The 72,089-nt window shown below is 42.4% G+C and overlaps 4 protein-coding genes and 1 pseudogene across 4 annotated transcripts; 1 reads left to right on the top strand and 4 right to left on the bottom strand.

Annotated features, from left to right (window-relative positions):
• Positions 1-6,411: 6,411 nt before the first annotated feature.
• On the bottom strand, positions 6,412-9,010 carry LOC115005408 (interferon-induced protein with tetratricopeptide repeats 1B-like; annotated as a pseudogene).
• Positions 9,011-15,738: 6,728 nt separating this feature from the next.
• Positions 15,739-29,077, bottom strand: LOC115005417 (uncharacterized). Its single transcript, XM_029427215.1, is given in 5 exon segments — positions 15,739-17,510; positions 17,512-17,598; positions 26,235-27,036; positions 27,038-27,535; positions 28,890-29,077. Coding segments are annotated over 5 exon segments (2,622 nt in total). The 5' UTR covers positions 28,898-29,077; the 3' UTR covers positions 15,739-16,283.
• On the top strand, positions 21,414-33,271 carry LOC115005409 (pre-mRNA-splicing factor 38A-like). Its single transcript, XM_029427210.1, has 6 exons — positions 21,414-21,520; positions 31,021-31,200; positions 31,316-31,342; positions 31,434-31,525; positions 32,010-32,058; positions 32,818-33,271. The coding sequence occupies exons 2-6, from the start codon at positions 31,034-31,036 to the stop codon at positions 32,861-32,863; spliced, it is 381 nt and encodes a 126-aa protein (XP_029283070.1). The 5' UTR covers positions 21,414-21,520; positions 31,021-31,033; the 3' UTR covers positions 32,864-33,271.
• A 9,181-nt stretch (positions 33,272-42,452) lies between these two features.
• Positions 42,453-49,248, bottom strand: LOC115005418 (interferon-induced protein with tetratricopeptide repeats 5-like). Its single transcript, XM_029427216.1, has 3 exons — positions 49,156-49,248; positions 43,993-44,527; positions 42,453-42,512 (listed from the first exon to the last, which is right to left on the bottom strand). The coding sequence occupies exons 1-3, from the start codon at positions 49,236-49,238 to the stop codon at positions 42,453-42,455; spliced, it is 678 nt and encodes a 225-aa protein (XP_029283076.1). The 5' UTR covers positions 49,239-49,248.
• A 15,318-nt stretch (positions 49,249-64,566) lies between these two features.
• LOC115005419 (interferon-induced protein with tetratricopeptide repeats 1-like) lies at positions 64,567-67,035 on the bottom strand. The gene is made up of 3 exons (XM_029427218.1): positions 66,998-67,035; positions 66,597-66,638; positions 64,567-65,455 (listed from the first exon to the last, which is right to left on the bottom strand). The coding sequence occupies exons 1-3, from the start codon at positions 67,033-67,035 to the stop codon at positions 64,567-64,569; spliced, it is 969 nt and encodes a 322-aa protein (XP_029283078.1).
• Positions 67,036-72,089: the final 5,054 nt, after the last annotated feature.

The raw sequence follows: 72,089 nt of genomic DNA on the forward strand, positions 1-72,089 counted from the left end.
TAAATTCCACTAAATGATCACTCCTGCCATGCCTCAGCTACTGATTTTACTGTAGTTAGTCTCACACTGTAGGTACAGTCTAATACAGCTACCTCAGTCTTACATAGACATTGCAAGTTGTACACAATTTTCATGGATAGGATATCAAGCCGTAGTCGTGGAGGAGAGGGGTTGCAGTTCGGTGACCTGAGGATCTCATCGCTGCTCTTTGCAGATGATGTGGTCCTTATGGCATCATTGGTCTGTGACCTTCAACAGTCACTGGATCGGTTCGCAGCCGAGTGTGCAGCGGTTGGGATGAGGATCAGGACCTCTAAATCTGAGGCCATGGCTCTCAGCAGGAAACCGGTGGATTGCCTACTCCGGGTAGGGAATGAGCCATTACCCCAAGTGAAGGAGTTCAAGTACCTCGGGGTCTTGTTCGCGAGTGAGGGGACGATGGAGCGAGAGATTGGCCGGAGAATTGGAGCAGCGGGGGCGTTATTACAGTCACTTTACCGCACCGTTGTGACGAAAAGAGAGCTGAGCCAGAAGCCAAAGCTCTCAATATACCGGTCGATCTTTGTTCCTACCCTTACCTATGGTCATGAAGGCTGGGTCATGACCGAAAGAACGAGATCACGGGTACAAGCGTCCAAAATGGGTTTTCTCAGACGGGTGGCTGGCGTCTCCCTTAGAGATTGGGTGAGAAGCTCAGCCATCCGTGAGAGACTCTGAATAGAGCCGCTGCTCCATTATGTTGAAAGGAGCCAGTTGAGGTGGTTCGGGCATCTAGTAAGGATGCCACCTGGGCGCCTCCATAGGGAGGTGTTCCAGGCACGTCCAGCTGGGAGGAGACCCCGGGGAAGACCCAGGACTCGGTGGAGAGATTATATCTCCTCACTGGCCTGGGAACGCCTCAGGATCCCCCAGTTGGAGCTGGAGGATGTGGTCCGGAGAAGGGAAGATTGGGGTTCCTTACTGGAGCTGCTGCCCCCGCGACCCGATCCCGGATAAGCGGTAGACGATGGATGGCTGGATGGATGGAACTCAAAGCTTTCAGAAAAGCACATTTCAAAGGCTATAGAGTTCACTATGTACAATACAGTGCAAAGGAAAACACCATGGTTACGGATAGATAGATACTTTATTGATCCCGGGGGAAATTTAGGCACCCAGTAGCTTCGAAGACATATGACATTACACATCTGTCACCCCCCTCCCCCCCACCATTAAAAGTAAGAAAAAAATAAATAATTAAGAGACAAAATATAAGAGTACACTGCAACATTGACCAGTGGCTGTGTAAAACTGAGCAGATTTATACGCTAAGTTAAGGAAAATTCATCCATTCAATACTTATTTGAACAAATAATGTGATACTGAATTATTGTCACGACATTTGAACATGTTAATAATCTGTGTTAGTGAAGGATTCGTACACATCGATGGCTGATTTTTTTTTAACAGCCTGTCTTCCATTAACTACGAAAGTGCAGACACTTGTTGAAACCTGCCTTTAATGGACACAGCTTGATTAATAAGTACTTACAGATTCCTTTAGGTTATGCAATACCTATATTTTTTCCAGAAACTTCTCTATTTCTTTGTCTTTGTCTCTAATCTTCTCCAGAACTTTGATGCTGTTCTCCCGAAAGAAGGATTGTTGCGGTTTCTCTTCCACCTTCATGTGATATCTTATTGACCTGTTGCGATCCTGTTGTTGGAAGTATAAATGAGTTGCGTAGTTGTTGTAAAGCATCTGTTGGTTCAAAATCCCTTTCTAGCAGTTCCTGGTATATCTGCTCAGCTTTAGCCAGGCCGTTAGTTGACTTTGCATATATATTTGCGAGGTCTATTTTCTTCTTAAGTGAGGAACGAGGGTAAAGAGAAATCATCTCTTCATGGAGACTGATTGCTCATCTGGATGTTTTTTCAGAACCTCCTCTGCCAAATCAATGGCCTCATCAACAGATAAATAGTTTCTGTAAACGCTAAGTAAGGGTTTAATACCACTGTAGCTGCTGACAGGATTTCTCAAAACTCCCTGGCTAGTTCACGTGCTTCATCTTCAATTCTTTCTCCTTTCTTAACACATTGCTCGAGGTAGTGAACAGCAAAGTACAAGTTCTCTGGATCCTGTTCTTTGTTGATTCTAATTTTCACCAAGATGTCAGCCCCCAGCCCTGTGCTGCTGTGCTTTGAAGCATTCACTAACCCTAAAACATGGCTGGTGTTCCACTCCACCATGTCCGGCTGCATCCTGATGGCTCTCTAAGCCAGGTTCCCGTAGTTCACCACTAACCAGGGACACTCATCTGCGTTTCTCATCATGTAGCCTTGTTGAAGAAACTCTGGGCTTCTTCAGTGAACCCCAGCTTGTATTCAATGAACCCCCGCAGGTTGTAAATGTGACCCTGCCAGCTGTTTCCCTCCTCGGTGCCGATGTCCTTCAGTTTTTCACTGAGACATAAAGGTAAGGACCTGCTGGTGTCCAGGTGAAGTGACACTGCAGGACCTTCAGTTTGGAGTTAGTTTTTTGACTCTGAGCAGCACTGATGGAGAATAAAAATAACAATTATTAAAAACACATCCTTGGTAGGTTAATGTAATATAATCTGAAGTTTGCTATGTTTGCATAACCACTGTTCATCTCATGTGGAGAAAGGGAGGAAGATAGAAATTGAGTAAGCAGCATTGAATGCGTAGGAAGAAAATATTTCTTTATTTTTTTGTGAGTTGCTTTTGGGAGCTTGACACAAAATAATTGCACGACACATTGTACTGTGTTTGAGTGTGTATGTGACAAATTTATAGGAAAAATGTGGAAGTAAAATGATAAAGGGAAGGAATGGATGAAGAAAGGAGTGTCACAGTAACAGAAGAGGAGGGAAAAAGTAGTGAAGGAGGCCAGAAGGATGAAAGGAAAGACCAAAAGGGATGAGGTAAGAAATAAGAAAAGATGGCTGAGAGAGGTAAGGAAGGAGGACACAAGCAAGGAAGGTATAGAAAGGTAGGAAGAAGAGTAAAGTAAAGAAATTGAGTAAGACAGAAGAGAACAAGGAAGACAGGAAGGATGAAAAGGAGCAAGGGAAAGAAAATAGTTATTTCATTAAATTATATAGATGTGTTAGGCATTTCTCCAATTTCTCTACCAGAATTATATCCATGTCAGTGTGGAAAAAAAATGACCAGAAAATGTAAAAAAGATTGAAAATGAGAAAGAAAATACACACTTTAAACTCCCTATAAGGAAAATAACAAGACACACCGAAGAGACAAAAGTAAGTAAAGAATGAAGAAAGAAGGGAGGGAATGAAAACATCCTCGTTAACTTGAAGGATTGTGGGATATTGTTTGAAGCAGAATAATGATTTTAGTTAGCAACTGCCTGAAACATGAAGATATTTGTATACTGTTAATCATTAGAGTATTTTAGTCTATACGACAGACACTGAGATTTAATGGTGTAAAGGCAGAAAGTGAGGTCATGGAAAGTAAAGGTTAACAGCTAAAATAACATTAGTTACTAGTTACACCACTAGTTAAGTAAGAATAGATAAAGTGTCAGCAGAATGTGCTGTTGTCAGGAGTATTTGAAAACATAGTTTTTTTTCTCCGCTGTGGGAAAGTTAGGGAGTATTTGAAGAAAAAGATAACTACTGGTGCACAGTGGTTAAAAAGTCAAGGTTGGCAGGACAGTCAGGCAACAGATGTTACATTACTATTGTTTAAAACTTGGTTTAATTAATTTCTGACTCGCTCAGCACATCGCTGTAACTTTACTTGTATTCTCTGTGCCTCCTTTCAGATAGGAAATGTTTTCTTTAGCCCTACGCGTCAAACTCGACCATTGTATCTTAGGTAAACTGAAGGTCATCATAAGAAACAGACAATTGTATTCTTGTGTCTGACTAACACCTGCCACCGTCTGAATTCTCTACCCCTCCTGTCTCTACCCCTCCTGTCTCTACTCACTGACTTTTTGGAACAATGGTGTCAACTTTGAAAGATAAGGAAAATGTATAAACTAAGAGGTGTGTGATTTGTTATTCAATCACTCCTTGGACCGACTCGTGTTTGCTGTACTGTGTTGATTCTTCAGTAAACTCTTATTCTATTGAAACTCCTTGAACTCTGTTGATTTTTGAAAGCAATATAGAAGTATTGTTATAGTGTGGTGAAGATCCTGAGGACATCCGGCCCAAGCTTCAGGGATTTTCTCCCACAGGATCCATAATGTCAATATTTGTTTTGACAACGTTGGTTTTTAAACTCTGAATATGTTGTGGATACATGAGGAAATCGTTCAGAAATCGTTTTTCTTTTTTGTAATAGAGTTTGAACTGATGCATGTGGACGAGTTCATTGACGAGCTTCTTCACTCAGAGAGGATGTGTGACATCATTCTGCCTCGACTTCAGGTACGTTTACACCACGTCTGTTCACACACTCACACACACACAGCTTGATTCAAGTATTTATGCATTGGTGTGTGTGTGTGTGTGTGTGTGTGTGCGTGTGCGTGCGTGCGTGCGTGCGTGAGTGTGTGTGTGTGTGTGTGTGTGTGTGTGTGTGTGTGTTACAGAAAAGACACGTCCTCGTATCAGTGCTCTAGAGCAGTGTTACTCATTGCGCGGCTCGCGTGGCAGTGGGCTAAATAAAGGGGGGATAGATATGATTATGGAGTCAATACAGATATTTCATAAAAACACTAAAAACAAGCAGGGCTATTACATATAACCCATTAAAACACTGAGTCTGCTCTATTAGCCCACAAATAATATGTAATAATAATTGATAAAAGATGCAAATATAGACAGAAACAAGATATTTAAACTTGCTCGGCCGACACTGACTCACTGCGGAGTTGCCAGTTTTGGCGGTCTATCAGCACGACAAGGGTGAATGTGCTCTTGGATGGGTAGATACATGGTGGGCTAGTATAGAAATAAATTAACTTAAGCTCATTAAAAATATGTTAACATAAGCATGCTTGTGAATATGGACATTTGCAAAAAAATTATTTATATCGCTAAATTTGAACATTTAAATTGGAGGATACTACGACCAACCTGCGTTAGTCCGGACGACTCGTTTCACCATTACATGCTAGTTAGCGTGTGTTTCTACAGACGTAAAATGGATCGATTTCTTATAAAAAAGTTGCACACCTGTTGGACAGAAACAAAGCGTGACAAACGAGGAAAAATTAAGATTTGTCTTTGGAGCATCAAACCACCGTAAATCGAGAGGAAGATGCTGGAGATGTGGTTTGTGGACAGACAACAGCTGCTCACGTTAAAAAAGAAAGGTACGAGCCATACAAGACGAGCATAGGAACATTCAGGAAAAGTGGACAGAGGCATTTTTATTTGTCCTCCACGAGTCGAACCCTTTGTGCTTAATGTGCAAACAAACCCGCTCTGGTTTCAAGCAAAGTCAGGAAGTTACAACATGAAATACTCAACAAACTCGACGAGACATTACACATCCTTATCTAGCCTGTGTGAGAGGTGCTCACAGGGTTATCATGCATAGTCTAGTACAGTCGTATGCCCTCTCTACAGCCGTATGTCACCTCTACAGCCGCATTACACTACAACATTTCCCTAAAATAAAAAATACACCCTAAGTTCAAAAAGGTGAAGTCGAGTTGTATTGTGTTGTCTGCACCACTTATCAGTGATGAAAACGCAGATGCCCCCCCGCCCTCACGTTTCGCTTCTCTGATGACGGGAAACCACACCAAGACAGGAAGTAAAGGGATCTGGATTGAGAAACAAGAGGTAGTTACACAACAAAACAGGGAAGTTACAACATGAAAAACTCAACAAACTCGACGAGACATGACATGATGCTCCTGGGATTTTATTTACAAGGAACTTTGTCAAGTAAAATAAGACATGATACAAATATTACAGCTGTGTTTTCAACAGTCTATGGGTTTCATGTTACACTATATTGCCAAAAGGTCGACTGAACATGCAAACATTTATACTTTGTCTTTGGGAAATTATATTATTAAACAAGGCTCCAATAAAGTTTTCAATCATCAATCAATAAATGAATTCATCTTTACTTGGGAAAAACCTCAGCATTTCTTTTGAGGAAATTACTGTTTTCCCCTGTAATTAGTACCAAATTATTATTTCCAAGGAATTATTCTGAAATCTCAAACATAAAATTCAGTGTTACTGTGATTTTAGTTTTTGGAAAACGATGAATTAACTAATGTTTTGCTTCTCTAAAGGTTTTCAAATATAATGTTGGCAGTAGCTTTAAAAGTTGTAGTTTGGTTGACGTCCAACAGAATGTCTTAGTAATGTATATTTCATAGTATTTATAGAGTGTACAACTGAGACACAGCTTACATACATGAAAACAATCAGTTGCATTTGGCTGTAATTCAGGTGATAGAACAAATTAAGCTGCATTACAAATCCAAGTTTTATTATTCACTAACATTTACAACACATTTGTACTTGTGTACTACAGCTGGCAGTTTTTCAGTGCTAATGTATAGGTATTTAGATATGTGTTGTCTTCAATGAACACTTGTTGAAACCTGCCTTAAAAGGAGACAGCTCAAAATATACAGGTTATTTTGTTTGTTAGCCATTTATAGACTAAAACCAACAATGAGTTGATCGTATATTACATGTTCCGAGTGTGGGTGTTGCTGCCTTCTGGACCAAGAGAAAAAAAACGTGCAACTTATTTAACGTGTAAGTAAACAAAATAATAAGTATATACAGAGGTTATTGCTAATGCAATACCTATATTTGTTCTGGATTCAGAACCAGTGCTGTTAAAAACACTATGGCTCTTGCAGGTTTTCCAGAAACTCCTCTATTTCTCTACACATTCTGCCCCCGCCTCTGTCTGTTCACCAGAACTTTGAAGCTTTTCTCACGAAAGATGGATTGTTGCCGTATCTCTGCCACCTGCATGTGATATCCGAGTGACCTGTTGCGATCCTGTCCATGGAAGTTTAAATGTTGTGCGTAGTTGTAGTAAAGCATCTGTTTATCTACAGGTTCAAGATCCCTTTCTAGCAGTTCCTGGTATATCTGCTCAGCTTTAGCTAGGCCATTAGTTGACTTTGCATATATATCTGCAAGGTCTATTTTCTTCTTAAGTGAGGAATGACGGTAAAGAGAAATCATCTCTTCATGGAGACTGATTGCTCTGTCCATCAGGCTTTGTGTTGGGACACTGTCATTGTCAAAGATCTTCCATTTGTAGCAGAGTGCAGCACATCCCTTCAGATAACGCTCATCTGGATGGTTTCTCAGAACCTCCTCTGCCAAATCAATGGCCTCATCAACAGATAAATAGTTTCTGTAAACAATAAGTAATGGTTTAATACCACTGTAGCTGCTGACAGGATTTCTCAAAACCTCCCTGGCTAGCTCACGTGCTTCATCTTCAATTCTTTCTCCTTTCTTAGCACATTGGTCGAGGTAGTGAACTGCGAGGTACAAGTTCTCTGGATCCTTTTCTTTGGCGATTCTCATTTTCTCCAAGATGTCAGCCCCCACTGCTCTGCTGCTGTGCTCTGAAGCAAACATTAACCTAAGATATGGCAGGTGTTCCACTCCACCATGTCCGGCTGCATCTCGATGGCCTTCAGGAAGTAATCTAGAGCCAGCGGCATTTTATCTGTACTAAACCTCATGAGAGTCCAGGCTTTTTCAGCGCAGATCTCTGGGTGGAGCTTGTCCTGGGATGGAGATGGATATTCATTCATCAGGGCGTCGACCTTTGTCAGGTAAGCCTCACTCTCTGCTGGGTCTCCCAGGTGGTGGTGCAGCCAAGCCAGGTTCCCGTAGTTCACCACTAACCAGGGACCCTCATCTGCATTTCTTATCTGGCAGAAGGCCTCTGTAGCCTTGTTGAAGAAACTCTGGGCTTCTTCAGTGAACCCCAGCTTGTATTCAATGAACCCCCGCAGGTTGTAAATGTGACCCAGCCAGGTGTGTCCGTCCTCGATGCCAAAATCCTCAAACTTTTCCCTGAAACGTAAAAGTTTGGCCCTGCTTGTGTCCAGATCCCAGGTGAAGTGGCACTGCAAGCCCTGCAGTTGGGACACCAGTGTTGTTTGACTCTGAGCAGCACTGATGGAGAATAAAAATAACAATTATTAAAGCACATTATCAGTAGGTTAATGTAATATGCTTTGAAGTTTGCGATGTTTTCATAACCACTGTTCATCTCATGTGGAGAAAAGGAGAAGGGAAATAAGGAATGGAGTAAGAAGCACTGAGTAGACAGCAAACAAGTAAACAAAGAAAGGAAAAATGAATGGAGCAGTCATAAGGAAAATAAAACATCCATCCTTTTTTCATTCCCTCTCACCAGTAACATTTTCAGCTCCTCCTGGGGGATCCCAGGGTGTTCCCAAGCCAGATAAGATATATATTCAGGGGTGCACATAACTGGACTAGACTTGTCCAAAAAAACTAAAGACATCAAGCAGCTACTTTGGCGTTTCACCACATGCAAAATAACAGCAAACCGAGCCGGAGCAGAAGAAAATATTATTTTCTGAAAAGTGACTCAAGTGACTTATTATTATTATTATTATTATTATTATTATTATTATTATTATTATTATTATTATTATTATCATTATTATTGTTATTATTATTCCTTTTCTCTTTCCCTTTCTTCCCTCGTCCTAACCCCTGGCCCCACTTCCCCTACTATTGTAAAGCGGCTTTGAGGTCTCGAAAAACGCTATATAATTTCAATTTATTATTATTATTATTATTAAAAGTGAGGGTTTTGGATCTCTGGGGCTTAATAATAATAAGATATTAAATACATCATAATGATTGTTATTACTTGAAAGACAGAAGCCGTTGCTCACCTCATCATTCAGCTGTTTCCTTGACTCAGCAGTTCTCTAAATATTACTTAGTTCAGCTGGATTTAGCTCTTGATGCTGCTTTGGGTTCGCTGGAAAAAAGTCAGTGATGTCCAACTCCTGCTTTGCTGTAAATTATGAGATGTTGTTGAGCACGCAGCTTTACATGTTGACTACAAAGCAGAAGTGAATGTCAGATGTGGACATTTACATACACCTGACAATCCGAACTAACCGAAAGCCTGACTCATTAAAGTTTGTGATTATATTCTCTCATAAGTGTATTTAAAATAATCGTTTTTCTTCTATAGAAGAAAAGCAAAACGATTATTTTAAATTTGTGTGTATATTCATATTTTGTGAGTGAAATATTTAACCCCAAGATGCCACATTTCTTTACTGGGTGCACCTTCTGATAAAATATTATGATATCATAATTTAAGCATATTCAGTATATGTGTACACTCTGAGCAGCAGTTGCAGAATGTCCCTGTCGGCTTAATGTGGAGCCTTGGGGGTCCAGGTATGTCCAAAACGTTCACTGTACCTCCTCAGCTGAATTCTCTCCCTGATAAAAAACAAAACTGAAAAACAACAACAAAACTGAGGTGCATAGACTTACTTCATGAAAAATCCATCCATCCATGGTCTACCGCTTATCCGGGATCGGGTCGCGGGGGCAGCAGCTCCAGTAAGGAACCCCAATCTTCCCTTCTCCGGGCCACATCCTCCAGCTCCGACTGGGGGATCCTGAGGCGTTCCCAGGCCAGTGAGGAGATATAATCTCTCCACCGAGTCCTGGGTCTTCCCCGGGTCTCCTCCCAGCTGGACGTGCCTGGAACACCTCCCTAGGGAGGCGTCCAGGTGGCATCCTTACTAGATGCCCGAACCACCTCAACTGGCTCCTTTCAACGTAAAGAAGCAGCGGCTCTACTCCGAGTCTCTCACGGATGGCTGAGCTTCTCACCCTATCTCTAAGGGAGACGCCAGCCACCCGTCTGAGAAAACCCATTTCGGCCGCTTGTACCCGTGATCTCGTTCTTTCGGTCATGACCCAGCCTTCATGACCATAGGTGAGGGTAGGAACGAAGATCGACCGGTATATTGAGAGCTTTGCCTTCTGGCTCAGCTCTCTTTTCGTCACAACGGTGTGGTAAAGTGACTGTAATACCGCCCCCGCTGCTCCGATTTTCCGGCCAATCTCTCGCTCCATTGTCCCCTCACTCGCGAACAAGACCCCGAGGTACTTGAACTCCTTCACTTGGGGTAATGACTCATTCCCTACCCGGAGTAGGCAATCCACCGGTTTCCTGCTGAGAGCCATGGCCTCAGATTTGGAGGTGCTGATCCTCATCCCAACCGCTGCACACTCGGCTGCGAACCGATCCAGTGACTGTTGAAGGTCACAGACCGATGATGCCATAAGGACCACATCATCTGCAAAGAGCAGCGATGAGATCCTCAGGTCACCGAACTGCAACCCCACTCCTCCCCGACTACGCCTCGATATCCTATCCATGAAAATCACGAACAGGATTGGTGATAAAGCGCAGCCCTGGCGGAGGCCAACCTTCACGGGAAACGAGTCCGACTTACTGCCGAGTATCCGGACACAACTCTCGCTTTGGGCGTACAGGGATTGGATGGCCCTCAAAAGTGACCCCCTCACCCCATACTCCCGCAGCACCTCCCACAGTATCACCCAGGGGACCCGGTCATATGCCTTCTCCAGATCCACAAAACACATGTAGGCGTACTCCCAGGCCCCCTCCAGGATCCTTGCAAGAGTAAAGAGTTGGTCTATTGTTCCATGACCAGGACGGAATCCGCATTGTTCCTCTTCAATCAGAGGTTCCACTACCGGCCGAACCCTCCTTTCCAGTACCTTGGAGTAGACTTTACCAGGGAGGCTGAGAAGTGTGATACCCCTGTAGTTGGCACACACTCTCTGGTCCCCCTTTTTAAATAGGGGTACCACCACCCCGGTCTGCCAACCCCTAGGCACTGTCCCAGACTTCCACGCAATGTTGACGAGGCGTGTCAACCAAGACAGCCCCTCAACACCCAAAGCCTTCAGCATTTCTGGACGGATCTCATCAACCCCTGCGGCTTTGCCACTGTGGAGTTGTTTGACTACCTCAGTGACTTCCATCAGGGAAATTGACGATGATCCCCCATCAGCTTCCAGCTCTGCCTCAACCATAGAGGGCGTGTTAGTCGGATTCAGGAGTTCCTCAAAGTGCTCCTTCCAGCGGCCGATAACCTTCTCAGTTGAAGTCAGCAGGGTCCCACCCTTGCTGTACACAGCTTGGATGGTTCCTCGCTTCCCCCTCCTGAGGTGCCGGATGGTTTTCCAGAAGCACCTTGGTGCCGACCGAAAGTCCTTCTCCATAGCTTCTCCGAACTTCTCCCACACCCGCTGCTTTGCCTCTGACACGGCAGAAGCTGCCGCCCTTCTAGTCCTTCGATACCCTGCAACTGTTTCCGGAGTCCTCCCGGATAACATAACCCGGAAGGACTCCTTCTTCAGTCGGACGGCTTCCCTGACCACCGGGGTCCACCACGGTGTTCGATGTTTACCGCCCCTTGAGGCACCTAAGACCTTGAGACCACAGCTCATCACCGCAGCTTCAGCAATAGAGGTTTTGAACATCGCCCACTCAGGTTCAATGCCCCCAACCTCCACAGGGATGGCTGAGAAGCTCCGCCGGAGGTGTGAGTTAAAGATCCCCAGGACAGGGGCTTCCTCCAGACGTTCCCAGTTCACCCGCACTACCCGTTTGGGTTTACCAGGTCTGTCCAGAGTCTTCCCCCACCCCTTGATCCAACTCACCACCAGATGGTGATCAGTCGACAGCTCCGCCCCTCTCTTCACCCGAGTGTCCAAAACATGCGGCCTCAGATCAGATGATACGATTACGAAATCAATCATTGACCTTTGGCCTAGGGTGCTCTGGTACCACGTGCACTTATGAGCATCCTTATGTTCGAACATGGTGTTTGTTATGGCCATTCCATGACTAGCACAGAAGTCCAACAACAAACGACCGTTCGGGTTTAGATCAGGGAGGCCCTTCCTCCCAATCACGCCTCTCCAGGTGTCTCCATCGTTTCCCACATGTGCGTTGAAGTCTCCCAGCAAGACTACGGAGTCCCCTACTGGAGCCCCCTGCAGGGCTCCATTCAGGGTCTCCAAGAAGGCCGAATACTCAGAACTGCGGTTTGGGGCATAGGCACAAACAACAGTCAGAGTTTTCCCCCCCATAACCCGAAGGCCTAGGGAGGCGACCCTCTTGTCCACCGGGATAAACTCCAACGTAGCGGCGCTCAGCCGGGGGCTAGTGAGTATCCCCACCCCGGCCCGAGGCCTCACACCTTGGGCAACTCCGGAGAAGAATAGAGTCCAAACCCTATCCAGGAGTACGGTTCCAGAGCCAAGACTGTGCGTGGAGGTAAGCCCCACCAGATCCAACTGGTAGCGATCCACCTCCCGCACTAGTTCCGGCTCCTTCCCCCACAGAGAGGTGACGTTCCACGTCCCCAGAGCCAGCCTCTGCTGCCCGGGTCTGGTCCGTCGAGGTCCCTGACCATCACTGCCACCCGTGTGACAGCGCACCCGACCCCAGCGGTTTTTCCCATGAGTGGTGGGCCCACAGGATGGATGGATGGGAGGCACCACGTAGCTTCTTCGGGCTGTGCCCGACCGGGCTCCGTGGCAAACCCGGCCACCAGGCGATCCCTCTGGGCCTGGCTCCAGACGGGGCCCCGGGCTTCCTCCGGGCAGGGTCTCTCCTTTCCTTTCCCTTTCTTTTCATGAAACATGCTAATGTGAATTATACAATTAATAAAAGCTGTGTGAGATGCGTAAAATGACCCGTTGTTAAAATTAGTTGCATGTCTGTTTCATATGCGATGGCGGTGACCCTGGTGAAAGTATGAAGAGCTGGGACAGCGTTACCTGGAAACACCTGCATTATGACGCTCTGCTGATAACCCACTCAGTAGGGAGAAAACATCTGTTAAGAGACTCTATTCTGTCACTAGTGCAAACATTTACAGTCTTGGTTTGTGGCTTGCTCTGTTTGACAACAGTTACATAAGCAGATATGAGATGCATCTTATTATGGTCCGGGTTTGGAAGCTCTGGGGTTTGGCTCTACTCACATAAGCGTTGTTCACATTGCCGTAACATTTGTCTATAATTCTGTCCCGCATTTATAGTATTGTTGAAAACCGGGTGACAGTTTAAGTTTGCAATAATTGAAGTTCCCTATAATAAAAAACACACTCTAAGTTCAAAAAGGTGAAGTCGAGTCGTACTTTGTTGTCTGCACCACTTATCAGTGTTAAAAACACAGATGCCCCCCGACGTTTCACTTCTGTCTGAGTGAATTAAAGAAAAATACTCCAGCTCACAAAGAGCCAGAAATATCCCGGTGAAGCCACGTCTCAGTAAACACTATAATAGAAGACTCTGTAGTTTGTATGTCCTCCGGCAGGTCAGATGGTGGGAAGGCTCCCGCAGTGCAGAGAGCCATCAGTGAGTCTCTTTTGCAAGGATCGTCATCGTGCCAACATACGCAGTCTTTAGATTAAAACGTGTGGTTTAAAATAAAAAAAAGAAACGTAAAACATAAAAACATAAAAGCTCAAGCGCGCGACAGGAGCCCGGGTCGCAGCAGTGCCGTGCCACCAGGAGGTCCGGACCTGACAGGGTTCTATTTAACTTAAAAACACTTCTTTTCAACACAAAAGCTTGCATGTTTGATTATTAGTCACCTGTTCACATATCGCCTTGGAAATATTGTCACTGTTCCATCCATGTTGACTTAAAGGTTGTAGTATAATTAATGTCCATCAGCACCCGGTGTACAGTACTGCATAATGATGTCGTGTATTTCAATTTCTTGTATATAGTAACCACCAAAACAAAAAATACTTAAAGAACCTTTCTTAGTGTACATAATGCATATTTATTATTGTATAGAACTTAGATAAATCTTGACATCTTAACTTTCTATACATACAATCAGCTGTGTCTGGTGATAATATTCAGGTTATACATCAAGTTAAGCATTACAGAGTTTTGTCTTTCACAAAACAAAATTTACTGCAAAGCAAATTTCAAAGGCTCTAGAGTCTATTATGTTATTAAAATACATTGCAAAGGACAACACCGTGGTTACACGTATAGTCTACATGTAACTTATTAAAGAAAAACAATATCTGATCAAAATCTATTTGAATAAATCATGTGAAACTGAATTATGGTAACAATATTTTTAACATGTCCTCAGTGATGCTATTTAAATGACGAGTGTTATTCAAGGATTTTCATACAAATTACTGCTCACAGTTTTACAAATAATCTTTTAGATAGGTGAAGTGGCACTGCAGGTCCTCCAGTTTGGAAACCAGTGTTGTTTGACTCTGAGCAGCACTGATAGAGAATAAAAAGAACAATTCTTAAAACACATTCTCAAAAGGTTCATACAAAATGCTCTGAAGTGTGCTATGTTTGGATAACCACTGTTTATCTGATGTGGAGAAAGGGAGAAGGGAAGGAAGGCACGGAGTAAGAAGCACTGAATAGACAGCATGAAAACAAAGTAAGAAAAAATGAATGGACCAGTCATAAGGAATAAAACATCCATCCATTGTCTATTCCCTCAGCTCCCCCTAGAACAGGGGTCTGCAACCTGCGGCTCAGGAGCCACATGCAGCTCTTTAACCCCTCTGTAGTGGCTCCCTGTAGTTTTGACAAAAAAAAACATGGAACATGTATTTTTTGTTGCACAGTGGACAATCTTTCAAAGGGAACACCTCTTATCTTGGAGTTCGAGGTGAAATAGTGACACTGAAATAAAATATATTTTTAATACTTCGTCAACTAAAAAATGCGTCACATTCTACTGCGCCTACGGGCGCGGTGCCTTTCCCTGCAGGTGGTTTATCTTGAGTTGCAGACCCCCGCCTAACCCGGTATGCTAACCATGGATAAAATAATTCTGCGTGGACAGATACATTTGCTTTCCCTGTCAACAATGCTGGCTTACCAGTGTGCTTGATATGTGGCGAGAAAAGAGCAAACAACAGAAAATGTAATGTTGAAAGACATTTTGTGGGACATTTGAAAGGCTGTTGTGAATTTTTTACAAGCCAAAGAAATGATCACCACCTCCATGTTGATGAAAACACACTGAAACGGACAAAATTAAATAGAAACTGGCCTATTTCTTTATGTTTACTCTTTTTAAGATATTAGGCTGCAGCTATACGTTTTGTTTATTTCAAAGTAGACTACTTTTTTTATTCATTTCATTTTTATATTGTATTTTTTATAGTTTTGTGTATTTTTATATTATATTCATTTTATTTTATTCAACAAATATGGGGAGGACTCAAATAGGCCTGCATAGTTCTGTGTTTAATTTATTTCAAAGTAGGCCTAAACATGCCAGTGTATTTGTTACTTCTCTTCAAAAGGGTTTGGTGTTTTCCTTTGTTGAAACAGGTAAACATAGCAACAGTTTATTTTTTGGTCTTTCTGTAATTTCATAAATGCAACAAATGAAGTATAACTATATATTACATCTATAACCTGTGTTATCAAACATGTTTTGTGGCTCCAGAAAAATCTTATTTGGGGGAAAATGGGAAAAATGGCTCTTTAGATAGTAAAGGATGCCGAGCCCTGGCCTAGGTCCTAGGTCCTTGGAGATATTGTTATACAGCTTCATTTGTTTAATGCTCATCCATGTTGACTTCAAAATGTAAAGTTTAATTACCGGCCATCAGCAGCCTAAGTGCAGTACTGCAAAATGATGTGTCGTGTATTTGAATTTCTTTTATATAGTAACAACCAAAACAAAAAATAGTTAAACTACTTTTCATAGTGTATTTAATGCATGTTTATTAATTTGTACAATTGAAGCAAACTTGACAGATTTGCTATACATACAATCAGTTGTATCCGGCGATAATATTTAGGTTATACAGCAAATTAAGTATTACATTACATAACAGAGTTTTATATTTCACAACTCAAAGCTTTCAGAAAAGCAAATTTCAAAGGCTATAGAGTCTACTATGTTCTTAAAGTACAGTGCAACGGAAAACATCATGGTTACAGATAGATAGATACTTTAGGAAAACAACATCCATTCAAAATCTATTTGAACAAATAATGTGATACTGAATTATTGTCACGACATTTGAACATGTTAATAACCCGTGTTAGTGAAGGATTCGGCGTGTTTCATACAAATCGAGTGCTGATATTATTTTTTATTTTTGTCTTCCATTAACTACGGGAGTGCAGACACTTGTTGAAACCTGCCTTTAATGGACACAGCTCGATTAATAAGTATTTATAGATTCCTTTAGGTTATGCAATACCTATATTTCTTTTTTCGATTTAGAACCAGTGCTGTTAAAAACACTGTGGCTCTTGCAGGTTTTCCAGAAACTTCTCTATTTCTCTACACATTCTGTCCCTGCGTCTGTCTCTAATCTTCTCCAGAACATTGATGCTGTTATCCCGAAAGAAGGATTGTTGCGGTATCTCTGCCGCCTTCATGTGATATCTTAGTGACCTTTGGAACTCTTTTCGATCGAAGTTTAAATATTTTGCGTAGTAGTTGTAAAGCATCTGTTTGCTTGCAGGTTTAAGATCCCTTTCTAGCAGTTCCTGGTATATCTGCTCAGCTTTAGTCTGGCTGTTAGTTGACTTTGCGTATATATTTGCAAGGTCTATTTCCTTCAGAAAGGAAGAATGAGGGTAAAGTAAAATCACCTCTTTATGGAGACTGATTGCTCTGTCCATCAGGCTTTGTTTTGGGAGACTGTCCCTGAAAAAAATTATCTTCCATTTGTAGCAGAGTGCAGCACATCCCTTCAGATAACGCTCATCTGGATGGTTCTTCAGAGCCTCCTCTGCCAAATCAATGGCCTCATCAACAGATACATAGTTTTTGTAAACTCTTAGTACAGCTTTCATACCACTGTAGCTGCTGACAGGATTTCTCAAAACCTCCCTGGCTAGCTCACGTGCTTCATCTTCAATTCTTTCTCCTTTCTTAGCACATTGCTCGAGGTATTTAACAGCGAGGTACAAGTTCTCTGGATCCTGTTCTTTGGCGATTCTCATTTTCTCCAAGATGTCAGCCCCCACCGCTGTGCTGCTGTACTTTGAAGCATTCACTAACCCTAAGACATAGCTAGTGTTCCACTCCACCATGTCCGGCTGCATCCTGATGGCTCTCTGGAAGTAATCTGCAGACAGCAGCTTTTTGTCTGCACCGAACTTCATCAGAGTCCAGGCTTTTTCAGCGTAGATCCCTGGGTGGAGCTCATCCTGGGATGGAGATGGGTATTTTTTCATCAGGGCATCGACCCTTTTCAGGTAAGCCTCACTCTCTGCTGGGTCTCCCAGGTGGTGGTGCAGCCAAGCCAGGTTCCCGTAGTTCACCACTAACCAGGGACCCTCATCTGCATTTCTCATCTGGCAGAAGGCCTCTGTAGCCTTGTTGAAGAAACTCTGGGCTTCTTCAGTGAACCCCAGCTTGTATTCAATGAACCCCCGCAGGTTGTAAATGTGACCCAGCCAGGTGTGTCCATCCTCGGTGCCGATGTCCTTCAGTTTGTCACTGAGACAGTAAAAGTTTGGATTTGCTGGTGTCCAGATCCCAGGTGAAGTGGCACTGCAGGGCCTCCAGTTTGAAGTTTGTTTTTTGACTCTGAGCAGCACTGATGGAGAATACAAATAACAATTATTAAAACACATCATCGGTAGGTTCATGTAATATAATCTGAAGTTTGCTATGTTTGCATAACCACTGTTCATCTCATGTGGAGAAACGGAGGAAGATAGAAATTGAGTAAGCAGCAATGAATGCATAGGAAGAAAATAAGAAGGGAAGGATTCATTTCTTTTTTTTTATTAAATTGAATACTGTTAGGCATTTCTCCAATTTCTCTACCAGAATTATATCCATGTCAGTGTGGAAAAAAAATGACCAGAAAACGTTAAAAAATACACACTTTAAACTCCCTATAAGCAAAGTCAAGAATGAAGAAAGAAGGGAGGGAATGAAAACATCCTTGTTAACTTGAAGGATTGTGGGATATTGTTTGAAGCAGAATAATGATTTTAGTTAGCAACTGCCTGAAACATGAAGATATTTGTATACTGTTAATCATTAGAGTATTTTAGTCTATAGACAGACACTGAGATTTAATGGTGTAAAGGCAGAAAGTGAGGTCATAGAAAGTAAAGGTTAACAGCTAAAATAACATTAGTTACTAGTTACACCACTAAATAAGTAAGTATAGATAAAGTGTCAGCAGAATGTGCTGTTGTCAGGAGTATTTGAAAACACAGTTTTTTTTTCCCGCTGTGGGAAAGTTAGGGAGTATTTGAAGAAAAAGATAACTACTGGTGCACAGTGGTTAAAAAGTCAAGGTTGGCAGGACAGTCAGGCAACAGATGTTACATTACTATTGTTTAAAACTTGGTTTAATTAATTTCTGACTCGCTCAGCACATCGCTGTAACTTTTCTTGTATTCTCTGTGCCTCCTTTCAGATAGGCAATGTTTTCTTTAGCCCTACGCGTCAAACTCGACCATTGTATCTTAGGTAAACTGAAGGTCATCATAAGAAACAGACAATTGTATTCTTGTGTCTGACTAACACCTGCCACCGTCTGAATTCTCTACCCCTCCTGTCTCTACCCCTCCTGTCTCTACTCACTGACTTTTTGGAACAATGGTGTCAACTTTGAAAGATAAGGAAAATGTATAAACTAAGAGGTGTGTGATTTGTTATTCAATCAGTCCTTGGACCGACTTGTGTGTGCTGTACTGTGTTGATTCTTCAGTAAACTCTTATTCTATTGAAACTCCTGGAACTCTGTTGATTTTTTAAAGCAATATAGAAGTATTGTTATAGTGTGGTGAAGATCCTTCAGGGATTTTCTCGCACAGGATCCATAATGTCAATATTTGGGGATCTATGACTCAATAATAAGACATAAAATAAATCCGAATGTAACTCATTAGTTACTCTTACAATAATATGCAGAAGCAGCTTCTCACCTCATCATTCGGCTGTTTCCTCGACTCAGCAGTTCTCTAAATGTTAGTTAGTTCGGCTGTTTTTGCTCTTGATGCATCTTTACGTTCGCTGGTACAAAGTCAAATAAGTCCAACTCCTGCTTTGCTGTAAATTATGAGAAGTTGTTGAGCACGCAGCTTTAAATGTTCACACTGAAGTCGAAGTGAATGTCAGACGTTTGCATTTTTGTTCTGTCTAAACACGCCCACCTGACTATCGTTTCCTAAGAATAGAAACCTAAAGCCACATTTCTGGAAAAAGAACTTAGACATGACTCATTGAAGTTTGTGATTACATTATCTCCTAAGTGTATTTAAAATAATTCGTTTGGTTTTCTTCTTGTAGAATATGATGCTATATTTTTTTATGGCGGTACCTTCTCATAAAATATTATGATATCATATGAGCCTTTTCAGTATATGTGTACACTTTGAGCAGCAGCTGTCTGCAGTGTCAGTCACCGTCAGCTTAATGTGGGGCCTTGGGGGTCCAGGTCTGTCCAAAAAGGTCACTTTGCCCCCTCAGTTGAAACCTGTGTTGTAAAATGTCAAATAAATTAACCATTTAATCTTGTAAATGAGTATTATGTTGAAGTCTGTTTTGTTCAATGTAGTAATCCACACGCCCACCTGACTATCCTTTCCCAGGAATAGAAACCGAAAGCCACATTTCTGGAAAAAGAACTTAGACCTGACTTATTAAAGTTTGTGATTATATTTTCTCCTAAGTGTATTTAAAATAAAATTGCTTTTCTTCTTTATAATATGATGCCACACTGAGTGAAATATTCAACCCCAAGATGCCACAGTTATTTATGGGTGCACCTTCTGATAACATATTATGATATCATAATATAAGCATATTCAGTATATGTGTACACTTTGAGCAGCAGTTGTCTGCAGAATGTCCCTGTCGGCTTAATGTGGAGCTTTGGGGGTCCAGGTCTGTCCAAAAGGTTCACTGTGCCCCCTCAGCTGAATTCTCTCTCTGACAAAAAACGAAACTGAAAAACAACAACAAAACTGAGGTGCATAGACTTACTTCATGAAACATGCTAATGTGAATTATACAATTAATAAAAGCTATGTGAGATGCGTAAAATGACTCCTTGTCAAAATTGTTGCATGTCTGTTTCATATGCGATGGCGGTGACCCTGGTGAAAGTATGAAGAGCTGGGATAGCGTTACCTGGAGACGCCTGCATTATGACGCTCTGCTGATAACCCACTCAGTAGGGAGAAAACATATGTTAAGAGACTCTATTCTGTCACTAGTGCAAACGTTTACAGTCTTGGTTTGTGGTTTGCTCTGTTTGACAACAGTTACATAAGCAGATATGAGATGCATCGTATTATGGTCCGGGTTTGGAAGCTCTGGGGTTTGGCTCTACTCACATAAGCGTTGTTCACATTGCCGTAACATTTGTCTATAATTCTGTCCCGCATTTATAGTATTGTTGAAAACCGGGTGACAGTTTAAGTTTGCAATAATTGAAGTTCCCTATAATAAAAAACACACTCTAAGTTCAAAAAGGTGAAGTCGAGTCGTACTTTGTTGTCTGCACCACTTATCAGTGTTAAAAACACAGATGCCCCCCGACGTTTCACTTCTGTCTGAGTGAATTAAAGAAAAATACTCCAGCTCACAAAGAGCCAGAAATATCCCGGTGAAGCCACGTCTCAGTAAACACTATAATAGAAGACTCTGTAGTTTGTATGTCCTCCGGCAGGTCAGATGGTGGGAAGGCTCCCGCAGTGCAGAGAGCCATCAGTGAGTCTCTTTTGCAAGGATCGTCATCGTGCCAACATACGCAGTCTTTAGATTAAAACGTGTGGTTTAAAATAAAAAAAGAAACGTAAAACATAAAAACATAAAAGCTGCAGCGCGCGACAGGAGCCCGGGTCGCAGCAGTGCCGTGCCACCAGGAGGTCCGGACCTGACAGGGTTCTATTTAATTTAAAAACACTTCTTTTCAACACAAAAGCTTGCATGTTTGATTATTACCTGTTCACATATCGCCTTGGAAATATTGTCACTGTTCCATCCATGTTGACTTAAAGGTTGTAGTATAATTAACATCTATCAGCACCCTGTGTACAGTACTGCATAATGATGTCGTGTATTTCAATTTCTTGTATATAGTAACTACCAAAACAAAAAATACTTAAAGAACCTTTCTTAGTGTACATAATGCATATTTATTATTGTATAGAACTTAGATAAATCTTGACATCTTAACTTTCTATATATACAATCAGCTGTGGCTGGTGATAATATTCAGGTTATACATCAAGTTAAGCATTACAGAGTTTTGTCTTTCACAAAACAAAATTTACTGCAAAGCAAATTTCAAAGGCTCTAGAGTCTATTATGTTATTAAAATACATTGCAAAGGACAACACCATGGTTACACGTATAGTCTAAATGTAACTTATTAAAGAAAAACAATATCTGATCAAAATCTATTTGAATAAATCATGTGAAACTGAATTATGGTAACAATATTTTTAACATGTCCTCAGTGATGCTATTTAAATGACGAGTGTTATTCAAGGATTTTCATACAAATTACTGCTCACAGTTTTACAAATACTCTTTTAGATAGGTGAAGTGGCACTGCAGGTCCTCCAGTTTGGAAACCAGTGTTGTTTGACTCTGAGCAGCACTGATAGAGAATAAAAAGAACAATTCTTAAAACACATTCTCAAAAGGTTCATACAAAATGCTCTGAAGTGTGCTATGTTTGGATAACCACTGTTCATCTGATGTGGAGAAAGGGAGAAGGGAAGGAAGGCACGGAGTAAGAAGCACTGAATAGACAGCAAGAAAACAAAGTAAGACAAAATGAATGGACCAGTCATAAGGAATAAAACATCCATCCATTTTCTATTCCCTCAGCTCCCCCTAGAACAGGGGTCTGCAACCTGCGGCTCAGGAGCCACATGCAGCTCTTTAACCCCTCTGTAGTGGCTCCCTGTAGCTTAGACAAAAAAAAACATGGAACATGTATTTTTTGTTGCACAGTGGACAATCTTTCAAAGGGAACACCTCTTATCTTGGAGTTCGAGGTGAAACAGTGACACTGAAATAAAATATATTTTTTAATATTTCGTCAACTAAAAAATGCGTCACATTCTCCTGCGTCTACGGGCGCGGTGCCTTTCCCTGCAGGTGGTTTATCTTGAGTTGCAGACCCCCGCCTAACCCGGTATGCTAACCATGGATAAAAAAATTCTGCGTGGACAGATACATTTGCTTTCCCTGTCAACAATGCTGGCTTACCAGTGTGCTTGATATGTGGCGAGAAAAGAGCAAACAACAGAAAATGTAATGTTGAAAGACATTTTGTGGGACATTTGAGAGGCTGTTGTGAATTTTTTACAAGCCAAAGAAATCATCACCACCTCCATGTTGATGAAAACACACTGAAACGGACATAATTAAATAGAAACTGGCCTATTTATTTATGTTTACTCTTTTTAAGATATTAGGCTTGCAGCTATACGTTTTGTTTATTTCAAAGTGGACTACTTTTTTTATTCATTTCATTTTTATTTTGTATTTTTTATAGTTTTGTGTATTTTTATATTATATTCATTTTATTTTATTCAACAAATATGGGGAGGACTGAAATAGGCCTGCATAGTTCTGTGTTTAATTTATTTCAAAGTAGGCCTAAACATGCCAGTGTATTTGTTCCTTCTCTTCAAAAGGATTTGGTGTTTTCCTTTGTTGAAACAGGTAAACATAGCAACAGTTTCTTTTTTGGTTTTTCTGTAATTTAATAAATGCAACAAATGAAGTATAACTATATATTAAATCTATAAGCTGTGTTATCAAACATGTTTTGTGGCTCCAGAAAAATCTTATTTGGTGGAAGATGGGAAAAATGGCTCTTTAGATAGTAAAGGATGCCGACCCCTGGCCTAGGTCCTAGGTCCTAGGAGATATTGTTATACAGCTTCATTTGTTTAGTGCTCATCCATGTTGACTTCAAAATGTAAAGTTTAATTACCGGCCATCAGCAGCCTAAGTGCAGTACTGCAAAATGATGTGTCGTGTATTTGAATTTCTTGTATATAGTAACAACCAAAACAAAAAGAGTTTAAACTACTTTTCATAGTGTATATAATGCATGTTTATTCATTTGTACAATTGAAGCAAACTTGACAGATTTGCTATACATACAATCAGTTGTATCCGGCGATAATATTCAGATTATACAGCAAATGAAGTATTACATTACATAACAGAGTTTTATATTTCACAACTCAAAGCTTTCAGAAAAGCACATTTCAAAGGCTATAGAGCAGGGGTCTCAAACTCAATTTACCTGGGGGCCGCTGGAGGTAGATTCTGGGGGAGGCTGGCCTGCATCAAATATTCCACAAAAAAAGGGTTTCTATTATTCCAAAAAAAAGTACAACTGATCCAATCTTCTCAATCTTTAATAATAACAATATAATATAACAATATACAATATAATAACAGAATAACATGAACGGTTCTTCAGAACATATGCTTCTCTAACCTACTCCTTGCTGTCAGAGACCTGGCAGCGCTTCCTCTTACACAGCTGAGCCACATTTGGCTTGAGGGAGGAAGCAATTGAGACGCTCAGTATGGCTTGAAGATGTTCATCAGTAAGTTTGGACCTGTACTTTGACTTATTAAAGTTCATGGTGGAGAAGAGCTTTTCACACAGATATGTGCTCCCAAATAGGCACATGGTCCGCTTGAACATCCTGTAAAGCTCAGGGAAGGTGGGGGGCAATTCTCTCAAAAATTGTCCAAGCTTGTCTGCTTTTCCACTCGCCTCCCTGAACTTGGCTTTGAGTTCAGAATTGCACTGCAGGTCAATGAGCTCCATTTGAAGCACAGGAGGGGCATCTTGCACATCGAAGGAGAAGGGGTCAGCTCTGTGTGTCTTGAAGTCTGCAAACCTGTGAACAAATTCCTCCTGTAGCTTTACAATGCCATCAGCATACTTCTCACCACTGAATGGTGTGCCCACATCCATGAGTGCCTTGCATGCTGGGAAATGGCAGAGGTTTGTCTGAGAGAGCTGGGCTTTCCATAACACAAGTTTTGTGGAGAATGCTCTGACGTTGTCATAGGCAGCACTGACCAGCTGCCCCTGGCCTTGTAATTTCTTGTTCAGTGCATTCAGCTCCTGTGTGATGTCAACAAGAAAAGCTAAGTCCATGAGCCATTTGGGATCACTTAGCACAGGAACAGCCATCCCATCCTTCTCCATGAAGGCTTTCACTTCTGCTCTCAACTCAAAGAACCTCTTCAAGACGTTTCCCCTGCTGAGCCAACGTACCTCGGTGAAGTAGAGCACATACTCATATGCTGACTCTATTTCCTCCAAAAAGGCGCGGAACTGGCGATGCTTTAAGCCCCTGGATCTGATGTGGTTGATGCATTTCACAACGACAGACATCACATTGTCAAACTTCAGGCATTTGCTGCAAAGGGCCTGCTGATGAATAATGCAGTGCAGAGCAGTGGCCTCCTCCACACCCTCATCTCCCACCAGTCCATTTCTCCTCCCTGTCATTGATGGCGCTCCGTCAGTTGTTATTCCAGCAAACCTCTTCCATGGTAAACCGGCATCCACAATGGCATCACACAGCTGGCAGAATATTTCCTGGTCTGGCCATGCATTGGAATCACTGTGAGCAACTCCTCCATCACGTCAAAATTGTCGTCAACACCGTGGACATACATTGCGAGCTGCGCAGTGTCGGTGATGTCTGTGCTCTCATCAAGAGCGACTGAGTATGCACGGAAATGTTTGGCTTTCTCACGCAGTTGATCGTATATGTTACCTGACAGGTCAAAAATGCGCTCTGCCACTGTGTTGGCTGAAAGGCTAATGTTGCTTAACTGAGCCTTCTTTTCCGGACAGACTCTACTTGCAGCCTGTAACATGCACTTTTTGATGAACTCGCCGTCTTTGAATGGCTTTCCCGCCTTAGCAATCATCTCACTCACCACGTAGCTAGCTTCGACTGCCGCATCGCTCTCTTTGCTTGCTTTCTTGAAAAGATCTTGTTGCCTCAGTAGACATGTTTTAAGAATGGCGACCCGGTCTTCTCTCTCATCTCCCTGGTATTTTGCATACTCCTCAGCATGTCTAGTTGAGTAATGACGTCTGATGTTGTATTCCTTGTGCACCGCAACTTTCTCTGTGCATATAAGACACGTCGGGATGCCCCTGTACTCAACAAAAAAATATTCCGTCTCCCACTTTTCCTGAAATTGTCTGTGCTCGTCGCAAACCTTTCTCTTCACGGCAGGTTTTGAGAAAGACATGACGGGCTGGGTGACAAAAAAAACCGTTGCTGTCACAAGCCTGAGCTATGGTAGCTGTCAGGTAAATTAATCCTGATTTGTATTAATCCACACTGGAAAGACTATCACATGTATTTGTCTACCTCAATCAATATGTATTACGACACTACGAATATGTTTCTGCACTATTATGTATTTTCTGCACAATTATGTATTTTCTGCACTGAATGTATTACAAACATAATAGGGGCACTTCCCCTTTAAGAGTAACAGGTCAACAAACCATCACTTCCTGACTGCTGACGGAGGAGCGTGTAGGCGCCAAACTGGGACCAATGAGGAGAAGGTCAACGCCTACTCCATGTATTAGATGCGATGTTTACAACCCTTTGTGCACACTTGGAGCGGGACCGTCAGACAGTTAACTGGGGTTTTTAGAGCGTTCAGTCTGTGGAAACGGCGAAGTGAAAAGTGTCCTCAGCTGAGAATATTTTCTATGTTTGACTTATCACGTTATAGCCTATAAGTGATTAAAACAAATATAAAACGCCCAAGGCAACGACTCGCGGGAGAAAACGCGCGGGCCGCGAGTCTGAGACCCCTGCTATAGAGTCTACTATGTTCTTAAAATACAATGCAACGGAAAACATCATGGTTACAGATAGATAGATACTTTAGGAAAACAACATCCATTCAAAATCTATTTGAACAAATAATGTGATACTGAATTATTGTCACGACATTTGAACATGTTAATAACCCGTGTTAGTGAAGGATTCGGCGTGTTTCATACAAATCGAGTGCTGATATTATTTTTAACAGCCTGTCTTCCATTAACTACGAAAGTGCAGACATTTGTTGAAACCTGCCTTTAATGGACACAGCTCGATTAATAAGTATTTATAGATTCCTTTAGGTAATGCAATACCTATATTTCTTTTTTCGATTTAGAATCAGTGCTGTTAAAAACACTGTGGCTCTTGCAGGTTTTCCAGAAACTTCTCTATTTCTCTACACATTCTGTGCCTGCCTTTGTCTCTAATCTTCTCCAGAACATTGATGCTGTTCTCCCGAAAGAAGGATTGTTGCGGTATCTCTGCTGCCTTCATGTGATATCTTAGTGACCTTTGGAACTCTTTTCGATCGAAGTTTAAATATTTTGCGTAGTAGTTGTAAAGCATCTGTTTGCTTGCAGGTTTAAGATCCCTTTCTAGCAGTTCCTGGTATATCTGCTCAGCTTTAGTCTGGCTGTTAGTTGACTTTGCGTATATATTTGCAAGGTCTATTTCCTTCAGAAAGGAAGAATGAGGGTAAAGTAAAATCACCTCTTTATGGAGACTGATTGCTCTGTCCATCAGGCTTCGTTTTGGGAGACTGTCCCTGAAAAAAACTATCTTCCATTTGTAGCAGAGTGCAGCACATCCCTTCAGATAACGCTCATCTGGATGGTTCTTCAGAGCCTCCTCTGACAAATCAATGGCCTCATCAACAGATACATAGTTTTTGTAAACTCTTAGTACAGCTTTCATACCACTGTAGCTGCTGACAGGATTTCTCAAAACCTCCCTGGCTAGCTCACGTGCTTCATCTTCAATACTTTCTCCTTTCTTAGCACATTGCTCGAGGTATTTAACAGCGAGGTACAAGTTCTCTGGATCCTGTTCTTTGGCGATTCTCATTTTCTCCAAGATGTCAGCCCCCACTGCTGTGCTGCTGTACTTTGAAGCATTCACTAACCCTAAGACATAGCTAGTGTTCCACTCCACCATGCATCCTGATGGCTCTCTGGAAGTAATCTGCAGACAGCAGCTTTTTGTCTGCACCGAACTTCATCAGAGTCCAGGCTTTTTCAGCGTAGATCCCTGGATGGAGCTCATCCTGGGATGGAGATGGGTATTTTTTCATCAGGGCATCGACCCTTTTCAGGTAAGCCTCACTCTCTGCTGGGTCTCCCAGGTGGTGGTGCAGCCAAGCCAGGTTCCCGTAGTTCACCACTAACCAGGGACCCTCATCTGCATTTCTCATCTGGCAGAAGGCCTCTGTAGCCTTGTTGAAGAAACTCTGGGCTTCTTCAGTGAACCCCAGCTTGTATTCAATGAACCCCCGCAGGTTGTAAATGTGACCCAGCCAGGTGTGTCCATCCTCGGTGCCGATGTCCTTCAGTTTGTCACTGAGACGTAAAAGTTTGGATTTGCTGGTGTCCAGATCCCAGGTGAAGTGGCACTGCAGGGCCTCCAGTTTGAAGTTTGTTTTTTGACTCTGAGCAGCACTGATGGAGAATACAAATAACAATTATTAAAACACATCATCGGTAGGTTCATGTAATATAATCTGAAGTTTGCTATGTTTGCATAACCACTGTTCATCTCATGTGGAGAAACGGAGGAAGATAGAAATTGAGTAAGCAGCAATGTATGCATAGGAAGAAAATAAGAAGGGAAGGATTCATTTCTTTTTTTTTATTAAATTGAATACTGTTAGGCATTTCTCCAATTTCTCTACCAGAATTATATCCATGTCAGTGTGGAAAAAAAATGACCAGAAAACGTTAAAAAATACACACTTTAAACTCCCTATAAGCAAAGTCAAGAATGAAGAAAGAAGGGAGGGAATGAAAACATCCTTGTTAACTTGAAGGATTGTGGGATATTGTTTGAAGCAGAATAATGATTTTAGTTAGCAACTGCCTGAAACATGAAGATATTGTACATGTATACTGTTAATCATTAGAGTATTTTAGTCTATACGACAGACACTGAGATTTAATGGTGTAAAGGCAGAAGGTGAGGTCATGGAAAGTAAAGATTAACAGCTAAAATAACATTAGTTACTAGTTACACCACTAGTTAAGTAAGTATAGATAAAGTGTCAGCAGAATGTGCTGTTGTCAGGAGTATTTGAAAATACAGTTTTTTTTTCCCGCTGTGGGAAAGTTAGGGAGTATTTGAAGAAAAAGATAACTACTGGTGCACAGTGGTTAAAAAGTCAAGGTTGGCAGGACAGTCAGGCAACAGATGTTACATTACTATTGTTTAAAACTTGGTTTAATTAATTTCTGACTCGCTCAGCACATCGCTGTAACTTTACTTGTATACTCTGTGCCTCCTTTCAGATAGGCAATGTTTTCTTTAGCCCTACGCGTCAAACTCGACCATTGTATCTTAGGTAAACTGAAGGTCATCATAAGAAACAGACAATTGTATTCTTGTGTCTGACTAACACCTGCCACCGTCTGAATTCTCTACCCCTCCTGTCTCTACCCCTCCTGTCTCTACTCACTGACTTTTTGGAACAATGGTGTCAACTTTGAAAGATAAGGAAAATGTATAAACTAAGAGGTGTGTGATTTGTTATTCAATCACTCCTTGGACCGACTCGTGTTTGCTGTACTGTGTTGATTCTTCAGTAAACTCTTATTCTATTGAAACTCCTGGAACTCTGTTGATTTTTTAAAGCAATATAGAAGTATTGTTATAGTGTGGTTAAGATCCTTCAGGGATTTTCTCGCACAGGATCCATAATGTCAATATTTGGGGATCTATGACTCAATAATAAGACATAAAATAAATCCGAATGTAACTCATTAGTTACTCTTACAATAATATGCAGAAGCAGCTTCTCACCTCATCATTCGGCTGTTTCCTCGACTCAGCAGTTCTCTAAATGTTAGTTAGTTCGGCTGGTTTTTGCTCTTGATGCATCTTTACGTTCGCTGGTACAAAGTCAAATAAGTCCAACTCCTGCTTTGCTGTAAATTATGAGAAGTTGTTGAGCACGCAGCTTTAAATGTTCACACTGAAGTCGAAGTGAATGTCAGACGTTTGCATTTTTGTTCTGTCTAAACACGCCCACCTGACTATCGTTTCCTAAGACTAGAAACCTAAAGCCACATTTCTGGAAAAAGAACTTAGACATGACTCATTGAAGTTTGTGATTACATTATCTCCTAAGTGTATTTAAAATAATTCGTTTGGTTTTCTTCTTGTAGAATATGATGCTATATTTTTTTATGGCGGTACCTTCTCATAAAATATTATGATATCATATGAGCCTTTTCAGTATATGTGTACACTTTGAGCAGCAGCTGTCTGCAGTGTCAATCACCGTCAGCTTAATGTGGGGCCTTGGGGGTCCAGGTCTGTCCAAAAAGGTCACTTTGCCCCCTCAGCTGAAACCTGTGTTGTAAAATGTCAAATAAATTAACCATTTAATCTTGTAAATGAGTATTGTGTTGAAGTCTGTTTTGTTCAATGTAGGAATCCACACGCCCACCTGACTATCCTTTCCCAGGAATAGAAACCGAAAGTCACATTTCTGGAAAAAGAACTTAGACCTGACTTATTAAAGTTTGTGATTATATTTTCTCCTAAGTGTATTTAAAATAAAATTGCTTTTCTTCTTTATAATATGATGCCACACTGAGTGAAATATTCAACCCCAAGATGCCACAGTTATTTATGGGTGCACCTTCTGATAACATATTATGATATCATAATATAAGCATATTCAGTATATGTGTACACTTTGAGCAGCAGTTGTCTGCAGAATGTCCCTGTCGGCTTAATGTGGAGCTTTGGGGGTCCAGGTCTGTCCAAAAAGGTCACTGTGCCCCCTCTGCTGAATTATCTCCCTGACAAAAAACTAAACTGAAAAACAACAACAAAACTGAGGTGCATAGACTTACTTCATGAAACATGCTAATGTGAATTATACAATTAATAAAAGCTGTGTGAGATGCGTAAAATGACTCCTTGTCAAAATTGTTGCATGTCTGTTTCATATGCGATGGCGGTGACCCTGGTGAAAGTATGAAGAGCTGGGACAGCGTTACCTGGAGACGCCTGCATTATGACGCTCTGCTGATAACCCACTCAGTAGGGAGAAAACATCTGTTAAGAGACTCTATTCTGTCACTAGTGCAAACGTTTACAGTCTTGGTTTGTGGTTTGCTCTGTTTGACAACAGTTCTATAAGCAGATATGAGATGCAACGTATTATGGTCCGGGTTTGGAAGCGTGAATTGAAAAGAAACGTAAAACGTGAAATGTAAAACAACATAAAAACATAAAAGCTGCAGCGTGCGACAGGAGCCCGGGTCGCAGCAGTGCCGTGCCACCAGGAGGTCCGGACCTGACAGGGTTCTATTTAACTTAAAAACACTTCTTTTCAACACAAAAGCTTGCATGTTTTATTATTAGTCACCTGTTCACATTTCGCCTTGGAAATATTGTCACTGTTCCATCCATGTTGACTTAAAGGTTGTAGTATAATTAACGTCCATCAGCACCCTGTGTACAGTACTGCATAATGATGTGTCGTGTATTTCAATTTCTTGTATATAGTAACCACCAAAACAAAAAATACTTAAAGAACCTTTCTTAGTGTACATAATGCATATTTATTATTGTATAGAACTTAGATAAATCTTGACATCTTAACTTTCTATACATACAATCAGCTGTGTCTGGTGATAATATTCAGGTTATACATCAAGTTAAGCATTAAAGAGTTTTATCTTTCACAAAACAAAATTTACTGCAAAGCAAATTTCAAAGGCTCTAGAGTCTATTATGTTATTAAAATACATTGCAAAGGACAAAATCATGGTTACACGAATAGCCTACATGTAACTTATTAAAGAAAAACAATATATGATCAAAATCTATTTTAATAAATCATGTGATACTGAATTATGGTAACAATATGTTTAACATGTCCTCAGTGATGCTATTTAAATGACCAGTGTTATTCAAGGATTTTCATACAAATGGAGTGTATTACTGCTGACAGTTTTACAAATAATCTTTTAGATATTGTGACAATATCTAACATCTGTCTTCCATTAACTACTAAAGTGCAGACACTTTACCGTGACAACGACCGACCTCGTCGCTCACCGTCGCCTCGTTACAGACGCAGTCGCTCACCCAGACGGTTCGTGTTTTAATCATCCAGAATGAGACATTTTCCACAGCTACATTCTTGTGAAGTCATTTCATAAATTGTGAATTCAGCTCAAATCCTGTGTGTGTTTATTTTCTTTCTGCAGGAGGAGCAGATCTCCAAAGAGGCGAAGGTATGTTCGCTTTTGGCTGAAATCCTTTGTCACCTTTTTAAAATATAATACATGACCCTCATTCATGTCTTTTTGTTGCGTGTTCTCGCAGCCCATCGCCCCGGAGAGACCGCCATCGCAGCAAGAGCCCCCGCCGACACCGCAGCCGGTTCAGAGACAGACGCCACCGCTCCAAATCCCCCGGTAGGTACTCGCGTGATGCATTGATGCGAAACTGAGAAACTTTAAGAGTAGGCTCTACTACTGGCCTATAGTGGCTGTACAATAATAGATGGATGGATGTATACAGGGAGGTCATTTAGATAAAACCCTAATAAGAATTTGTTGAGAATTCTTTTGCAGACATTTCACTTATTGAATTGTATTTGTACTAAACTGTGAACACCACAGTGAATGAGAGGAAGTTATTCTTTGATTCTACCTCCACTTATTTGGACAGATGAGCTCGATGAGGTTTTTATTTTATGTCGTTGTCATTTAGTTTTCGTGTTCCGGTCAAACTTTTATTTCTTCAATTGGTTTTATTTTTTATTTGAATTCAAAGTTTTACCCAGATGTTCACAATACTTGATTCTTATGAGTATGTAGAAGAAGAAACAAATCCTTACTGTAAATGATGTTTTGAGGATGGTTGTTTGGTACTTATGCTATCATTATTCTGATTCAGGTCATCACAGAAGCCACAGACATCGCAGCCACTCAAAGTCCCCAGAGAGGTGAGTGATGATGCTGTTGTTGCTTAAACATGCAAGAATGTTGCATCTACTCACAAAATTATAACCATTTTTCTATCTGCATATATTGGGTCAGGGTATAGTTCCAAGTGTTTCGATCCCATATAATAAACATGTTTTTTTTAAACAAGAAGCGAAAGTTACTGAATGTTGTCTAAACACACAGATGAACAATAACTCTGCCTAAAAATACAGTTTTTAACTAATGTAAATCAGGAACTGTGCACAAAGAAGAAGCCATTAACTTTACAAATCTGACAACTTTCAGTACTTGGTGCTTCTTGATAGCAGTGCTACAGGTACATTTTAGTCTGTACCAAAACTATCTCTCCACAGAGTCTTTAGAGTAGTTTTCAGGATATTTTTATTGTATCACACGATCTTCACCAGCAGATGGAGTTTTCCCACTTTTCACATAATTGTTTTCAAGTATATATAAAAAAGGATTCTTGACCTTGGAAGCAGTACAAACAAAACAATCTCACGTCAAGGTTAATTGAGTAGCTGTTCTGGAGCTTTCAGTCGCAACACACGATCTTCAGCACATTAACAAAATGGATTTAAGGAGACACCCAGCACTCTTTGTGTGTTGTCACTATTTTACAATAATGTCTGAAATGAAACAAACAGGGTATTTAATGTTCCTATATCTCCAGTGTGATTTCTTTTCTAAGTAATTAGTTATGAACTATTTGTTTAATTATTTCCATTTAAAGTCATTTTGTTTCTCTCACATCACAGGAGTTCAAAAAAGAGTCACAAGAAGAGTCGAAGAGGAAACGAGTGATGTTTCTTATATATCTTCCCTTTTTATTTTTTACCTCCAAACGGTCATAGAACTTGCTTCTAAATCTTGTACGAAATTTGAGTTTTTTTAATTTTAAGTTTACAAGTCATTTCCATTTTCGATGTTGGACCACCGACATGTCTAAGATTTTACAATGTAAAGCCCTCCGGTCTCAGCAGTGTGTATGGACAGTATATATTCACTCACTCCATCTGCAGCCTTTCAGCCTCATTCTCACACCCTCTGAGAGAGAGAGCAATCCTACAGTACGCCCCGTCTTCAGATACTTACGGCTATTATTGATAACTTTTGGATCTGTGTAAATGTAGAAAATGTGTTTCTGTATGTTAAGAATGAGTTTCACACTCTGACCTGACATTTGTCAGAAATAAAGACCCTGATTCCTTAGTCGTGTGTTTTATGGAAGTTTGTTTGAATCCAGAGGAAAGACGACGACATGCAACTCATGATTGATGTGTTACGACTCGGACACAGGGAAGGAAGACTCAAACGCACGACTCCAGAAACAAATGTAAAGTGTAAAAAACAATACTTTACTTCAATAAATCCGATGATCAACTCAAAGCGCACACTAAGAGGATATACAAACTTCTCTGAAAAATCACACTTGTTGATACACTGGTACTTGCACATGATATGACAAGACAAACTGGCACAAGACAAGGGGAGACAGGACAATTTATACAAGAGGTGAGGGGGAACAGGTGGAAACAATCAGGGGCGGGGCTGAAGATGGCGGGAAACCACACCAAGACAGGAAGTAAAGGGAACTGGATTGAGAAACAAGAGGTAGGTACACAACAAAACAGGAAATTACAACATGAAAAACTCAACAAACTCGACGAGACATGACATGATGCTCCTGGGATTTTATTTACAAGGAACTTTGTCAAGTAAAATAAGACATGATACAAATATTACAGCTGTGTTTTCAACAGTCTATGGGTTTCATGTTACACTATATTGCCAAAAGGTCGGCTGAACATGCAAACATTTATACTTTGTCTTTGGGAAATTATATTATTAAACAAGGCTCCAATAAAGTTTTCAATCATCAATCAATAAATGAATTCATCTTTACTTGGGAAAAACTTCAGCATTTCTTTTGAGGAAATTACTGTTTTCCCCTGTAATTAGTACCAAATTATTATTTCCAAGGAATTATTCTGAAATCTCAAACATAAAATTCAGTGTTACTGTGATTTTAGTTTTTGGAAAACGATGAATTATGCCCAGACATTAGTGCCTCTGTTGTTGAAACATGTGTTGCCATGTATGAAGGAGCCAGACTCGACGAAGTTCGCCGTCATGCCATTCATGCTGAAAAACGTCTTACAGCAGCTAAAGAACACTCTGAAATGCAAAGAAAAGACACTAAAAATAAAGCTCAACTCTGCATGCTCTCCACTCTGACAGCCTGGTCTCACAAGGACTCACAAGGAGCCCGTGGACGAGGTTTCCAACGAGGCAGAGGAGGATTTCGAGGCAGAGGACGAGGACGTGGAGGGCCTCCACAGAATAACGGTGCTTGTTTCATCTGCAACAAACAAGATCACTGGGTCAAAGATTGTCCAGAAAGACGCAACCAACAACAGGGACGCGAACAACAGGAATTCAGTCAGGACTACACAGCTGGAAACTGACGCCAGACAGACATTGGAGAGGTCGGTGAACACAGCCTGACAGGAGAGGAACACGCGCCGCCCGAAGCTACAGAACAGGGAAGTGAAACACACACATACACACAAATTGTCAATGCTATTGAACAGCTGCAGGGAGAAGTTATGAAACCAGTGGGCACATATGTAAAATACAATGCTAAGAATTCGTATGAGAAGTTCCCCACTCTGTCTTTGGACATCCTAGGTAAAAAGATTGTATTTTTGGTTGATTCAGGTGCCACTCACTCTGTTGTTAAAATTAGTGATCTGCCTGACTGCAAGTTGAGTGGCAGATACATCCATTCTATTGGAGCTGCGGGTGTTACTGTTAAAGAAAGATTCTCCATGCCAGTAAAATGCACAGATATAGGTGATAACAGCCACCCTTTTCCCTCATCTGTTAAACACAGTTTTCTATTATCATCAGTCTGTCCCATAAATTTGATGGGAAGAGATTTGATATTACAGTTTGGTCTCAACCTCATCTCCACCGATGAAGGTTTAGAAGTCAGACGTTCATCTCCCATAATGCTCAACACTGCATTATGGCAACCTGATACATCATTTGTGTATCTTTGGCTCCTAAATTTTCCTGTATCAGAAAAACTGATACATTTGACCCATCAGCGGGTTCTTTCCAATGCTGTATTTATGCCTAATGATCATTTGCATTGTACTGTTCATGTGGCTGAGGGAGGTGCATCTCAATGTTTTCAGCAGGATTTTCTTATGGATGACATTAATGATGAGATAATGTTGAAGACTATGTATTGGAGCTCGCTGCGCAGCGCTATTTCTGTTACTCTCACACCCCGCCAATCAGCGTTGTATCAAGTGTCAGGGGCGGTGCCACATGTCTCTCTAGCAAAAGCTCCGGCAGACAAATGGCAAGATTTGGGCCCTCTTGTTAAAGATTGGGAGTCAGCTGATGACTGGCAACCCACACACACATCATTTATTATGTACTCTCCCTCTAAAGACGTCTATAAAAATGACATCCACTGTACAGCACACACACTCCGCTCTGTAATATGCATCGATTCTGAAGACACTCCAGGAGTGCCTCCCACACAAGGTACATACTTTGCACATGTTTCTGATCTCCCACTGGCTTTGTCAGATGTTCCAAGAACATTATGGGCAGCTCACAAATATGATGTAGGTTTAATTCGCTCCGCTGATCCTGTGATTATGTAATTATGTAATTAGTAATGGCTCTATGACTTCGGTGTTGTTGCAGGATCATGGGGGAAAACAGAGGCCTGTTGCCTATTTCTCCTCCAAATTAGACGCTGTGGCTGCAGGTCTCCCTACATGTCTTCGTGCTGTAGCTGCTGCTGAGAAAGCACTCACTTCCTCACGTGACATTGTCGGCTATGCTCCATTGACTCTTTTGGTGCCTCATGCTGTGTCTCTCATCTTGTGTGAACAAAGAACTTCACACCTCTCTGCTGCTCGCTATTTAAGATATCACACATGCCTTTTGGACATGCCAAATGTTGTAGTCAAACGTTATACTACTCTCAATCCTGCATCTCTTATGCCCTTACCTGATGACGGTGACGAACACGACTGTGTTGCCGAATTACTCATTGTGTGCACACCACGACCTGACCTTAAAGACATACCTTTGACTAATCCTGATCTCGTTCTGTATGTTGATGGGTCCGCATCTCGTGACCCAGATGATTCTAATCGTGTTGGTTTTTCTGTTGTTTCAGATTCTGCTGTACTCTGTTCTGGCCCTCTCCCATGTCACCTCTCAGCACAGGCAGCTGAGCTTATGGCCCTAACTGAAGCATGCTCTCTAGCAAAAGGGAAATCCGTAAATATTTACACAGATTCTAGATATGCTTTTGGGGTTGTCCATGATTTTGGCGCTATTTGGAAGTGTAGATCCTTCCTCAAATCTGACGGTAAACATGTCCTCAACCACGTGTTGGTTTCTAATCTGTTAGAAGCCATTCTACTCCCCTCTCAGATCTCTGTTTGTAAATGCACAGCTCACACCAGCAACACTGACCTGGTGTCTCGGGGGAATGTATCTGCTGACTCTGCAGCAAAGACTGCAGCACGCTCCCCTGCTAAGACCACTTACACATGTCCCTCCATTCCAGTTCCCTCCTACATTGATAACATGTCCTCCCTCACAGCTATGCAAACACTGGCCCCACAAGCTGAACGCTCCTCCTGGATCTCGACTGGAGCTCATTTTGACCCCTCTGTTAAAATATGGATTGGTCCTAACTCCAATCCCTGTTTACCTCGCCATTTCTTTCCCCACTTTGCTAAATTGACACATGGGTTAGACCATGTGTCAAAAGAGGGGATGGTAAGTGCTATTAATACACACTGGTACACAAGGGGTTTCACAGTTGTGGCTCAAAAACATTGTGAAGCATGTTTAATTTGCATAACCCAAAATTCTGGTAAACCTGTAAAAGTTCAAGGGGCAGGTGCACATCCACTCCCCGGTGGTCCATTTGAGCATATCATGCTTGATTTTATAGAACTCTCTCCATAAGAAGGAAAGAAACACTGCCTAGTTGTAGTAGATATGTGGTCAAAATGGGTTGAAGCATTTCCTGTAAAAGCACAAACAGCAGGGGCAGTAGCAAAAATACTACTAAGAGAGATTATCCCAAGATGGGGCCTGCCAAAGAAACTATCAAGCGATAACGGCTCACATTTTGCAAACGAAGCAATAGCCCAAATCAATGAATACCTTGGCATGGACATTAGGAAACATTGCTCATATCACCCTCAAAGTGGAGGCGCTGTAGAAAGAGAAAATGGCACAATCAAAAATAAACTAGCCAAATGTTGCGCTGACACAAAGATGTCCTGGACACAAGCTCTGCCTATAGTGTTGATGTACATGAGAATGAGGAAAAGAACAAGAAGTCAGCTGAGCCCATTTGAGATATTGTTTGGTGCTCCTCCTCAGATTGGATTGACGGCACCAGGGATGCCTCTCCCCTCCACGACTCTGTGTGAGGATGCTATGTTGAGCTATTGTATTAACCTCTCATCCAATTTAGCAGATATCCGCCGCCAGGTTGTAGCAGCCCTACCAACACCTGCAGACGGACCCCTGCACAGCCTCCAGCCCGGAGACACGGTGCTGAAAGAGCTGGAAAACCAGTCCTTGGCAGGGTCCATACCTCATCCTCCTCGTCACCCAGACGGCAATAAAGGTTGCAGAAAGAGCTACTTGGGTCCATGCAAGCCACTGCAAAGCTGTAATAACGCATCAGGAAAAGAACAAAGAAACAGACGACGACAAGTAGTGTGCCAAACTACCACCAGCACCACACCACACACACACACACACACACACCATACTTAGCTACTGTTTATATTTTTCTGGGCAAATTGTGTTTTTCTCATTTGTTTAGGCATTGTTTGGGGTTTTGGCTACAGTAGCATTGGGAGAAAATCCACTAGAGCAAAATGATCACCCTTACCAAAATTCAAGAAAAAGGTAGCCGTGTTTGGAGGTTTTGTCTAAAGGAAAAAAGAACAATAGTCTATTGTATCATCAGCGTCGCAACGTTATTGGTCCCCACATTTCTCGTCCTAGGACCATGGCTAGTTCATCCGTCCAAAGAAGGAGATATTAAAAAAAAAAAAATAGACACCACAGAGACTATCCATAGGCATAAACAATACGTTGGCGAAGAGGGTAGGAGTAGATGGGAAGACGGATTGGTGAAACGAGGGGAAAAGAATATTACCCTGCAGGAAGGCTTCACTAGTACTGTGAAATTAGACCCATGTGCGTACATGACAGGTTTAGATCCAAAGAAGCTTGGATGGGCCGATATGTACATCTGCTATGTCGAAAATGGTGGCTACACCGCCACTCATTGTTCAGGAGGGTGGGCTCATGTCCTCTGGACTACATCACATGAAGACTGGGGGTACACTCTATGGGACGATAAAACAGACATTAAGGGACGCCTATCCATTACAAAAATCAGCTCCACAGGGACAGCTGTTTTATTACAGCTCCGCGATGCTCACAAAAAGAATAAAGGCTATTACGTCATCTGCGCTTATGTGTCTGGCACTGATCCTTGCGGCACCTTCTATATAGACATTATACCTAAAACAAAATCACCCTCTGTACCCACCACCACAGTATTACAATCTATAGGGACTTCCACTCTTTTGCAACGCACTCCAAATCCTCACAACGACCCTGATCCAGATGCCTGGGTATCCAATATGAATCTAGGGACAAACTCGTGGTGGCACGTGATAAATTATTTTTTACATGCTGCAGGCCAGAACACGTCATGCTATGCGTGTACATTGTTCCCTCAAGATTCCTCTATGGCACTCCCGATCAGACCCAGATCCTTATCCAAGACTGAAGTTATCTGTGCTCTGATAGCCCTAACTAACCCAATATCTACTCGTCCCGGTCACAAAGCTCGAGATTCATGGTACAAGGTTAACTCCATGGATATCCCAACCGCATGTAACTACCTTCAAAAGGCAAAAATCCGTTCCACTAATGCCTACACTGTAATGGTAAACTCGTTCAATACTTTCACACCACTCTCCAGAGTGCATTCTAGTCACCTCAATACTCTCCATCATACCGTTTGCATAAGAAGATATCATGTCCCTAATAACTTTGCCCCATCCAAGTTTTTCGTCGGAGAGATACCAGACCATTTATGTAAAATAATCCTCAATTCCACCTGCGGCGAAAGAGAGTATAACAAATCAACCTGTGTAGAGCCAAATATTCCAAACAGAATTAACCTATCAAAATTGTCCTCCAATCTATCTAGGAATGTCTATTGGCCAAGTGATTCTGGAGCAGGAAGCTTACAGGCCTATGTGTGGCTCTGCGGTGATTCCCTGTACCAAGTCCTGTCCCCCGTCTGGACAGGAACCTGTGCTATGGTTGATTTAACTCCAACCATCACCATTCTAGATACCCTGATGTACACTACCCATCACTACCCTGAGTTCAGACACCCCAGTCACCATGCTCAGAAAAGAGAGGTGATTAGCCCAGGGGCAATTTTCCCATGGTGGGGTGCAGTTAACAATGCTCACAACATAGACAAACTCCATGCCTCGGTAGAAAATCTGACCGCCATCGTGATCTCTGGTTTCACGGCTCTAACCCCTTACATGGCAGCCTCCAGAAACATGTTGCTGCAGCACCAACTCGCCCTCGACCTCGTGTTTGCCTCCAAGGGAGGTCTGTGCCACGTTATAGGTGATTCATGCTGTACCTACATACCCGATGCATCCCAAAACATGTCTGCAACCATATCTCATCTCAACGCCCTCTTAGCTGACATGAAAGCCGAGGACGTCCCCCTTAGCTCTGGCTGGGAGTGGTGGTCCTGGCTCACTGGGGGCGGATGGGAAGCATGGGCAGCCTGGATATTGACGCCATTACTCATCATTGCTTCCACATGCTGCTGTTGTGTTGTTCCTTTAATCAGAAAACTTGTATCTAACATGATTTCCACAGCATTCGTTCAGTACACTTCACTCCAAGACAAGGACCAAACACAACATGAAGATTGTAAATTTCTGTACACAGATTCTGAATGTTCAGACACCGAAGTATAATTCTGTTCCTACCTCTCACTAATGCTTATCTACCTCATGGCTCTGTAAATATAAAACCCAGCTAGATTTCCATGACATATTTATGATGTACTTACTTAAAGACTGCAAGGTGCCAGTATGTATTGATGTCCTATGTTACCTATATTATATATTATTGAGATTCTTGATGATCAAATATGATCAAAAGAGAGGAATGTAATAGCAATTTAAATGTCTACTGTTTTAATTATATAAGTTTCCTATGTTAAACAAGCCAACTGCCATTTGATGCTAACATAGGAGTCACCCGTTGGTATCTGGCGTTGCAACCGTTCAACTTCAAGGTGATCCATAGGCCGGGTAACTGGATGGTTGTGGCTGATTTCCTCTCCCGCTCGGCGGAGGGGGGGGGGAGTTAGCTTGCGGCCGGCGGGCTCCCGGCCTGAGTCGGGCGGTGGGGGTGTGTGGCAGTGGGGTGTGGTTAGGGCGCCGGCTGCGGTGGAGAGACAGGAGTGTCCCAGCTGGAGGCCAGACAGCTGAACGGAATCAGGTAATCAGTCACATAATAAATGCACGGTGATGGCCTGGTTCTGTTCTCTTGCAGTAGGCTGGGTTCGAGACTAGACGGAGACGCTTCTGCAGCCACGACGCAGAGCATCCTGGAGAGCAGCGGACAGCAGAGCGACCGACAGGAGTGCGACCTGTGTCAGCTGTGCCTGTTTATAACCATACCTGTGTGAGAATAAAGCGTGTGTGTGACACTACCCCCTCCTCTCTGTCATAATTATCCCTGACGGGGGACAAGAGGGTCCACAGTGTGTTAGTCGGATTCAGGAGTTCCTCAAAGTGCTCCTTCCACCGCCCGATAACCTTCACAGCTGTGCACAGCTTGGATGGTTCCCCGCTTTCCCCTACTGAGGTGATGGACGATTTTCCAGATGCACCTTGGTGCCGACCGAAAGTCCTTCTCCATAGACTCTCCCACACCCGCTTTGAGTCCGTCGGTACCCTGCATCTGTTTCCGGAGTCCTCCCGGATAACGGATGTCCACCATGGTGTTTGAGGGTTACCGCCCCTTGAGGCACCTAAGACCTTGAGACCACAGCTGCTCACCGCAGCTTCAGCAATAGACGTTTTGAACATTGCCCACTCAGGTTCAATGCCCCCAACCTCCAAAGAGATGTCTGAAAAGCTCCGCCGGTGGTGTGAGTTGAAGATCTCCCGGACAGGGGCTTCCTCCAGACATTGTCAGTTCACCTACACTACCCGTTTGGGTTTACCAGGTCTGTCCAAAGTCTTCCCCCACCCCTTGATCCAACTCACCACCAGATGGTGATCAGTTGACAGCTCCGCCCCTCACTTCACCAAAGTGTCCAAAACATGCGGCCTTAGATCAGATGATACGATCACAAAATCGATCATTGACCTTTGGCCTAGGGTGCTCTGGTACCACATACACTTATGAGCATCCTTATGTTCGAACATTGTGTTTGTTATGGCCATTCCATGACTATCACAGAAGTCCAACAACAAACGACCGTTCAGGTTTAGATCAGGTAGGCCGTTCCTCCCAACCACGCCTCTCCAGGTGTCTCCATCGTTTCCTACGTGCACGTTGAAGTCTCCCAGCAAGACTTCGGAGTACCCTACTGGAGCCCCCTGCAGGGCTCCATTCAGGGTCTCCAAGAAGGCCGAATACTCTGAACTGCTGTTTGGGGCATAGGCAAAAACAACAGTCAGAGTTGTCCCCCCATAACCTTAAGGCGTAAGGAGGGGACCCTCTTGTCCACCGGGGTGAACGACAATGTAGTGGCGCTCAGCCAGGGACTTATGAGTATCCCCACACCGCCCAACGCCTCACACCTTGGGCAACTCCGGAGAAGAATAGAGTCCAACCCCTATCCAGGAGTACGGTTCCAGAGCCAAGACTGTGCGTAGAGGTAAGCCCCACCAGATCCAACTGGTAGCGCTCCACCTCCCGCACTAGTTCTGGCTTCTTCCCCCACAGAGAGGTAACGTTCCACGTCCCCAGAGCCAGCCTCTGTTGCCCGGGTCTGGTCCGTCGAGATCCCTCGACGGACGGCGCACCCGACACCAGCAGTTTATCCCATGAGTGGTGGGCCCACAGGATGGATGGATGGATGGGAGGCATCACGTAGCTTCATTGGGCGTGCCCGACCGGGCTCCATGACAATCCCGGCCACTAGCCACTCGCTGTCGGGCCCTCCCTCTGGGCCTGGCTCCAGACGGGGGCCCCAGGCTTCCTCCAGGCAGGGTCTCTCCTTCTCTTTCCCTCTGTATCATGAGGTTGTTTTGAACCATTCTTAGTCCGGCCCCTTGCCTGAGACCAATTTGACTTGGGAGACCCTACCAGGGGCACCAGGCTGCAGACAACACAGCTCTCAGGTTCATAGGGACACACAAACCTCTCCACCACGGTAAGGTAATGGTTCCCGGAGAGGATGCTAATGTTAATTATACAACATTTGTCTAGAATTTTGTCCCGCATTTATAGTATTATTGAAAACCGGGTGACAGTTTAAGTTTGCAATAATTGAAGTTCCCTATAATAAAAAACACACCTTAAGTTCAAAAAGGTGAAGTTGAGTCGTATTGTGTTGTCTGCACCACTTATCAGTGATAAAAACACAGATGCCCCAGATGTATTTAAGTTTCTTGTATATAGTAACCACCAAAACAAAAAAAAACCACTTAAATAACTTTTATTGGTGTACATGATGCATATTTATTATTGTATACAACTTAGACAATGATTGACATTTTTTTATTTTGCCTTTATTTATATAGGTAAAATCTCATTGAGACACAGGGTCTCATTCTCAAGAGAGACATATTTTCTATACATACAATCAGCTGGTGATAATATTCAGTTTATACATCAAGTTAAGTATTACAGTACCAATCAAAGAGTTTTATAGTTCACAAAACAAAGCTAACTGCAAAGCAAATTGCAAAGGCTATATAAACAATTTTACAAATAATCTTTTAGATATTGTGACAATATCTAACATCTGTCTTCCATTAACTACTAAAGTGCAGACACGTGTTGAAACCTGCGTTTAAAAGACAAAGCTTGATTAATTTACTGATTATTTTCAGGTAATGCAATACCTATATTTGTTCTGGATTCAGAACCAGTGCTGTTAAAAACATTATGGCTCTTGCAGGTTTTCCAGAAACTTCTGTATTTAGCGACACATTCTGTCCTTGCCTTTGTCTCTTATGTTTTTTAGAACTTTGATGCTTTTCTCACGAAAGATGGATTGTTGCGGTATCTCTGCCGCCTTCATGTGATATCTTAGTGAGCTGGTGCGATCCTGTCCTTGGAAGTTTAAATATTTTGCGTAGTTGTTGTAAAGCATCTGTTTGCCTGCCTGATCAAGATCACTTTTTAGCAGCTCCTGGTATATCTGCTTAGCTTTAACCTTGCCGTTAGTTGATTTGGAATATATATTTGCAAGGTCTATTTTCTTCCCAAGGGAAGAATGAGGGTAAAGTGAAATCACCTCTTCATGGAGACTGATTGCTCTGTCTACCATGCTTTGTTTTTTTCAGAACCTCCTCTGCCAAGTCAATGGCCTCATCAACAGATACCTAGTTTCTGTAAACCCTAAGTAATGGTTTAATACCACTGTAGCTGCTGATAGGATTTCTCAAAACCTCCCTGGCTAGCTTACATGCTTCATCTTTAATTATTTCTCCTTTCTTAGCACAATGCTCAAGGTAGTGAACAGCAAAGTACAAGTTCTCTGGATCCTGTTCTTTGGCGATTCTCATTTTCTCCAAGATGTCAGCCCCCAGCCCTGTGCTGCTGTGCTTTGAAGCAAACATTAACCCTTTGACATGGTAGGTGTGCCACTCCACCATGTCCGGCTGCATCCTAATGGCTCTCTGGAAGTAATCTGCAGCCAGCAGCATTTTATCTGTGCTAAACCTTATGAAAGTCCAGGCTTTTTCAGCGTAGATCTCTGGGTGGAGCTCATCCTGGGCTGGAGATTGGTATTTTTTCATCAGAGTGTCGACCTTTGTCAGGTAAGCCTCACTCTCTGCTGGGTCTCCCAGGTGGTGGTGCAGCCAAGCCAGGTTTCCGTAATTCACCACTAACCAGGGACCCTCATCTGCGTTTCTCATCTGACGGAAGGCCTCTGTAGCCTTGTTGAAGAAACTCTGGGCTTCTTCAGTGAACCCCAGCTTGTATTCAATGAACCCCCGCAGCTTGTAAATGTGACCCAGCCAGCTGTGTCTGTCCTCGGTGAAGAAATCCTCAAACCTTTCCCTGCAACGGAAAAGTTTGGACCTGCTGGTGTCCAGATCCCAGGTGAAGTGACACTGCAGGGCCTCCAGTTTGGACACCAGTGTTGTTTGACTCTGATCAGCACTGGTGGAGAATTAAAATAACAATTATTAAAACACATCATAAGTAGGTTAATGTGATGAAGTCTGCAATTAGTGCATAACCACTGTTCATCTCATGCGGAGAAAGGGAAGAGGGAAGGAAGTGTCAGGTAAATAAATCCTGATTAGTATTAATCCACACTGGAAAGACTATCATATGTATTTGTCTACCTCAATCAATATATTACGACACTACGAATATGTTTCTGCACTATTATGTATTTTCTGCACAATTATGTATTTTATGCACTGAATGTATTACAAACATAATAGGGGCACTTCCCCTTTAAGAGTAACAGGTCAACAAACCATCACTTCCTGACTGCTGACGGAGGAGTGTGTGGGCGCCAAACTGGGACCAATGAGGAGAAGGTCAACGCCTACTCCATGTATTAGATGAGATGTTTACAACCCTTTGTGCACACTTGAAGCGGAACCGTCAGACAGTTAACTGGGGTTTTTAGAGCGTTCAGTCTGTGGAAACGGCGAAGTGAAAAGTGTCCTCAGCTGAGAGTATTTTCTATGTTTGACTTATCACGTTAAATAAATATATCGATTGAACTAGAGGATTGCTGTTTTGATTCGACATTCAAGCTCCGAGTTCTTCAGCTTTTTCCAACCCTTTAATTGGCGTCCCTGGGTGGGCCCAGAAAGGAGAAGTGAAGAACGATCGCCGAGTATCGTTGACTGGTATTCATTGCACGTGCAAAAGATCAGGTGAGAGTGAACACCGGTTAAAACAAATATTCACTACAGGTAGATTAGGAAAATGTATTAATGAATGCCAGCAACAATGTTCGACGGTCATAGCTAATACAACTGCTGTTAAACGATAGAAAGCAATCCTGAATGTTGAAATGCATGTGATAAGAGCAAGCATTGAAGATATTAATTGTGTTTCACGATATTAATTACTAAAAAGCCTACGAAGTTCTGGTTAGAGTTCACGGGGAACTCATACTTAATCAAAGAAAGTCCGTAATGGGTGTCCGGTCTGGTACCGGATAAAGCTTACGGTAAGCTTGCATTGATGTAGTTTAATACGAAAACACCTACGGAAGGTAGCTAAGAAAGCTTAGTTAGTTTAATGTTAAAGAAGTCCTATGGAAGGCAGATAGGTATAGTTTAATTAAAAGACTTAAGGGAAGCGTGGCTTAGAAGCCAGTGTTGTTTACCAAAGGAGAATAGTGATTATAATCCTGAATTACGTGAGAACCGATGACGATCGCCTCATAGTCTCAGATGTTGTATATCATCTCCTTTGGGGCAAGCATAGTGTAAAACATGTTAAGATTTGTTGTATTGTTGTATTGTTGTATTGTTGTGAGTAAAGTGTGTTTAAAGCAGGCCTAAGGCGAGGCTAAACTAGCGCTGATATTTAGCTAATGCATTGGAGTTTGACCCGCATGAATCAAGTAAAGAACCAGATAATCTAACAACTAACCAATTCCAAAATGAAACTTCACCCCCTAACAACCTACGCATGAAACGCATGAAACGGGACGAAACCGTAGATATTAACAAAGAGGGAATTACTGTAACAGTAGAGGAAGGCAAGATCACCTCGTTTGAATTTGATGTAAACACCATGAAGTCTGTTAATGCTTTCCAATGGAGCACACAATGTGATTCCAATAAAGCCAAGTATCTATGTACACCTCCCTGTTATTTTGGCGATGTATTTTCACACTCGAACGGAGGATGGATTAATCTAGACCATCGTTTGGTTGAAAAATGGAGAATCATAAAACGAAGCCCATGTCAGTGCGGTGTGAAAGAACCACCAAATACTAACCCTGATCCAAGAACTTTGCCTGGTAATGGTCATCCGACAAATTGTAACCCTGTGGTCATCACGATCTTCAATCCCGATTCCACTGATTCTGGCCTGTACTATTTAGGTATATCAAAGAATCCTAAAGACCCACTTTTCAGCTTCACGTTAAGGGTAATCGAGCCTAGGAAGACACCCTATATATTGCATGCTGATTTGGAAAAGAAAAGAACGAAAGTGACTTATCTGAATGTCAATAGTCTTAAAGATACAATGGCAGCGGAGACAGGATATCAAGAGAAAAATGCATGGTTGGATTGGGTGAGATATTCGGCTGCACATAATTATCAGCCAAACTGTGTTGCATGTGCCACGGCTAGACCTAGTTTAGCAACTGTGCCATTCCCATTGAATCTGAGGAAAGACCCAACAGGTATTAAGTGCATGCTCGCATTGTACACATCTCTTGAACCAAACGGCTGCAAATCATTAGCATTGTTGTATCCAGTGACTAGAAAGGACATCATTCCACCCCCATTCAGAGCCTACGAGGGCGATTATGAGTGCATCAAGAGAACCAAAGGTACAGGCACTGAAGTAGGACATTTTAAAGGGTGTAATTCTACCATAGAGGTCACCCCACAAGGGATAGTCCTGGAAACACCTATATCATTCATGTTATATGCCAGAGCTGATGTATGGTGGTATTGTGGTACACATATCCTGTATCCAAATCTACCAGCAGACTGGGTAGGTACCTGTGCATTAGTGCAGTTGGTAATGCCTTTCTACATAATGCCATTTACTCCAGAAGAACTTACTGATCTGGCTAATGGAGAGACTCTCAAGAGTCGAGTTAAAAGTTCTGCTCCCGGTGGAAGTTTCAGCTCCACAATTTACATAGACTCCATAGGAGTACCACGAGGTGTGCCCAATGAATTCAAAGCTAGAAATCCAGTATTTGCGGGTCTGGAGTCCATTTTCGCTCAGGTCACTATCAACAAAAATGTAGATTGGATTAATTACATTTATTACAACCAGCAGAGATTTGTGAACTTCACCAGAGATGCTCTCACTGGGGTGCATGAGCAGTTAGGGCGGACTAGCCTGATGACTCAACAGAACAGAATTGCATTAGACATGTTGCTAGCTGAAAAAGGGGGTGTCTGTAAATTGTTTGGATCTATGTGTTGTACTTTCATCCCAAATAACACAGCTCCTGATGGATCCTTTACCAGAGCTTTGAAGGGACTTGACAGACTGAGCAAAGAGCTAGCATCAAACAGTGGGGTAGAGAATTACTTCACAGACTCCCTGGAGCGTTGGTTTGGTCAGTATAAGATGTTGGTATTGTTCATACCGATAATGATAGGCATAATAATCCTATGTGGATGCTGTGGCATTCCATGTATCCACACCCTGACCACTAGATTGATCACCACTGCCCTGAGCAAAGAGAAAGAAACTGAGAAAGGTCAGTTTTTTATGCAAGAGCAAACCAAGTTACTCATAGACTATGATATAGAGCAGGAACACGAAAACCAGGAAGATAATTTCGTGTGAATAACTCTACAAAGTGTTTTTTGCTGCCATACCGAAGCCACTGACTTATTGTAGCTACAGTCTTTTATTGTAGTCACAGTCTCTCAGTCGTATACAGATATTACAGTCTTATACAGACATTAAAAGTTTACTAATATTTACAGTCTTTTACTGATGTTAATGTTTACTGATATTTACAGTCTTTTACTGGAAGTGTTTTTTATTATACTGAAGCTAATTGTCTGTATGCTGGAATAAAAAGTGAAGTTCTTTGTTATTATACTGAAGGTGTTCTTTAGTACAGTTGATGTTTTATACAGAAGGTATTCTTTATTAAAGTTGATGTTTTCTACCAAAGGTACTTTTTATGACTGGAATAAAAACAAGTGCAATATGAATGTATTCTTGTATACCATATGCTGAATTTGTACACCACTCGGTGCCTTATATTTACTGGAGATTATACACACCATAAATGGTGTGTAAAGGGGGAATTGTCAGGTAAATAAATCCTGATTAGTATTAATCCACACTGGAAAGACTATCATATGTATTTGTCTACCTCAATCAATATATTACGACACTACGAATATGTTTCTGCACTATTATGTATTTTCTGCACAATTATGTATTTTATGCACAATTATGTATTACAAACATAATAGGGGCACTTCCCCTTTAAGAGTAACAGGTCAACAAACCATCACTTCCTGACTGCTGACGGAGGAGCGTGTGGGCGCCAAACTGGGACCAATGAGGAGAAGGTCAACGCCTACTCCATGTATTAGATGAGATGTTTACAACCCTTTGTGCACACTTGAAGCGGAACCGTCAGACAGTTAACTGGGGTTTTTAGAGCGTTCAGTCTGTGGAAACGGCGAAGTGAAAAGTGTCCTCAGCTGAGAGTATTTTCTATGTTTGACTTATCACGTTAAATAAATATATCGATTGAACTAGAGGATTGCTGTTTTGATTCGACATTCAAGCTCCGAGTTCTTCAGCTTTTTCCAACCCTTTAGAAGGAATGGAGTAAGAAGCACTGAGTAGACAGCAAACAAGTAAACAAAGAAAGGAAACATGAACAGTCATAAGGAAAATAAAACATCCATCTTTCTTTCATTCCCTTTCAGCAGCAACATTTTCAGCTTCTCCTGGGGGATCCCAGGGTGTTACGTTTTGTAATAAGGAGGACCCAAATGCAAAAACCAAGATGAGGTTAAACAAAAGAGAGCTTTATATAGCAAAAGCTTACCAATATATAAAACGAGGTAACAAATAGAACTGAAAACACGAACCAGGGTTGACACAGGATAGCACGAAGATTCACGAGGGTACACGAGGGACGCACACGGCAACATGGATAGCATGAGCAGAACATGAGAGTAACAAAAATAATGAACTGACAAAGAACACTGAGACAGACAGGGATATATACACACAGACACTAAATGAGGGAACAAGACACAGCTGGGAGAGAAAGGCAAATACACAGGAGGAAACTAATGAAGGGAACGAGACACAACTGGGGGAGAAAGGCAAATACACAAGGGCAGGAAGTAATACAAGACATGACACAAGGGGAAGGGAACATTTCAAAATAAAACAGGAAACGCAAATCCAGCGTCGTGACACAGGGTGTTCCCAAGCCAGATGAGATATATAAATTCTATTCTATAATATAAAAATATTATTTCCTCAGCGTGTTCTGGGTCTACCCCGGAGTCTTCAAGATTTGGACGGAAAACCGCAGAAGGAAAGCTTAATTTCCTCCGTATGTCTGAGCTTACATACCCTATGACTTATGCTGAGCCCAGCTACCCTACTGAGGGAACTTATTTCGGCCACTTTTGTTTGTGAACTCAATCTTTCGGTCACTACCCAAAGCTCATGACTAAAGGTGAGGATTTTGGATCTCTGGGGCTCAATAATAATAAGATATTAAGTACATCAGAATGATTGTCATTACTTGAAATGCAGAAGCAGTTTCTCACCTCATCATTCGGCTGTTTCCTTGACTCAGCAGTTCGTCTGGTTTTTGCTCTTGATGCACCTTTAGGTTCGCTGGTACAAAGTCAGATATGTCTAACTCCTGCTTTGCTGAAAATGATGAGATGTTGTTGAGCACGCAGCTTTATATGTTCACACTGAAGTCGAAGTGAATGTCATACGTTTGCATTTTTGTTCTGTCTAAACACGCCCGCCTGACTATTGTTTCCCAGCAATAGAAACCTAAAGCCACATATCTGGAAAAACAACTAAGACATGACTCATTAAAGTTTGTCATTATATTTTCTCCTAAGTTTATTTAAATTCATTAGTTTGTTTTTCTTCTTTAGAATATGATGTCACACTGAGTGAAATATTCAACCCAAAGATGCCACATTTTTTAATGGCTGCAGCTTCTCATCAAATTTTATGATATCATAATATAAGTCTATTCAGTATGTGTATACACTGACAGAATGTCAGTTACCCTCAGCTTAATGTGAGGTGTGAAAAATGGCCTCTTGTCAAAATTAGTGGCCTGTCTGTTTCATATGCGATGGCGCCGACCCTGGTGAAAGTATGAAGAGCTGGGACAGCGGTTACCTGGAGACACAGGTCATTTAGCAGGCGCTCTTAGACCACTAGGCCATCACCACCCTGCACCCTGCACCTACATTATGACGCTCTGCTGAGTAGGGAGAAATCATCTTTTAAGAGACTCTATTCACTGCTGCAAATGTTTACTTTAATAGTTTGGCTCTACTCACATAAGCGTTGTTCACCTTGCCGTAACATTTGTCTAGAATTCTGTTCCGCATTTATAGTATTGTTAAAAACAGTTTAGGTATGCAAGGATCGTCGTTGTGCCAACATACGCAGTCTTTAGATTAAAACGTGTAGTTTAAAATCAAAGAAAGAAATGTAAAATTACTTTGTGGCAGTGGGGTGTGGTTAGGGCGCCGGCTGCTGGGGGGAGACGGGAGTGTCCCAGCTGGAGGCCAGAGAGCTGAACGGAATCAGGTAATCAGTCACATAAAAAATGCATGGTGATGGCCTGGTTCTGTTCATTTTCCAGTAGGCTGAGTCCTGGAGCCCCAGACATGGATTACCCAGAGCGAGAGAAATCCACGGGATTACACGGTGCTGGACGGAGTCAGCAACCTCGGAGCTATCTAAAAAGCACCTGATAAGACATGCATTTGTTTGAGTGTACCAATAAACAGCTGTGAGCCTGTCCCACGTCTCCTCTCCTATCTACATATCACCTGGCTGTAGATAGGGATTTCTACACTGGCACCTGAATAGGGACAGGTCAGAGGAAGGGAAAAGCCCTTGCCACAATACGGCGTGCCAGCGGGAGGATCGTGTCCTCCTGTGGGAGCTGCTGCAGTGCTCGGCCACCAGAGGGGCGAACCAGGAAACACTCCGGTTCGGCCACTGCCGATTGGGCTGCAGAAGATGACGCAGCCAGGTGCTGTCTCCAGCCGGGAACCAACTCTGGGGAGGACGTCGTCGGGCATGAGGCACTGGAGCAGTTCATTGCCGGACTGCCAGCCTCTTCAGCGAACTGGGTCCAGTGCTACCATCTGGTGGACAAAATTGAATTTACACCCAAAATTCAAATAAGAGTTATAATTATAATAATTGTCACAAATTGCCCATTAGAGAAAAAGTTTGAATAAGTCCTGCCTTTGATTTACCTTTGATTATACTTATATTTCAGATTTACATTTTATGGTTTTGATTTCCATGTTTTCTTTTTATTTCTGATTCCAGATTTAAACTTAGGAAATGTACACTTCCAATTTTTATTTTCTATTTTAGATTTAAAACATAAACATTTTTTGATTTCATTTCTATTTTAGATTTAAAACGTAAACATTTTTTGATTTCATTTCTATTTTAGATTTAAAACATAAACATTTTTTGCTTTTTAATTTTATTTCTCGCTCAATTAATTTTTGAACTTTAAACATTTTTTTTTTTTTTTCTAATTTTTATTTTCATTTTGCGCTCAATTCATTTGAATTTTGAGTATCTCCACTGACTGAACAACATTTGAGGAATTTCAAATTTTCAACATGATGGATCCATCTGAAAGCTCAAAGCAAGTCAAGGTTGTGTCCACAGCACGGTACAAAGACCAAATGTACCAAGGATTGGATGCCTGCACCAAACCGAGTGAAAGAAAGAAGGTTCGAGCAAAGACAGAAAAGCTACTACTCGCATGGCAAGAAAGAGGATTGTTTCCAACTGATGATCAACCAGGTCCAAGTGAGGACCAAAGAAGGGCAGTTTACGAATTTGAAAATGGCGAATATCAACAAAAGATGGCAGCATGGGAGAAGACAGGAGAAAAACAAAGATTTGGAGCTGTAAAGAAAGCCGCATTGAAAGCTGCAAACAGAAAATCCAGAGCTATGCATCTCCTTCTACTCTTCAAGAACATACCTCAGACCGCACCTGAGACAATTTGTGTAATCAGAGAAGCAAAAGAAGAAGAAAAAGGCACCAAACATGAAGAAACTACACCTATCCAGCCTACACCTCAACTCTACCCAGATTTGACACAAGCCTCCGCCCCTCCAGCATATGCACCCAGTCACAATCTTGTTAATCCCACTCCAATACAGGCACCCATGATGGGCATAAAGGGAGGATGTCTGGAAGTAGAGGAGGGAGAAACAGAGAAACGACTAGAGCACCTGATGAAACATGTCCAACTACTCGAGGAAAAATTAGAGGAAAAGCTACTCAACGCCCACTCTCCCTCTCATTTTGCTGCTCACCCTGCTCCAAATCCACATAAAGAGGTACTACGCACCCCAAATTCATACTCAGTTTTCCATGATTACACCATTTCAAACAAACAGCAAATACTGGTAGCTGAAGCAGTACGAATGGATGAAAGACGCAAAGAAGATGCAATAAGAAGGGAAGAAATTATCAAACATGATGGTACACGCCAAAGAATGGGTTATGACAGCCTGGAAAAACTGGAGGAAGAAGCAACAAGCGAGGAGGGACCAGAGTATGAAGAAGATAAAACTGATGAGGATGAAGAAGAATTTGAACAAGCTGGAAGAAGCTCAAGGAATTCTGAAAGGAGTCTCAGCACGATTTCCCCAGAAGAAAAGAGTGACTTCAAGACATACTTTGTAGAAGGATGACTGAAGATGAAAGAACAGTCAATTTCGACTAGAACCAGAAATAAGATGGAAGAGCAAAGAGCAGCACAACAGATGCCACTCATGGCAACACCAGGAGGACCCATGGTATACCACGCTTGGAGTCATCGTGATTTGGAGAGTTTGGCGGCTAAATTGCCTCCCCTCACCTCAGGAGCACGGAAATGGATTAATGAATTTGAGAAATACACAGCAGGAGATCGTGTGTGTGTGGGAGATTTGAGGACTCTCATGGGCAGACTGGAAGGAAAAAAGACGATGCTAGACATGGATCTCATCGCTAGATGCAATAACGAGGACGATGAAAAATCCTTCAATCCTCACAGGAATCATTACTGGGATGCTATGAGAGACGCTTTTCCCACCACCCGCAGCATAACAGCAGTGACAGGCCTAAAGAAAGGAAATGATGAAGAAATGCATGCTTTCCTGAAAAGAAGCGAAGGCGTCTGGTTAGACAGCACTGGAGAAAGACATGACATCTCTCCATCATGTACCATGTTGTGGAGACATGCAGTGATAAAGGCCCTATCTACTCATGTCCAAAACTGTCTGAAGAGTGTGGTGGGACTAGACTCAATGCCTAATGCACTTTGGAGAGAGCACCTTGTGCATCATGACGAGCAACACAGGCAAACAGAAGTGCAGAAGGAAGAAGAACCTCTGACAATCACCAGCAGATTGGCAAAGGCTCAAATGGCTGAGAAAGACACTGAGGCTTCAAGAAATAAGAAAGATAAGAGACAGATGTTAATGGGACAGTACGATACTGGAGAATTCCCAGAAACAACAATACAGACTCATACACAGCAACAAGTTCCTCAGAATGGACCTCCATGGCAAGTACCAAACAGAGGAGCATGGAGAGGGGGTAACAACCGCTACAGAAATTATGAAAGAGCTCCGCCACAGGGATGCTTTAATTGTGGAAGCGCATCTCACTGGGTCAAAGATTGCCACCAGTATGGGCAACAAGGAGGAGGAAACTCCTACCAAGGAGGAGGAAACTCCTACCAAGGAAGAGGAGGATTCCCTAACAGTAGAGGAGGAGGATATCCCACCTATGGAAGAGGAGGAAGAGGACAGCAAGGTCCTGCAGGAGGAAGAGGACAGCAAAGTTTTGGTAGAGGAAGAGGAAGAAATCCTCCCAACACTCACCAAATGCCACTCTCTGCATGGGAACATTCCCAGGAATGGGATGGCTCCTCACAATGAAGATGCCCAGAGGATCCAACTGCAGGTGAAGCTATTCCAGCTCAGAATGAACCAATGGTCACCTGTACGATAGAAGGAGAAAAAATGGAACTGATGGTGGACACAGGAGCAACAGCGTCCTGTATAACTTCCTTGAAAGGAAAAACACCACCTCTCTCTACAAAGACCCTTCGAACCGTTGAATACTCGGGAAGAACAGAAGAACAAAAGTATACCATGCCATTGGTCACTGCACTTGGTAAACAATCCCTGCTACACCCTTTCCTCTTCTCCCCAAAGTGTCCTTTAAACCTGATGGGTAGAGAGACCTGCTGGTTAAAACTGGAGCACGAATTCTATGTTCCAGTGATGGACTGACTCTACAGTTTCCTGGACAAATACATCTGCATGGACAGTATCAAACAGATCAAAGGATCTTGGTGATGACATCAAGCCCTACCCAAGACATTGAAGAAACTATCACAACAGTGTATTGGAGCCGCCTGTTGACAGAAGGTCAAGACACTCCAGGAGTCCAGAAGACTTACATGGAATGGAAGCCTTGGATCAACACATTAGCTCCATATGGACCCCCACTTGATCCTTTACACTGCACCTATAACTACTTGCGTCAACCTGACGAAGAGTATCAACAAGCCTGGGAGGAAGAAAGAAACATGACAAAGGAGCAAATAGAAGTCAAGGACATCTACGTGGGACCTCAAGGTGTAGCTGCATTCTGTGCTCTCACTAAAGAACAACTGCAATGGTATGCATTATCAGCTGAAGCAGTGCCACATATCACACTGGCAATTGCAGTAGGATCTGAAAGCAAGGTCCCTAGGTCCCATGATAAAGAGAGCCTTGTCAATCAACTGGCTCCCAACCAATATTGCCTGCGTATGGAGAGCAGAAGATGAGACGATGTGGAAAATCACTCACCACAGTATGGATGATATTGTGACACTGAAATAAAATATTTTTTAATATTTTGTCAACAAAAAAATGCGTCACATTCTACTGCGTCTACGGGCGCGGTGCCTTTCTCTGCAGGTGGCGGCTTATCTTGAGTTGCAGACCCCCGCCTAACATGGTATGCTAACCATGGATAAAACAAAAAAGATAAGTTTCGTAGGAAAATTGTTTAATTCTGCGTGGACAGATACATTTGTTTTCCCTGTCAACAATGCTGGCTTACCAGTGTGCTTGATATGTGGTGAGAAAAGAGCAAACAACAGAAAATGTAATGTTGAAAGACATTTTATGGGACATTTGTGAGGCTGTTGTGAATTTTTTAAAAGCCAAAGAAATGATCACCACCTCCATTTGGATGAAAACACACTGAAACGGACAAAATTAAATACTAACTGGCCTATTTTTTTAGTAGTTAATAGTTTACTCTTTTTAAGATATTAGGCTGCAGCTATACGTTTTGTTTATTTCAAAGTGGACTACTTTTTAACTATATATTACATCTATAAGCTGTGTTATCAAACATGTTTTGCGACTCCAGACAAATCTTATTTGGTGGAAGATGGGAAAAATGGCTCTTTAGATAGTAAAGGATGCCGATCCCTGGCCTAGGTCCTAGGTCCTAGGAGATATTGTTATACAGCTTCATTTGTTTCATGCTCATCCATGTTGACTTCAAAATAGAAAGTTTAATTAACGTCCATCAGCAGCCTAAGTGCAGTACTGCAAAATGATGTGTCGTGTATTTGTATTTCTTGTATATAGTAACAACCAAAACAAAAAGAGTTTATTAATTTAGCATGTTTATTAATTTGTACAATTGAAGCAAACTTGTCTGACTGTTGTTTGTGCCTATGCCCGAAACCGCAGTTCTGAGTATTCGGCCTTCTTGGAGACCCTGAATGGTGCTTTGCAGGGGGCTCCAGTAGGGGACTCCGTAGTCTTGCTGGGAGACTTCAACGCACACGTGGGAAACGATGGAGACACCTGGAGAGGCGTGATTGGGAGGAAGGGCCTCCCTGATCTAAACCCGAACGGTCATTTGTTGTTGGACTTCTGTGCTAGTCATGGAATGGCCATAACAAACACCATGTTCGAACATAAGGATGCTCATAAGTGCACGTGGTACCAGAGCACCCTAGGCCAAAGGTCAATGATCGATTTTGTAATCGTATCATCTGATCTGAGGTTGCATGTTTTGGACACTCGGGTGAAGAGAGGGGTAGAGCTGTCGACTGATCACCATCTGGTGGTGAGTTGGATCAAGGGGTGGGGGAAGACTCTGGACAGACCTGGTAAACCCAAACGGATAGTGCGGGTGAACTGGGAACGTCTGGAGGAAACCCCTGTCCTGGGGAACTCACACCTCCGGCGGAGCTTTTCAGCCATCCCTGTGGAGGTTGGGGGCATTGAACCTGAGTGGGCGATGTTCAAAACCTCTATTGCTGAAGCTGCGGTGATGAGCTGTGGTCTCAAGGTCTTAGGTGCCTCAAGGGGCGGTAACCCTCGAACACCGTGGTGGACCCCGGTGGTCAGGGAAGCCGTCCGACTGAAATAGGAGTCCTTCCGGGTTATGTTATCCGGGAGGACTCCGGAAACAGTTGCAGGGTATCGAAGGACTAGAAGGGCGGCAGCTTCTGCCGTGTCAGAGGCAAAGCAGCGGGTGTGGGAGAAATTCGGAGAAGCTATGGAGAAGGACTTTCGGTCGGCACCAAGGTGCTTCTGGAAAACCATCCGGCACCTCAGGAGGGGGAAGCGAGGAATCATCGAAGCTGTGTACGGCAAGGTTTGGGACCTTGCTGACTTCAACTGAGAAGGTTATCAGCCGGTGGAAGGAGCACTTTGAGGAACTCCTGAATCCGACTAACACGCCCTCTATGGTAGAGGCAGAGCTGGAAGCTGATGGGGGATCATCGTCAATTTCCCTGATGGAAGTCACTGAGGTAGTCAAACAACTCCACAGTGGCAAAGCCGCAGGGGTTGATGAGATCCGTCCAGAAATTCAGAAGGCTTTGGGTGTTGAGGGGCTGTCTTGGTTGACACGCCTCGTCAACATTGCGTGGAAGTCTGGGACAGTTCCTAGGGATTGGCAGACCAGGGTGGTGGTTCCCCTATTTAAAATGGGGGACCAGAGAGTGTGTGCCAACTACAGGGGTATCACACTTCTCAGCCTCCCTGGTAAAGTGTACTCCAAGGTACTGGAAAGGAGGGTTTGGCCGGTAGTCGAACCTCTGATTGAAGAGGAACAATGTGGATTCCGTCCTGGTCGTGGAACAACAGATCATCTCTTTAATCTTGCAAGGATCCTGGAGGAGGCCTGGGAGTACGCCCATCCGGTCTACATGTGTTTTGTGGATCTGGAGAAGGCGTATAACCGGGACCCCGGGTGATACTGTGGGAGGTGCTGCGGGAGTATGGGGTGAGGGGGTCACTTTTGAGGGCCATCCAATCCCTGTACGCCCAAAGCGAGAGTTGTGTCTGGATACTCGGCAGTAAGTCGGACTCGTTTCCAGTGAATGTTGGCCTCCGCCAGGGCTGCGCTTTATCACCAATCCTGTTCGTGATTTTCATGGATAGGATATCAAGCCGTAGTCGTGGAGGAGAGGGGTTGCAGTTCGGTGACCTGAGGATCTCATCGCTGCTCTTTGCAAATGATGTGGTCCTTATGGCATCATCGGTCTGTGACCTTCAACAGTCACTGGATCGGTTCGCAGCCGAGTGTGCAGCGGTTGGGATGAGGATCAGCACCTCTAAATCTGAGGCCATGGCTCTCAGCAGGAAACCGGTGGATTGCCTACTCCGGGTAGGGAATGAGCCATTACCCCAAGTGAAGGAGTTCAAGTACCTCCTGGGTCTTCGAGTGAGGGGACGATGGAGCGAGAGATTAGCCGGAGAATTGGAGCAGCGGGGGCGGTATTACAGTCACTTTACCGCACCGTTGTGACGAAAAGAGAGCTGAGCCAGAAGCCAAAGCTCTCAATATACCGGTCGATCTTCGTTCCTATCCTCACCTATGGTCATGAAGGCTGGGTCATGACCGAAAGAACGAGATCACGGGTACAAGCGTCCGAAATGGGTTTTCTCAGACGGGTGGCTGGCGTCTCCCTTAGAGATAGGGTGAGAAGCTCAGCCATCCGTGAGAGACTCGGAGTAGAGCCGCTGCTCCATTACGTTGAAAGGAGCCAGTTGAGGTGGTTCGGGCATCTAGTAAGGATGCCACCTGGGCGCCTCCCTAGGGAGGTGTTACCAGGCACGTCCAGCTGGGAGGAGACCCCGGGGAAGACCCAGGACTCGGTGGAGAGATTATATCTCCTCACTGGCCTGGGAATGCCTCAGGATCCCCCAGTTGGAGCTGGAGGATGTGGTCCGGAGAAGGGAAGATTGGGGTTCCTTACTGGAGCTGCTGCCCCCGCGATCCCGATCCCGATAAGCGGTAGACGATGGATGGCTGGATGGAACTCAAAGCTTTCAGAAAAGCACATTTCAAAGGCTATAGAGTTCACTATGTACAATACAGTGCAAAGGAAAACACCATGGTTACAGATAGATAGATACTTTATTGATCCCGGGGGAAATTTAGGCACCCAGTAGCTTCGAAGACATATGACATTACACATCTGTCACCCCCCTCCCCCCCACCATTAAATGTAAGAAAAAAATAAATAATTAAGAGACAAAATATAAGAGTACACTGCAACATTGACCAGTGGCTGTGTAAAACAAAATACTTATTTGAACAAATAATGTGATAGTGAATTATTGTCACGACATTTGAACATGTTAATAACCTGTGTTAGTGAAGGATTCGGCCTGTTTACATCGATGGCTGATATTTTTTTTAACAGCCTGTCTTCCATTAACTACGAAAGTGCAGACACTTGTTGAAACCTGCCTTTAATGAACACAGCTTGATTAATAAGTACTTACAGATTCCTTTAGGTTATGCAATACCTATATTTTTTCCAGAAACTTCTCTATTTCTTTGTCTTTGTCTCTAATCTTCTCCAGAACTTTGATGCTGTTCTCCCGAAAGAAGGATTGTTGCGGTTTCTCTTCCACCTTCATGTGATATTTTATTGACCTGTTGCGATCCTGTTGTTGGAAGTATAAATGAGTTGCGTAGTTGTTGTAAAGCATCTGTTGGTTCAAGATCCCTTTCTAGCAGTTCCTGGTATATCTGCTCAGCTTTAGCCAGGCCGTTAGTTGACTTTGCATATATATTTGCGAGGTCTATTTTCTTCTTAAGTGAGGAACGAGGGTAAAGAGAAATCATCTCTTCATGGAGACTGATTGCTCTGTCTATCATGCTTCGTTTTGGGAGACTGTCATTGAAATTGATCTTCTCTTCATAGCAGAGTACAGCACATCCCTTCAGATAACGCTCATCTGGATGGTTTTTCAGAACCTCCTCTGCCAAATCAATGGCCTCATCAACAGATAAATAGTTTCTGTAAACGCTAAGTAAGGGTTTAATACCACTGTAGCTGCTGACAGGATTTCTCAAAACTCCCTGGCTAGTTCACGTGCTTCATCTTCAATTCTTTCTCCTTTCTTAACACATGGCTCAAGGTAGTGAACAGCAAAGTACAAGTTCTCTGGATCCTGTTCTTTGTTGATTCTAATTTTCACCAAGATGTCAGCCCCCAGCCCTGTGCTGCTGTGCTTTGAAGCATTCACTAACCCTAAAACATGGCTGGTGTTCCACTCCACCATGTCCGGCTGCATCCTGATGGCTCTCTCTAAGCCAGGTTCCCATAGTTCACCACTAACCAGGGACACTCATCTGCGTTTCTCATCATGTAGCCTTGTTGAAGAAACTCTGGGCTTCTTCAGTGAACCCCAGCTTGTATTCAATGAACCCCCGCAGGTTGTAAATGTGACCCTGCCAGCTGTTTCCCTCCTCGGTGCCGATGTCCTTCAGTTTTTCACTGAGACATAAAGGTAAGGACCTGCTGGTGTCCAGGTGAAGTGACACTGCAGGACATTCAGTTTGGAGTTAGTTTTTTGACTCTGAGCAGCACTGATGGAGAATAAAAATAACAATTATTAAAAACACATCCTTGGTAGGTTAATGTAATATAATCTGAAGTTTGCTATGTTTGCATAACCACTGTTCATCTCATGTGGAGAAAGGGAGGAAGATAGAAATTGAGTAAGCAGCATTGAATGCGTAGGAAGAAAATATTTCTTTATTTTTTTGTTAGTTGCTTTTGGGAGCTTGACACAAAATAATTGCACGACACATTGTACTGTGTTTGAGTGTGTATGTGACAAATTTATAGGAAAATACAGGAAATACTAATTGTTAAGCACAGCAGGGGACAGGAGGAACGACGGAGTGTTAAATACAGCCGGGGACAGGAAGGTGAACTGCTCAATCAAAGAACAGTCCTCAGTCGGTTGAATTAGTACGTCTGGGACCTGAGTTGATTAGTACATCTGTGTTTACTGTAAACCCCCATCTTGTAGAACAAAGGAAGACTGACCTGGAAGCTCTTCATGACTTCCTGTCCTTTCAATGGGTATAAATACTGAGGCTGGGAGAGTTGCTCCTGTGAGCAACACAGCAGAACTTACAACCTGTATGTGCGTGAATTTGATCATCCTTTGTATGAATAAAACTCGGCTCCTTCTTGCAAGAATATTGATTAAACCCTTTTATTGGATTTGGATCCTGACTTCGTGATGTTATTAGGAATATTTTTCCAACACAAATAAACATGATCAGATAGACAGCAAGGAGCAAAGTAAGGTAAAATAAATGAAGCAGCAGTAAAAATGTGGAAGTAAAATGATAAAGGGAAGAAATGGATGAAGAAAGGAGTGTCACAGTAACAGAAGAGGAGGGAAAAAGTAGTGAAGGAGGCCAGAAGGATGAAAGGAAAGACCAAAAGGGATGAGGTAAGAGATAAGAAAAGATGGCTGAGAGAGGTAAGGAAGGTATAGAAAGGTAGGAAGAAGAGTAAAGTAAAGAAATTGAGTAAGACAGAAGAGAACAAGGAAGACAGGAAGGATGAAAAGGAGCAAGGGAAAGAAAATAGTTATTTCATTAAATTATATAGATGTGTTAGGCATTTTTTCAATTTCTCTACCAGAATTATATCCATGTCAGTGTGGGAAAAAAATGACCAGAAAACGTAAAAAAGATTGAAAATGAGAAAGAAAATACACACTTTAAACTCCCTATAAGGAAAATAACAAGACACACCGAAGAGACAAAAGTAAGTAAAGAATGAAGAAAGAAGGGAGGGAATGAAAACATCCTTGTTAACTTGAAGGATTGTGGGATATTGTTTGAAGCAGAATAATGATTTTAGTTAGCAACTGCCTGAAACATGAAGATATTTGTATACTGTTAATCATTAGAGTATTTTAGTCTATACGACAGACACTGAGATTTAATGGTGTTAAGGCAGAAGGTGAGGTCATGGAAAGTAAAGGTTAACAGCTAAAATAACATTAGTTACTAGTTACACCACTAGTTAAGTAAGTATAGATAAAATGTCAGCAGAATGTGCTGTTGTCAGGAGTATTTGAAAACACAATTGTTTTTCCACTGTGGGAAAGTTAGGGAGTATTTGAAGAAAAAGATAACTACTGGTGCACAGTGGTTAAAAAGTCAAGGTTGACAGGACAGTCAGGCAACAGATGTTACATTACTATTGTTTAAAACTTGGTTTAATTAATTTCTGACTCGCTCAGCACATCGCTGTAACTTTACTTGTATTCTCTGTGCCTCCTTTCAGATAGGCAATGTTTTCTTTAGCCCTACGCGTCAAACTCGACCATTGTATCTTAGGTAAACTGAAGGTCATCATAAGAAACAGAGAATTGTATTCTTGTGTCTGACTAACACCTGCCACCGTCTGAATTCTCTACCCCTCCTGTCTCTACTCACTGACTTTTTGGAACAATGGTGTCAACTTTGAAAGATAAGGAAAATGTATAAACTAAGAGGTGTGTGATTTGTTATTCAATCACTCCTTGGACCGACTCGTGTTTGCTGTACTGTGTTGATTCTTCAGTAAACTCTTATTCTATTGAAACTCCTTGAACTCTGTTGATTTTTGAAAGCAATATAGAAGTATTGTTATAGTGTGGTGAAGATCCTGAGGACATTCGGCCCAAGCTTCAGAGATTTTCTCCCACAGGATCCATAATGTCAATATTTGTTTTGACAACGTTGGTTTTTAAACTCTGAATATGTTGTGGATACATGAGGAAATCGTTCAGAAATCGTTTTCCTTTTTTGTAATAGAGTTTGAACTGATGCATGTGGACGAGTTCATTGACGAGCTTCTTCACTCAGAGAGGATGTGTGACATCATTCTGCCTCGACTTCAGGTACGTTTACACCACGTCTGTTCACACACTCACACACACACAGCTTGATTCAAGTGTTTATGCATTGATGTGTTTGTGTGTGTGTGCGTGTGCGTGCGTGTGCGTGCGTGCGTGAGTGTGTGTGTGTGTGTTACAGAAAAGACACGTCCTCGTATCAGTGCTCTAGAGCAGTGTTACTCATTGCGCGGCTCACGAGCCTCCTGCGGCTCGCCAAGCCATTGGTGGCTCGCGTGGCAGTGGGCTAAATAAAGGGGGGATAGATATGATTATGGAGTCAATACAGATATTTCATAAAAACACTAAAAACAAGCAGGGCTATTACATATAACCCATTAAAACACTGAGTCTGCTCTATTAGCCCACAAATAATATGTAATAATAATTGATAAAAGATGCAAATATAGACAGAAACAAGATATTTAAACTTGCTCGGCCGACACTGACTCACTGCGGAGTTGCCAGTTTTGGCGGTCTATCAGCACGACAATGGTGAATGTGCTCTTGGACGGGTAGATACATGGTGGGCTAGTATAGAAATAAATTAACTTAAGCTCATTAAAAATATGTTAACATAAGCATGCTTGTGAATATGGACATTTGCAAAAAAATTATTTATATCGCTAAATTTGAACATTTAAATTGGAGGGTACTACGACCAACCTGCGTTAGTCCGGACGACTCGTTTCACCATTACATGCTAGTTTGCGTGTGTTTCTACAGACGTAAAATGGATCGATTTCTTATTAAAAAGTTGCACACCTGTTGGACAGAAACAAAGCGTGACAAACGAGGAAAATTAAGATTTGTCTTTGGAGCATCAAACCACCGTAAATCGAGAGGAAGATGCTGGAGATGTGGTTTGTGGACAGACAACAGCTGCTCCCGTTAAAAAAGAAAGGTACGAGCCATACAAGACGAGCATAGGAACATTCAGGAAAAGTGGACAGAGGAATTTTTATTTGTCCTCCACGAGTCGAACCCTTTGTGCTTAATGTGCAAACAAACCCGCTCTGTTTTCAAGCAAAGTCAGGAAGTTACAACATGAAATACTCAACAAACTCGACGAGACATTACACATCCTTATCTAGCCTGTGTGAGAGGTGCTCACAGGGTTATCATGCATAGTCTAGTTCAGTCGTATGCCCTCTCTACAGCCGTATGCCCTCTCTACAGCCGCATTACACTACAACATTTCCCTAAAATAAAAAATACACCCTAAGTTCAAAAAGGTGAAGTCGAGTTGTACTGTGTTGTCTGCACCACTTATCAGTGATGAAAACACAGATGCCCCCCCCCCCCGCCCTCACGTTTCGCTTCTCTGATGGCGGGAAACCACACCAAGACAGGAAGTAAAGGGAACTGGATTGAGAAACAAGAGGTAGGTACACAACAAAACAGGAAGTTACAACATGAAAAACTCAACAAACTCGACGAGACATGACATGACGCTCCTGGGATTTTATTTACAAGGAACTTTGTCAAGTAAAATAAGACATGATACAAATATTACAGCTGTGTTTTCAACAGTCTATGGGTTTCATGTTACACTATTTTGCCAAAAGGTCGGCTGAACATGCAAACATGTATACTTTGTCTTTGGGAAATTATATTATTAAACAAGGCTCCAATAAAGTTTTCAATCATCAATCAATAAATGAATTCATCTTTACTTGGGAAAAACTTCAGCATTTCTTTTGAGGAAATTACTGTTTTCCCCTGCAATTAGTACCAAATTATTATTTCCACGGAATTATTCTAAAATCTCAAACATAAAATTCAGTGTTACTGTGATTTTAGTTTTTGGAAAACGATGAATTAACTAATGTTTTGCTTCTCTAAAGGTTTTCAAATATAATGTTGGCAGTAGCTTTAAAAGTTGTAGTTTGGTTGACGTCCAACAGAATGTCTTAGTAATGTATAATGCACTCTATTTTCTTCTTAAGTGAGGAATGAGGGTAAAGAGAAATCATCTCTTCATGGAGACTGATTGCTCTGTCCATCAGGCTTTGTGTTGGAAGACTGTCATTTCCATTTGTAGCAGAGTGCAGCACATCCCTTCTGATAACGCTCATCTGGATGGTTTCTCAGAACCTCCTCTGCCAAATCAATGGCCTCATCAACAGATAAATAGTTTCTGTAAACAATAAGTAATGGTTTAATACCACTGTAGCTGCTGACAGGATTTCTAAAAACCTCCCTGGCTAGCTCACATGCTTCATCTTCAATTCTTTCTCCTTTCTTAGCACATTGGTCGAGGTAGTGAACTGCGAGGTACAAGTTCTCTGGATCCTTTTCTTTGGCGATTCTCATTTTCTCCAAGATGTCAGCCCCCTGCTCTGTGCTGCTGTGCTCTGAAGCATACATTAACCCTAAGATATGGCAGGTGTTCCACTCCACCATGTCCGGCTGCATCTCGATGGCCTTCAGGAAGTAATCTAGAGCCAGCGGCATTTTATCTGTGCTAAACCTCATGAGAGTCCAGGCTTTTTCAGTGCAGATCTCTGGGTGGAGCTTGTCCTGGGATGGAGATGGATATTCATTCATCAGGGCGTCGACCTTTGTCAGGTAAGCCTCACTCTCTGCTGGGTCTCCCAGGTGGTGGTGCAGCCAAGCCAGGTTCCCGTAGTTCACCACTAACCAGGGACCCTCATCTGCATTTCTTATCTGGCAGAAGGCCTCTGTAGCCTTGTTGAAGAAACTCTGGGCTTCTTCAGTAAATCCCAGCTTGTATTCAATGAATCCCCGCAGGTTGTAAATGTGACCCAGCCAGCTGTGTCCGTCCTCGGTGCCAAAATCCTCAAACTTTTCCCTGAAACGTAAAAGTTTGGCCCTGCTGGTGTCCAGATCCCAGGTGAAGTGGCACTGCAGGCCCTGCAGTTTGGACACCAGTGTTGTTTGACTCTGAGCAGCACTGATGGAGAATAAAAATAACAATTATTAAAACACATCATCAGTAGGTTAATGTAATATGCTTTGAAGTTTGCTATGTTTTCATAACCACTGTTCATCTCATGTGGAGAAAAGGAGAAGGGAAGGAAGGAATGGAGTAAGAAGCACTGAATAGACAGAAAACAAGTAAACAAAGAAAGGAAAAATGAATGGAGCAGTCATAAGGAAAATAAAACATCCATCCTTTTTTCATTCCCTCTCACCAGTAACATTTTCAGCTCCTCCTGGGGGATCCCAGGGTGTTCCCAAGCCAGATGAGATATATATTCAGGGGTGCACATAACTGGTACGCAGGTACGCATGCACGGCACAAATATGGATAGCGTAACGTCACTTGTGTCACTACGCACCTTTGCGTACATGATAGGTCATCAAAACAACACATATTTCGTCTACACCTGTTTCTTGTCAACACTCAATGGAGTAGACTACTAGACTTGTCCAAAAAAACTAAAGACATCAAGCAGCTAACTTTGGCGTTTCACCACATGCAAAATAACAGCAAACCGAGCCGGAGCAGAAGAAAATATTATTTTCTGAAAAGTGACTCCATGACGTGCCGTGGCTGGATGCTAATGATGAGCTTTCCGAAATGTGGTGCAAAATATACCGCTAGATATCCACATCTAGCAGACAAAACAGGTGCGTTTTATACAGGCTCGAAGAATTTCAATCACCCTTTGTTTGAAAAACATGAAAAGAGCAAGGAGCACGTTAATGTGGCGCAAGCTATTAAACAAGATAGAAAAGAAGAACTATCCAGCCACCCACTTGCTTCAAATATTAAATACAAGTATTCCAGATGCTGGGGCTCTGGGGCTTAATAATAATAAGATATTAAATACATCATAATGATTGTTATTACTTGAAAGACAGAAGCAGTTGCTCACTTCATCATTCAACTGTTTCCTCGACTCAGCAGTTCTCTAAATATTACTTAGTTCAGCTGGATTTAGCTCTTGATGCTGCTTTGGGTTCATTGGAAATAAAGTCAGTAATATCCAACTCCTGCTTTGCTGTAAATTATGAGATGTTGTTGAGCACGCAGCTTTAAATGTTGACTACGAAGTTGAAGTGAATGTCAGACGTTTAAAGACGCTCACCTGACTATTGTTTCCCAGGAATAGAAACCGAAAGCCACATTTCTGAAAAAAGAACTTAGACATGACTTATTAAAGTTTGTTGATTATATTTTCTGCTTTCTGCTTTCAAATAATTAGTTTGCTTTTATTCTCTAGAATAAGATGCCACATTTTTTTTTATGGCTGCACCTTCTGATAAAATATTATATCATAATATAAGCCTATTCAGTATATGTGTACACTTTGAGCAGCAGTTGTCAGCAGAATGTCCCTGTCGGCTTAATGTGGAGCATTGGGGGTCCAGGTCTGTCCAAAAAAGTCACTGTGCCCCCTCAGCTTAATTCTCTCCCTGACAAAAAACTAAACTGAAAAACAACAACAAAACTGAGGTAGACTGTAGTTCAGGGCCTTGGATTACGTACCTGGGGAGATGGCCGATGCACTTAAATGGCCACTCCATTTTTGGATGCAACAGTAATAAAGCCAATCATGGACATCACAAATTATAGTCCTAGTTTATTTACTTCATAAATCATGGTAATGTTAATTATACAATTAATAAAAGCTATGTGAGATGCGCAACATGACCCCTTGTCAAAATTAGTTGCATGTCTGTTTCATATGCGATGGCGGTGACCCTGGTGAAAGTATGAAGAGCTGGGACAGCGTTACCTGGAAACACCTGCATTATGACGCTCTGCTGATAACCCACTCAGTAGGGAGAAAACATCTGTTAAGAGACTCTATTCTGTCACTCGTGCAAACATTTACAGTCTTGGTTTGTGGTTTGCTCTGTTTGAGAACAGTTCTATAAGCAGATATGAGATGTATCGTATTATGGTCCAGGTTTGGAAGCTCTGGGGTTTGGCTCTACTCACATAAGCGTTGGTCACATTGCCGTAACATTTGTCTATAATTCTGTCTGTTTATAGTATTGTTGAAAACTGGGTGACTGTTTAAGTTTGCAATAATTGAAGTTCTGTTGAGGAAAAATAATTTTCTCCGGGCCAGAAGTGAACTCTGGACCTCTTCCTCGAACAAATTAAATCTAATAAGCTATTGAAGTTCTGGTCCAGTTCTAGTCAGATTCAAAAGAAGTTCACTGGAGAAGAACAAAGTCAGATACAATAGAGTTTATTCTTATATGCAAATAAGAAATCACCCGAGGTTACAGCCGGCTGTAATCACTCAATTCTTACATATTGTTTTCCAACCCTTTATGACGATACTGAGGCTAAAAGATCATTAATTTCCCATCGTTTTAATTTCCCGAGTTAGCATTCTACAATAAATCAAAAGACTGTGTTTTTCTCCTTCCCTTATGATCTAACACCTTTGTCCACATGACATCCTGTTACAACTCGGACACAGGGAAGGAAGACTCAAACGCACGACTCCAGACGCAAATATAAAGTGTAAAAAAAACAATACTTTACTTATAAATCCGATGATCAACTCAAAACGCTCACTAGGAGATATACAAATTTCTCTGAAAAATCACACTTCTTCATTCACTGGTACTTTCACATGATATGACAAGACGAACTGGCACAAGAAAAGTGGAGACAGGACAATTTATACAAGAGGTGAGGAGGAACAGGTGGAAACAATCACAGGTACACGCAACGCAGACACAGACAAAAATCAAGTTGGCTATGCTGTAGTTACATTACATGACACCATACAGGCTCAGCCACTCCCTGCATGCAAATTGCATGCAAAGCATGGACATTGGCTGGAGGCAAAACAGCAAATATCTACACAGACAGCAGATATGCTTTTGGTGTAGTACAGGGGTGGCCAACCAGTCAGAGGTTAAGAGCCAAAAATGTTACTATGTTACTGCAAAGAGCCACATCATACACACAGTCACAGATGTGCAACCCCCCCCCCTTCTCTCTTTTGTTCTCAGCCTTTCTCTGTGCTCCCTCACTCTCTTCCTCCCCTCTCTCTCTCACACAGACACACAGACACAGACACACACTCAAAGACCCTCCCTCCCAAAGACACACACACCCTCACACAGACAGACACACATAGCTCTGCTCAGATTGTTATTGTAAATGTCACACACCATAATATTGAGAGAAATTGAATTAAACCTCTCCTACAAGTATTTAGGCGCCATTTGTTATCAACAATGAACATTGTGTGCACTCTCACACACAAACTCTCAGTAAACAAATGTGAAAAAGTATTTTATCTTCCTATGCATGTTGCTTCTTTAAATTAGTGGGACTTCTCCTCCTCAAATCTGGCTTGTATTCCGTCGTGGTCACTCGAAGCAATTCTTTCACATGTGTGTCAGAACAGATCGATACTTTGATTGGACGTGTTTCAGGGTAGATAACACCGACTCACAGACGTATGTTGACCCAAACATTGATAGTAGCTTGAGCGCAGCCCGTTTGACATTGGGATATTTTTCCATTGGCACAGTTTTACAGAACTCAAGGATCCCTTCCCTCAGAACAGGTTCCAGTCGGTCTTTCTCAGAAAGTTCAATCATCTCCAACTGGGCCACCGCCTCGTCCGTGACTAGTGTGATAATAACTGTGTCGGAGGCAAACCAAGTGACCAAAGCTGAGGGAAAGATGTCAATGCTTTGCGTTAAAAACAATGTAGCCTTCAACTTCTGCGTTGATTTCAGTCGCAGTGTAGCAGACATGTTTCCCGTCTCGCAAGGAAGTACTCGTCGTGGGAAAACTAAAGCCACACAACTCATCCATCATCAAATAAATTGATGATAATAACTCATCAAATAAAATACATAAATCTTATAACATGTCTGTACAAGTAATACATACTTTAAATAAACATGTATTTCCTGAATGTGTATACCCGTCCCTTATGTGTTTACGTTCACATTGGTGGCTGAGAGCTGTTAAGATATGGACGGAGTCCGGCAAAGAAATTCCCTTATTTTGAAATTCCAATGTTGAAAGGTATGGACTAGCGGGGCTTTCAAACAGTCCGTCTCAGTATTAAAAGGGTCGACGAGGAACGTAATCTTGTCCACTTGCTTTTAGCAGAGAGGGAAAATGCGCTAATTCTCCCTTTTGAAGAAGTGTCTTAGACAGTTTCAGTTTGTGGAGGGGCTGTTGAAAGAGAAAATGGCACATTGACAAACAAACTAGCCAAATGTTGTTAAGAAACAAGGCTATCATGGCCTAAAGCCCTTCCCATTGTGCTTCTACAAAAGAGAGCAAGAATAAGATTGAAGAATGGACTGAGTCCTTTTGAGATCTTGTTTGGCAGATGACTGAATACAGGTATTGGACCAGCAAGGCGGACTTTGCCTTCAACGGTTTTGTGTGAAGATGAAATGCTCCGTTGCATAACTGCATGACTTGAAACCAGGTGACTGGGTGGTGATAAAAGACCTGAGAAGAAAAAGCTGATGACACAAGCGGTGGCAGGGACACTATCAAGTGCTCCTGACAACACAGACGGCAGTAAAGGTCACTGGTAGAGCAACGTGGGTACACACTAACCACTGCAAGAGAGTTCCAGATCAACCCAGTGACTCATCATCTCCTACACCTGGCACACTGTAAAAGGGTACATATATCACCTACACCTGAGAAAGATACTGACTCTCCATAGAAGCAGAAACCAGACCTCTTTGTGTGAAGTCTGGCTACAAAGGGAGGTGTTTCCAATAGGGGACACTTGTCTTAACCCCAGTGAAGAAACAACACAGCCCAAGAGCTAAAAGGGGACTGTGACAAGGAGGTCAGAGTCACAACAGGAGGGTGAGTATGGCCCTATACCAGAGACTCAGAAACAATCCCGCCCCAGTCAACAAACTTAGATCATGTTGCGGCACGTGGGGAATTAATTGTTTCCTCGTGGTACTTACCCTGATGATAGTGTTCCCACTTATCTGGTGGGAAACATGGAACCTGAAGAACTTACAAGAAAAAGAACAGAACATGACAATAATAAACTACCAGACAAATTATATGATAAAAATATGACATATATCTAAAAGAGAAAGTTAAAACTATGGATTAGGGGTTACGAATGTGTGCATATATCCATCCATCCATCCATCCATCCATCATCTACCACTGAGTCCTGGGTCTTCCCCGGGGTCTCCTCCCAGCTGGACGTGCCTGGAACACGTCCCTAGGGAGGCGCCTAGGTGGCATCCATACTAGATGCCCAAACCACCTCAACTGGCTCCTTTCAACGCAAAGGCTCTACTCCGAGTCTCTCACAGATGGCTGAGCTTCTCCCCCTATCTCTAAGGGAGACGCCAGCCACCCGCCAGAGAAAACCCATTTTGGCCGCTTGTACCCGCGATCTCGTTCTTTCGGTCATGACCCAGCCTTCATGACCATAGGTGAGGGTAGGAACGAAGATCGCCCGGTAGAGTATTGGTGCTGCATGGTCTGATCCTTTCTGCAGAAAGCCTTCTTTATAATAAAATACTCAAAGATATGCTTTGTATCTTTTGATCATCTTTGTTAACAGAATTTCCACCACAGCTTTCACTTTGGTTGTATACTGAAAGGACTCGAAAACTCGTAGCAATGACCCCAGTACCCCATACTCCCATAGCACCCCCCACAGGCCATCATGGGGCACACGGTCGTAAGATTTTACAAAACACAGACTGGATGGACAAACCAAGGGCCTGAAAGAGTCAATGAAGAAAGAGAAATGTACAGAAGGAAGGAAACGGGGAGAAAATAATGGAAAAGATAGATAACAAAAGGTAGGAGAAAAGAAACGAGAGAAGGAACGAAGACTGGAAGTATGAAATGAGGAAAGAACTCAAGGAAGATGACTGTTTTGAGATGACAGCTCATAACTATTTTGTTTTTTTCCTGTATAGCACAACAGTGACTACAACTTGCATGTTGTTGTGCAACCCTGTGTTGTATATTGATAACAAATGAACCTTGAAGAAAGGAAAATAACAAGAAACATACATTACTCACAAGTCCCCAGCTGTGCGCCGCTACATTGGAGTTCACCCCGGAGGACGAGAGGGTTGCCTCTGGGTTAAGCCTTCGCCTCTGACTGTTGTTTGTGCCTATGCCCCAAACAGCAGTTTGGAGTATTCGGCCTATATATGACCAACAACAAGAATAACATGTTTATATACAAGTCAGGGGTTTCTGTTAGTTGTAAACAATATAAATAGCGCAAAGAAATATGTATTAAACTGATGGATATTTAGGCCTACACTTGTATATGTACGTCGTGTACTAATGAGACGACGGATGGTGTCCTGGGGTATCTCCTCCCAGATCTGGACCAGGGCATCACTGAGCTCCTGGACAGTCTGAGGTACAACCTGACGGCATCGGATGGAATTAAAAATAATGTCCCAGAGGTGTTCTATTGGATTTAGGTCAGGCAAACGTGGGGGCCAGTCAATGGAATCAATTCCTTCATCCTCCAGGAACTCCCTGCACACTCTCGCAACATGAGGCCAAGCATTGTTGTGCACCAGGAGGAACCCAGGACCCACTGCACCAGCGTAGGGTCTGACAATGGGTC

Source organism: Cottoperca gobio, unplaced genomic scaffold, assembly GCF_900634415.1.
Source record: "Cottoperca gobio unplaced genomic scaffold, fCotGob3.1 fCotGob3_2arrow_ctg1, whole genome shotgun sequence".
In the NCBI taxonomy this organism is placed as follows: Eukaryota; Metazoa; Chordata; class Actinopteri; order Perciformes; family Bovichtidae; genus Cottoperca; species Cottoperca gobio.

Excerpts from the sequence above, each read along its gene's own strand:
- LOC115005409 (XM_029427210.1), top strand. The coding sequence starts at position 31,034 with ATGGAGTGTATTACTGCTGACAGTTTTACAAATAATCTTTTAGATATT. Across the intron at positions 31,526-32,009 it reads CCACCGCTCCAAATCCCCCG|GTCATCACAGAAGCCACAGA; the intron begins GTAGGTACTCGC and ends ATTCTGATTCAG. Across the intron at positions 32,059-32,817 it reads CACTCAAAGTCCCCAGAGAG|GAGTTCAAAAAAGAGTCACA; the intron begins GTGAGTGATGAT and ends CTCACATCACAG.
- LOC115005418 (XM_029427216.1), bottom strand. The coding sequence starts at position 49,238 with ATGTTCTGCTCATGCTATCCATGTTGCCGTGTGCGTCCCTCGTGTACC. Across the intron at positions 44,528-49,155 it reads GCTATCCTGTGTCAACCCTG|TGCTGATCAGAGTCAAACAA; the intron begins GTTCGTGTTTTC and ends ATTCTCCACCAG. Across the intron at positions 42,513-43,992 it reads TGGAGTGGCACACCTACCAT|CCTGGTGCCCCTGGTAGGGT; the intron begins GTCAAAGGGTTA and ends TGTTGTCTGCAG.
- LOC115005419 (XM_029427218.1), bottom strand. The coding sequence starts at position 67,035 with ATGGAGTGGCCATTTAAGTGCATCGGCCATCTCCCCAG. Across the intron at positions 66,639-66,997 it reads TGCATCGGCCATCTCCCCAG|AAATGTGGCTTTCGGTTTCT; the intron begins GTACGTAATCCA and ends TTCTTTTTTCAG. Across the intron at positions 65,456-66,596 it reads TCCTGGGAAACAATAGTCAG|TGCTGCTCAGAGTCAAACAA; the intron begins GTGAGCGTCTTT and ends ATTCTCCATCAG.